General features: G+C 33.2%; 1 non-coding gene and 1 pseudogene across 1 annotated transcript; both read right to left on the bottom strand.

Annotated features, from left to right (window-relative positions):
• Nucleotides 1-26,104: 26,104 nt before the first annotated feature.
• Nucleotides 26,105-26,211, bottom strand: LOC131179566 (small nucleolar RNA R71). The gene has a single exon (XR_009148457.1). It is a non-coding gene; the product is annotated as a small nucleolar RNA R71 (small nucleolar RNA).
• An 18,471-nt stretch (nucleotides 26,212-44,682) lies between these two features.
• On the bottom strand, nucleotides 44,683-46,043 carry LOC131179424 (UPF0481 protein At3g47200-like; annotated as a pseudogene).
• Between the last annotated feature and the right edge of the window lie 26,046 nt (nucleotides 46,044-72,089).

Raw genomic sequence — 72,089 nt, 5'->3', positions numbered from 1 at the left:
AATTCTAAGGAAGCAGTTTGTGATTGGGCAAAAAGTTTTATTGTATAATTCCAGATTGAAGCTGATGCCTGGTAAGTTGCGTTCTCGTTGGATTGGCCCCTTTATTATTACTAATGTGTTTCCTTATGGTGCAGTTGAAATTCAAAGTTTAGGAACTAATAAGGTGTTCAAGTTCAATGGTCATAGACTCAAGCCATTTTATGAGGGGTTTCACGAGCATTCATAGGAGGAGCTCAAATTGAGTAACCCAATTTATTTGAATTAAGGAGCTTTGCCAAGTCGAGCTAACGACGTTAAACAAAGGCACTACTTGGGAGGCAACTCATGGGTGGCTTGTTAGCCACAATCAGATTTGTTTTCTTTCCCTTATTTTATTTTCTAGGATTTTTTTTCTTTTTCTTTTCTTTTGCATTTGGGCTTTACATTGGGAACAATGTAAGTTTTAAGTGTGAGGGAAAGGTTTTCATATTTTTAATGGTTTACAGAGTTCTTATGCTATGAAAAAAATTGATGAAGTTTGAGAGATGCATAACATGATTGAATCAATGAACTTGCATATTCAGGCTTGTAATTAACTTGAGTTTTAATTTTGATTAGTTGATAAGCTAAAATTGGTGGACGATGAAATATTTCTTGTGTGAGTTTTTTGAGCCTTGATTTAAATTGACTTTTTATATGTCAATCTTAATTTTTTTTGTGAGTGTTATTCATTTATGATTTGTTACTCTATAACTTGCTTTTAATCCAATTGAGGTCACATGATTATATGCACATGTAAAAATGATAAAGGCAAATTAGGATTTAACATTTTTACCTTAAAAAGCTAACCTTATGTATTAACTTTAGTGAGCTCCTTTGAGCTTAAATTATGCCTTTTCTTTGTTAAAACTTAGAATATGATCCTAAACCTTCTTATTTTTATCTTCTTTATTACCTGATAACGAATAGAGTATTTGAAATGCAATAAATTGGGTTTTGACAATATTGTATGGGGTGTAATATGTGAGTTGTTGTTGGCTTTTTGAAAGAAGAAGAAGAAGAAGATGATGAAGAAGAAGAAGAAGAAGTTGAAAAGAAATAATTGGCATGGGTGCTAATGCTACATGGTAAAAAAAAAAAATATTTTGGGATTTTTTAGACTTTATTGACATATATGTGAAGGAAAAGAATAGAAGAAATAAAGATTGTTTCAATGTTCTATTAGTTCTTTCTTTAGCTTCATTTATCCTTATTTCCATACCTTTGCCTTAGCCCCATTACAACCATATTTAATGACCTTTTGATTTATGCTATGCATATGAAATAAGTGATGAAGATTGGATGAATAAGCAAGCATATGGTAGTTTTATTTCATGAATTGAATTGTAGTGCATGTTTTAAACTCTCCTAAATACTTGAGTGATTTGAGTGCCATGTGAGTGTCCACCATTTTTAGTGAGCTACTTTTTGAAAGATAAATTTTTGTTAATTTCAGCTTGAGTTTGTTAAGATACTTTCAGTTCATGATATGTTATGCTTCTTGATTTCTTATCATTTGTTTTATAGTGTACAAATTCTGTGTTTCATTGGAATTTTTAGATTGGTTCGGCTTGGTGTTGCCCGAGGACGTGCAAAAATCTAAGTGTGGGGGAATTTTGATAAGTGTATAATTAATAGTTTTACTCCCATCACATTTAGTGTTTCTAGTGTATTTTTATGCCTAATTCAGTTGATTAAAGTATAATTATCAATTAGGCATATTTTTAGAGAGTTATTGGAATATTTGTGTTAAATTGAGAAATTTTCAGCATTTGCATTAATTTGACCTTTGTTGTATTTTTCAGGTGTTTATAAAGTTGTGGGTTTCTAAATCTAATGCTATTTAATTCATTGAAAAGCTAAGTCAGAGCACTACAAATGACAAAGAGGGACCAAAGCTCAAATCAGTCTCCAAGGTTTTCAAAATTAGCTATGAATTTATTATAAAAGTCCACACTTGACGTGTCATGACTAGTTTTGGGACTTATTTTATATCTAGAGCTCCAGATGTCCAAATGAAGCAAACCCAGGCCCAATTGAACCTTAAGAACCACCTCTACAGTTTCTATGAAGGGCTGAAGACAAGAGTACATCATTTTGGTGGTTAAAAAAGGCAGTGAAGTCAAATTCATGGGTTGGATCGTCTGTCAGAACCAGTTTCAGTTTTTAGCCCATAACTTGGGTTGTAGACCTCCGATTTGGGCAAATGAGGACTTGTTGGAAAGCTAAGAAGTAGGGCTACAACCTTTCTGAAGAAGTCAGAGACAGAATCAGAAGGGAAGTGGTTGAAAATTGGCCGTGATTACAGAGCAGAGAATCTGTCTTTTTAAATTTCAAAAAATATTCCAAGTTTGGTTCTAATCTTTGGATTAGATTTTTTAGTATAAAGATCATCTTTGGCAGCAGCGGAGGGACACACCTTCATTCTCCATTCACGTTCATAGTTTTAGATTTCTTCATTATTTTACTTTTTTTTACCATGAACATGAGCGGCTAAGTTTCTAAATTAAGTTCAAGGGATTCTAGTTCTTATGCATGATTTGTGAGACCATTTTATTGATATGCTAATTCAATTTCTAGGTTAATCGAGATTACTCTCACATTCTAGGTGAATTGAGGAAACTATATTATGGATTGAACCATTTAGAATGGTTCAACAAATAGTGAAGGATAGTGGGAAAACTGCTCTTTGCCCAAATTGTTGTTTCCATTATAAATTGATAAATGCACAAGGTTTTAGAGGTTTTAACCATTATAACCATGTTTTAGATGTTTCATCAAAGAGAATTTGTGTCAAAATGAAGTTCTAGTAAGTCTTTGCATTTATAGCATTATTAATCTAGTTATTAGCTGTCCTAATCAGTACCATTATCCATCTTATTAGGTTTAACATCTTTTGTTATACTAGTATATCACATTGTTGAATGAATAAAGATGATGCATTTTTTTTTTGAAAGTAGATGATGCATCTTCTTAGTTAATGTTCTCGAGGATTTTTGGATCTTTAGTTGATGTTCGATGTTTGGTATCCGTGTTGCCTGAAACCAAAAGAAAGGTGGGGTCTGGTAGCTATCTGGTAGCCACTCCAATGCTCAAGTTAGTAATAGAATCCTTTTTTCCAAAATAATAGAATATGATTAGCTTTTCAAGATATTTTAAGAACATACCTGGAATACCCTATTTTGAACCTATTTATGCAGAGATGAGGGGTAGTCATCCGAAATCTTAGCTGGATCTTTGCCTTTTTCTTATTTGCATATAATGGCATGCACATTGATTATTATGCTTGATCTAATCCGTGATCTTCGGTGTGATCTCCAGTTATTTCGATCTCAAAGGATGCCAGTCTCCTTATTGGTGTATTTCATTTCGAGCTTTGTAGAGATAGCCTTATTACCAAAGATCACTTTTTAGCCAACCTTGTCACTTAGTTCGGATCCAAGATGAGATTGGATCTAGGCTTAGTTGATATGATCATACTAAGCTCAGTTTTTGGGTCTAGATTATATCATTAGTACCCCCTAAGTCTGAATCTTTAGGTTTGGTAAAAGATGATTATGCTTCGAAATGTGATAATTTTGTTATGAATTTATGGTGACTTTATTGCATCTGCATGTGGGCCTCAGAAGTCTAAAAGGCCACTTTGAGTTTTTGGAGTTCGAGGAAGAGTTATGGTAGTGATTTGAATTTTGACATTAAATATCATCCCTATATATATAAGGATGTGGTAAAGAGAGTTATGTTCATTCTCTTGTTTTCTCTGGCTATTTCAATTGCATTTTTCCATCAGCCAGTATCTTCCTCCTGCTATAACTCTAACGAGATTCATTCGATAAAAACAAAGGAAAAAAACACCATAACCTTGTATTTCTTTCGTTTTTTCGCTTCCTTTTAATATTATCCTTCGAAATGAGTGACAGAGATAGTCAAAGGATGGTTAGTACTCCATCTACTCAATACTCATAGAGCTCTAACATGGATGATGGAGCGAGAAGCTCTAGGGCAAACTCTGATGTGAGGGAGGTTAGAATTAGTGGTGCTCTAGGACTGGTCAAGGTACTAGCAACATAGATCCTAGTTGAACCAGCTGGGCCAACCAAAACAAAAGGTAAAAAGCGCAGAAGAGAAGCTTTGCCAGTGGATGAAATGCCATCTATCTTGATTTGATCTGATCTGCGTCAAATAATCGAGGAGTTTCATCTGTCAGATGATTAGTTTAAGCTGATCAGATATCATAGAGATTTTTGAGTTGATCATAACTTTGAAGAGAGAGATCAGATCATTGTGTATAAGGAGCAATTGAAAGTAAGTCTCCAGTTTCTTTAGAATAATTTTATGTGGATGTACTGAATTATCATTGTATCTGTGTGGTGTAACCTCATCCGAACACATGGTGGATAGTAGTAGCCTTCTGTGGACTTTGCCAAGCTAAAAATTTGATACCCTTAGTTAAGGTTTTCACCACTCTTCATCATCTTGTTAGGAAAAAATGAAGAGTACTAGTTTTTCCAAGTGAAGCTGAACTGCAGGCTTTTCACCAAGCTTCCTCCTCACTGAAGAAATGGAAAGAAAAATTTTTTATCCTCTAGTGCAAATATCCTCATAGCTTTGAAAGAGTTCTTAGGAGTTGGAACTATTTCACATAGAGGTGGCATGGAGAGATTGCCTTGAATCAGTAAAAAGACATTATTGTATCCGAGCTAAAAAACCAAGCAAACACTCGACTTAATTGGAATGTCGATGTTGCTAATGCCAAGCTAAAATGGTGGCTCATTAATGTAGTTGTTGGGGGGAACTTCTCTTTTCAAATGGTCATTCTTAGGCCTAAAAATTGTAAAATCATTGCCTCTTCCTTCTGACCAATGTTTCTCACTAACTTCTTTTTTGTGTAGGGATGGCTAGAACTAATGCCGAAAGGGCAAAAAAGAAGAGGAAAAGAGAGCTTGCTAAGTGAGTTCTTCAAAGAAAAAAAGTAGCATCTCAAGCTACTGCTACTGCAAAGACTGAAGGGCAACCTCCCTTAAAAAGACCATGAGCTGAGGACCCAAACTCTCCTGCTCCAGTCCAAAACGAGCCTGTCGATTAGGGATCTCCTCCACTCCTGGTGTGATCACCTACTCAACTTTCACTTTCAACCATTTTTAGGGGTAGGTCCTTCAGCTAACTGATCTCAAAAAGAGCTCAAGTTATGACTCAATCTCTTAAGAGGAGCCAATCTGTAAAAGGAAACATAGACCTAGCTAAAGTCATAATGGCTTCTCTATGTCTTCTAGAAGATCATCTTCAGATGGGACTAAAGGGTATTGAAGATTGTTTGCACCATGCAATGAGTACAATTAGAATCAATTGCTATTCAACACGTGGTCAAAGAGAAGGTGAATTTCTTGAGGAAGGAGATGTCCAAGGTTGTCGGTGAAGTGGTGACCTTGAAGGGTCATTTGTCTAATGCCGATGCCAGGGTGTAAGAGCTAGAAGAGAAAATTAAGTCATCTGAGGAGCTTATAGCATAGCTACAAAAGGAGATTGAGGATGTGAAAATAAGCCAAGCCTCCGAACTTGCTAAACTCAAGGATGAGCTTAAGGCCTAGGATGGTGAAGTGATCGACAAAGAGGCGAATGCCTATGTCTAATCTCACAGTGATCTCCTTGCTGAGATGTCAAAGTGATATCCAAATGATGACTTTGCCTGGCTTGAAAACTAACTCCTAGTGCCGATGTTGAGAGTGATAGTGAGGGTGATGAAGCTAGGGGTCTTATAGTGTAAATGCAACAGATCGAATTGGCAGGGATCCTTCTGCCACATAAGATGTAATTTTATAAAAACTTTAATGAAATTTCTAATCGTGTTGTGATCTTTTTCTTATGCTTGCTGTGTTAGATTTACTTCCCAAACTAAATTATAAAATAATCAATCTCTAATCATAATCAAATGTTTGTAGATCCATTATTCAATCTTTGAAAATAATGAACCAGAGTTACTCACCCGATCTTAAGTACGAATAAAAAATGAATAATCTAATTTGGTCAAACACTAATGTGAATACTGAATTTGGACATGATTCCTTAAAACAAATTAGATAATCATTTGATCTTTAGCAGATTATGATATTTTCCGAATATAGTGATAAGATTCTAATTATGTTCATTATGCCTTGAATTAAACAAGGTCTTATTTTCTCTTATTAGGTTTTGTTCGGCTCTAGGAGCTCTTTGTTGCCTCAGAAAGGTCTTTATTGCCTCAAAGAGACCTTTGTTCCTTAGAAAGGTCTTTATTACCTCAAAGAGGTCTTTGTTGCCATAGAGAGGTCTTTTAGTTTTGATCAAATTGATGATACAAACTAATGCATCTTATTGACAGTTTTTCTTCAGATAACAAATGTTCCATACATGTGGAAGATCATTGCCATATGGATGGGCAATTTTGTATGATCCAGGGCGAATCACTTTAGAATGACATAAGGGCCTTCCCAATTACTACCGAGCTTGCTAGCTCTGGCTATGCCTCCTGACACATCATTTCTTTTCATTACCAAATCTGCTACCACAAAAGATTAGCGCTTAACATTCTAGTTATACATCCTTGCCATCCTTTGGTGATACTCGGCCATTCTGGTGATCCTCGTCACTCTTGGCTGCTTTTGGATTCTTAGTTCGGGAGCTTAGAACACTGATCTCGACAGGGATCATAGCCTTAGAACCATAGGTGAGTGAAAATGGGGTCTCGCTAGTTGTCTATCTTAATGTCGATCTTAGAGTAGTTCGAAAAGCCTAAAGGACATGCAAAAGCTCTTCTGGCCATCTGCCTTTAGCCTTATCCAACTATTTCTTTAACTCTCCAATTAGTTACCTCTATCATGTCATTGTTCTAAGGATGGTATGTTGACACAAATCTGAGATTGATGCCCTATTCCAAGCAAAAAGCCTCGAACTTGTGACCTTCAAACTAAGTGTCATTATCTATTATAATAACTTTAGGTATGCCACTTCGACAAGAGATGTTTTATTTTACGAATGAGATGGCCTTGTTAGCAGTGATGAGCTGTGTTGCTTCAGCTTTGAGCTACTTTGTGAAGTGATCAATGGCTACAATAACATACTACCTAGATCCTGAAGCCTTAGGGAACGGTCCAAGTATGTTGATTCCCCATTGATAAAGTGGCCATGGACTTCCAATTACTGAGAGTCTTTTTGCTACAGTTCGAGGAATGAAACTGTATTCCTGACACTTTCTGCATTTCTGTACCAAACTTTTAGCGTCATTTACCACCACAGGCCAAAAATAGCCTTGCCTAAAGGCATTTTTGGCAATGGTCTGAACTCCTTCATGGCTTCCACATATACCTTCATGAATGTCAATCAAGATAGTGGTGCCTTCATCAAGAGAAATATGTTTAAGCCATGGTCTCATGAAAGATTTTTTGTAGAGCCCACTATTTAGGACACTATATCTGAATGATTTCTGAATGATCTTTTTTTGCTTCAAGAGGGTTATCGGGAAGTGTTCCATATTCAAGGTAGTTGAAAATCGGAGATATCCAAGTAGAGCCGATGTTAATTGGTAAGACTTCTTTTTAATCAATTGATGGTTAGTCAATCTCTTCTGGATGGATAAGCTGAGAGAGGTGTTGTTCTCCTACTACTGCCATTTTTGCCAAGGCATCAGCATTGCTATTTTCCCCTTTTAGAACTTGGATGATTGTGACCTCCCCCAGATTAGATCCAATCTCTGCTAGTAACTTCTAAATTCTTGTGTCGTATTTACTAAAATTTAGATCCCGTACTTGGAAGTTACCCTGGCATTAGTTTACCACTAACTGTGAGTCAGAATATATTTGACATTTGGAGTTGTTACCTCTTTCATGATGCATAAAGCTACCAGCAAGGCTTTGTATTTATCAACATTATTTGTGGCTCAAGAATTCAGGTTGGCAGCATATTTGAGCTTTCTGTTGTGAGGCCCCTCCAAAATGATCCCAATCCCTGGTCCACTAGCCCTTTATACTCCTTCGACCCAAACATTCCATGTCATCTTTTACTCACCTTCCACCTCTGATATTGGTGTCAATTCTGTAACAAAATTAGCTAAGACTTGTGTTTTTAATGTCACTCTTAGAACATACCTGTATGTCATAGGCCCCTAGGATTACCGACCAAGTGGCAAGGCAACTTGATGTATCTTGTCTTTACAAGATCTTCCTCAAGGGACATTTAGGACTTGGTTTATGGGACTTAAAATATGGCTTGAGCTTGGTTACTACTAATAAAACTGCAAAAGCTAGCTTTTCTAAAACTAGATAATTGAGTTTGGCAACATTTAGGACTTGGTTTGTGTAGTAGATCGGCTTTTGATGCCCCTCCTCTTCTCGGACCAAGATCAAGCTCATTGTTTCGTTAATCACTATAAGATAAGATATAAGATCTTTCCTTGTCTAGGCGAGTCCAATAAAAGAGGGTTAGTTGAAAAATTTTTTAGCTCATCAAATGCTACATGACAATCTTCACCCCACTTGAAACTCCTTTGAGCTTTTACTTGGTAGAAAGGTAAACACTTCCTTACTGAACAAGACATAAATCGTTCGAGAGCAGTTATTCTCCCATTCAATCTTTGAACTTCCTTTATGTTATTTGGAAGTTACATCTCTATGATAGCTTGGATTTTTTCTAGATTAGATTATATTCCCTTTTCAGAGATTAAATGCCCTAAGACCTTGCAAGCCTTTACCCCAAAGGTGCACTTTTTCTGATTAAGCTTCATTCTGACTCTGTCCAAAATGTCATAAGCCTCTGAAATGTCCTTTGCATGATCCTTTAACTTCTTACTTTTTATGATCATGTCGTCAACGTACACCTCTACTTATTTACATATTAATGTTTCAAACATCTTGTTGACAAGTCATTGGTAGGTGGCACCTGTGTTCTTTAACTTGAATGGCATTACATTGTAACAGTAGACCCATGGGTTAGTGATAAATGTCGGTTTTTCATCTTCCAAGTCCATGTTTATTTAATGGTATCTAGAGATGGCATTAACCAGTGAACAAACTGAATGTCCTACTATCGAATCAACCAATTTTTCAATTATTGGCAATGGATAATGGTTTTTAGGACAAGCTCTATTGAGATTGGTGAAATCAATACACATCCTCCACTTGCCATTTGTGTAACACTCCTATATTAAGCAGTCTATGCATTCTACTATTCCGGTGATCGGTGTTTGTCCGGATAGTTAGGATGTCTAGACATATGCTTATATCACTTAGAAAAGTCTTGAACAAAAATTAATAGTAATCACCTGAAGTTAAAAAATAAATAAGAAAAACAGAGCATAAAAAGTTAAATGAGCCGAGGGTCACAGCGATGGGTGACCGCACCGGAAAGTGACTGCAAGGTCAGTCCTAACCCTAATTTTGAATGGAAAATTGTAACACTACAGTCCTAAGGACTATTGCGAAGCTAATGAAAAAGAGAAAATCACAGAAAAGAGTTGACAAGTAGGTAAAATAATTAGGTCAGGACTCCGGAAGAAATACCGGATTATTTGCAAACCAGATCAATCCGGCGAGGGGCAAATTGGTCAATTCACCCCTAGAGGTGACTCATGACCTAAATGTCCAATAAAATCAGAGAAATAAAAATTTCAAAATCAAGAATTAAATTAAAGAAACAAGGAAAAATAAAGAAAAAAGAAAAAGAATTACAAAGTTGATTTATTACATCATGTGATGACATCACATATGATGTCAAAATTTATTTTAATTTTCTCACATTTTTTACCAAGTCAACTCAAGTTAATTACACATAAAATAAAAAAAAGAAAAAGAAAAATCACTCATCTCTCTCCCTAACCCATTCAGCTGCCCCATGCTCTCCTCTCTCTCCTCCATGTTCATCCACCATGAAAGCTTGATTCAAGCTTTATTTTCCACCCAATTAACCCTAAAATTTGCCAAAATTTTCCATGAAACCTTGTTAACTTCACTTGAGAAGAAGAGTGAAGAAGAAAAAGGAAAGAAAAAAGTAAAGAATTGGAAGATTAGAAAACAAAGTTTGAGGTTAGTTATTTCAATTGAAATTTTAGTTTAATATTTATGTTTTAGCTCACTTAACATAGAAATTAACTTAAAATCAAAAGAAAACAATTATGGGGGACTAAATAGGATTTTCGGTCAGCATTAAGGGGGAAAGAAATTTCATGATGTTGATGGAATTAAAGTGTTAGTTAAGTTGAATTGGGTGTATAGAGGTTGATTATAAACTTTAATTGCATTAGTTAGATGAATTATGTAATTAGGGTTCTTAGGTATCTTGAAGAGTAGGGAAAAATTGGAGAAATGGTCAATTGGTACAAATGACCCTAATTGAAGTGAGAACAGGTGGTATGTTTGAATTGGTAGAAACCAAGTGCAATTCGGATCGGTTAGGGTCACTATTCTGGCAGCTTGACCTAGGTCTTTTTCAGGGACCAAAACTCTAAATTTACCAACCCAAATGGCATGAGACCAATTGAGAATGAAAATAGACACATAATGACACATTTTTCATTTAGAAACCATGCCCAGAAAATGACATTAACACAGTGAATAATTAGGTCAAATCCGGATATTGTGCATTGCCACTGTACCAAAATAACCAAATAAACAGTATTTATTCATTTGGCCATAACTTGGGCTAGACAGGTCCAAATGACCTGATTTTTGTGGCATTAGAAAGGTGTCATATAGCACTACAATTTTCATGAAGAACACCAATTCAAATTCTGTCCATAACTAAGTCATTTTGCCACCCAAAATTAATGGTCCAAAACTGCTAGAACCGCTTAGGTGCCCAGAAAATCTGGGTTAAACCAACTGGCCAGCCATGTTCAAATGGCCATATCTTGGGCTAAAAAACTCCAAATGGAGTGATTCAAAAAGAGAATTAAAGATAAGACAGTAAGGAACAACTTTGATGAAGGACATTTAGCCAAAGTCTCATTGTAGACAGACCAATGGGATAGTACAAATAAGTAACCCAAAACTGAAATTTTGAGATTTAACCCTAATAGTCTTTGAATTGAATTGGGCAATCAATGCCAACAAAAATATGACTTAAAATATGGTATGTGGGTATAATTAGAATTAGCATATCTAATTAGTATGAAAAAGTCAATATTTTGGCCAAATGGTCAAATGAATAGTAACCACAATTACACTAAGTACAAATGACTCAATTTTATGGGATAAATTAAGTGTATAAAATTTAACTATTAAATTTAATTATTAGAAATAAATTAAATAGATATTGAAATACTCTAGTTATGTGTTTTAGTGGGAAACGAGCCCTTCAAGGAAAGAGGAGAAATTGAACCAAGACAAGTCTAGATAAGAGGTTTGTGAATGAAATTGATTTGAACAAGTTTATTGTATGATTTATAATTTTTGCTGTGTTGAGAATTTTAATTTGTGAATGAAATTGTATAAATTAATTGTAAATTTTCTTATGCATTTAAGGATTTATTGCATGTTTTTGAGGATTGTAAATTTTAAGTTTGATGTATTGCCAACCTTGAGCATGAATTTATAATGATTAAATATGTTAATGTTTTGCAAACACTTTTGTAAATAGAAATTGTTTTGAATATGATTTGAAACCACAGTTGATATGGCAATATATTTTGAATTCTCATTAGCTTATCTAGTGAGATATCTCCTCCACTAGATGGGGTGAGTTCCTTCTTCTCTGGCTTGCCAGTTGGGGAAGAGTTTGGATGAGTACTCATATATACTAGCTAATCTTTGTTCCTCCCTTTTAGCCTCGGTTATTGGGAGAGTTTGAAATGTCGTGGTGTACAACACGACATATATTATGAATTTTGTATCATAGGTCCAACTGTGTGAATTGTTGGCAACGCCCTTTAAATTATGCATAGTTGATAAATCGTGGTTGAAATAAATAATTTGTCAATGATTCAAAATTTTTGTATTGTTTCATGATTTAAAAGAAATGTAGATAAATAGTTTATTTGATCAAAATGTTATTCAAATGAATAATTTGCATGAATTTTGAAGAATTTAGAAATTTTAAATTTTTATTTGTTATGAGTTGTCAAAGCATAAATTGTATTAAGTTTTAAATTATTAGTTTGTGTACCACTGAGTTCACCACTCAGTGATAGCTTTGTATGCTGTCACAGGTGAAAGAAAATATAAAGCAACTGAGTGAGATTACTGAAAGACACAGTGAGACTATCTTCGAGTATATCATAGGTATACCTTTGTATATTAGATTTTGATGTAATTCTGTAGTTATATGTATGTAATTTCATTTGAGCAGTTGTATCAATTCTTTTGTAATATATTTTTGGACAGTAATCAAATAAAAATTATTGCTATATTATCTTGAGATTTTATGTACTTATAAAGTTTTGTACTACTAAATTTTTAATACTCCCATGAATGTAAATATTAATTTTGTTACCTTAATGAGATGTTTCAATGTTTGATTTAATTTAAACTGTGTATTGAGTTGCTTGTGCTGATTTGTGAAATGAAATTGAATACTGGAGTTATGGTTGAGAAAAATATTGGGAGTGTCTTTCTTTTTAGATTTTGAAGAACTGTTTTCTAAAAATACAGATGGCACTCTACCGAAATTTTTGTAAAAATTGCGGAGATTTTAAATATCTAAAAATTTGATTTATGTTTGGACCTTAAATAAAGGTTTTTAATATCTGAAAAAAAAATTACCCACCAATTTAAAAATAACCGGAAATTATTTTAAAATCCCTTGTAGTATATTTAATGAGTTACCGGTAGACGAAGTTCGGTAGTTCATTAGGTGTACAAAGGGATCATGTTACATCTTGCGAGGAGTAGGGTGTGACATATTTTAGTGGTATCAGAGCTAGTTTTTAAAGTAAATTTTGAACTATGAATTTGAAATATTTTTTTTTTGATAAGTACAACTGCTCGAATGTTTGATATATATAGTACATTTACATCATAAATATGAAATAACGGGGAGAAATCTCCTTATGTTGGTTGTGTAAGAAATAAAAAAAAATCCTGTGAATAGATATAGACAAGGGGGATAAAACGGTAGAGCAGTTTGATACAGCTGATGTACAAGGAGAGGCCCCAGTTCCGCAGAGCGTTGAAGGTCCAGCTGCATCAGTCCCTCCTATACAAATTGCTACACAAATGGCCCAGCAGATGGCCATGTTCTTTCGGCAAATGGCTAATAATCTGTCAGCCCAGGCCCAAGTGCAAACCCAACCCCCTCAAGAACAACATGAAAAAGAGAAAAGTGGGAAACCTATTAGTCAAAGTTCAAGTAGTAATTTGGGAAAGAGAAAAGATTTTGAGGGACCCCGAGCTCCTAAGTATGACAGAGGCAGATCTTTAGGGCAGAAGCAATCAAGAACCATTCATTAAAGAACTAGAAGTTCCTACCCTATCCGTATCTATGACGTTTGTGAAAAATTACATGGGGGTATTTGCTATAAGGTTACTGGAGCCTGCTTCAATTGTGGTGGAATCAGGCATTACGCCCGAGATTGTACTAGCGCACTTCGATTTATGCCACATACTACACAAGAGGAATCAGTCCAAGGTTCTGATTTTAGAGGCTCATTAATAGTCAGTAGGGGCAGAGGCAGAAGTAGAGATAGCACTTTGGGTAATCCTAGCACAATCGACCAACCCGAGCAGAGGAATACACTAGATAGAGGGAACGCCATGCATCGAGGGGAAGAAGCACAGACTTCAGATGTAGTTGCTGGTATGTTTTTAACTTTTGAAAGAAATAATTATGTACTATTTGATTCTGACTCTACTTATTTATATTCTAATGCTAGAATTATATGTTCCACTGCTATTCCCTTGCATGGAAATAAATTTTGATGTGTTAGTGATTAGTCTTTTAGGATAAGAATTACGATAATAAGCATGATTGGAATTAATTTTGGAAAAGTTTCTAGTGAGAGACATCTCCTAGACTAAGATAAATTATAAAGTTAATTAGTAAGCCTAATTAGGTACGACAAAAAGGACCTAAAAGTAAGTTATAGTAATATAGCTGTCTTAGACACTGGTGAAGGTATTACTGCTGATAGATGTCAGTGGGTACCATAATTAAAATAAGTTTAAGATATTAGTGGATTTGAGAGAAATAAGATATAGGGAAGGTTGATCTATTGGGATGTATCGTAGTAACTATGCAATATCCTTGATGTTTGTGCTGTAAGCTGCAGATTACAGTACTGACTTGGAATTTATTGTGTTAAGCTACGTACTACCCAATAATACATAAGGATAAGAATAGTTACAAATGGCTTTCGCTCTGGTACAAATATACCAGAATAGAGTTTTATTACTAGAACTGAGTTTGAAAATCCTAATTCGGGATTTAAAACTCCATAATTAGAATATCAAAAGAGCATGGTTGCAAGGTAGTGAGAGTTAACGACTCCGTTACCCTAGCACGAATTATAGTATATCAGGAATTGTTATGGGACTAGAGATTTTAGTATGGTCAAAATTAAAAAATAACACCTCTAAGGATAAGTCATCCAGTCTCCGATATGGGGTTTATAGTTGTTTTGGTAATGCAATGGATATTTTGCTCAAAGTTTAGTAAGGAACAATATTCTATTTGTGTAGCAGAAAGACACAAAATATGATTTTATTCCCCTGGAAGAGACAGGATGCTATGGATGATAATTATAACTTATAAAACAGTTAAGAAATGATGTTCTACTAATAACAGTAATTCGATAGGAATTAGTTGATCATGTATTCTTTAGGAAGAGCACAATTTTATTGTGCGGATCATAAGGATTAGATTAGGATTAATGCGAAACTTTTGAATAGCATGGGAAAAAGGAGAGTCCAGTAGACTACCTTCTTAAGGTTAAAGAATTGTTTATGGTTCAATAAAGAAAAAAAGAAGGGTAATGATCATAAAACAGCAGAAAATAAGCTATAGGATATCAATAGATAAAAGAAAATATAAAAGTAAAAATTTGAGTAATTGGTTAAATGTCATAGAGAAATGTCACGAATATTGAAAGTATTAGCCAAAATGGTCAAAGGACCAATTCAGAGTAACATTGAAGTGTAGAGGATTTATTAGAAATAATAAGGAGTACTAGTTCTTGACCCGACAGTCGAGTCAAGAAAGAGCATAACATTGAATTATGAGAAGAGATAAGGGAATTAATTAAGGAACAAATTGAAAAGCCCATATCCATATAAGATTGGGAAGACAAAGTAAACAAAAATTTTAAGATGTGTAATGATATTTCGAATTGTCCTATCAAGCAAGGAAGTGAATTAGTAAATAGTAAGTTAAATTAAAGTGAACAAGATGGTACAAAATGACACATAAGCCTAGGTCATAAATAAAGATGAAAGATAATGGTTATAGACCTATGGCCAATTATGAGATAAGCATTTCTCATATGGTCGATGAAATTTCCTTATAATGAAACATGAATTGAAATATTAAATAGAACAACACTAAGAGAAGATTATAATTATATAAGCAAATTAAACATTGCATTCGATCGTTAGAAGTCTTACATGGACTAAAAGAAAATAAGATTATAAGATTATATAGGAAGGAGAAAGACTAAGTTCTCACTTCATAGGACCATACGGAGTCCTAGAAGGAGTGGAACAGTTAGCACACAGATTTGTTTACCTCTAGAATTGAAATAAATTCAAATTTAACTTATGATGAGAAGCTTAGAAGGAACTTGGCACACGAGGTGAAGCAGTCATAAAATAAATAAATATCATTGGTTAAAGTGATATGGACTATCATTCAGACTATGAAGTCACATAGAAATGTGAGGGAGACATGAGAAAACAAAATGTATGATTATTTAAGAACTAACAGTGAGTAAAATTTTGAGACGAAATTTCTTTTAAGGGGGAGAGAATTGTAATACCCCTATATTAAGTAATCTATGCATTCTACTGTTCCTGTGATTGGTGTCTGTCCGGACAGTCAGGATGTCTAAACATATGCTTATATCACTTAGAAAAGCCCTGAACAAAAATTAATAGTAAACACAAGAAGGTAAAAAATAAATAAGAAAAATAGAGCATAAAAAGTTAAATGAGCTGAGGGTCACAGCGATGGGTGACCGCACTGGGAAGTGACTGCAAGGTCAGTCCTAACCCTAATTTTGAATGGGAAATTGTAACACCACAGTCCTAAGGACTATTGCGAAGCTAATGGAAAAGAGGAAATCACAAAAAAGAGTTAATAAGTAGGTAAAATAATTAGGTCAGGACTGTGGAAGAAATACCAGATTATTTGCAAACCGGATCAATCCGGCGAGCGGCAAATTGGTCAATTCACCCCTAGAGATGACTCATGACCTAACTGTCTAATAAAATCGGAGAAATGAAAATTTCAGAATCGGGAATTAAATTAAAGAAGCAAGGAAAAATAAAGGAAAAAGAAAAAAAATTACAAAGTTGATTTATTACATCACGTGATGACATCACATATGATGTCAAAATTTATTTTAATTTTCCCACATTTTTTACCAAGTCAACTCAAGTTAATTACACATAAAATAACAAAAAAAAAAAAAGAAAAATCACTCATCTCTCTCCCTAACCCATTCAGCCGCCCCATGCTCTCCTCTCTCTCCTCCATGTTCATCCACCATGAAAGCTTGATTCAAGCTTGATTTTCCACCCAATTAACCCTAAAATTCCCCAAAATTTTCCATTAAACCTTGTTAACTTCACTTGAGAAGAAGAGTGAAGAAGAAAAAGGAAAGAAAAAAAGTGAAGAATTGGAAGATTAGAAAACAAAGTTTGAGGTTAGTTATTTGAATTGAAATTTTAGTTTAATATTTATGTTTTAGTTCACTTAATATAGAAATTAACTTAAAATCAAATGAAAACAATTATGGGGGACTAAATAGGATTTTCGATCAGCATTAAGGGGGAAAGAAATTTCATGATGTTGATGGAATTGAAGTGTTAGCTAAGTTGAATTGGGTGTATAGAGGTTGATTATAAACTTTAATTGCATTAGTTATATGAATTATATAATTAGGGTTCTTAAGCATCTTGAAGAGTAGGGAAAAATTGGAGAAATGGTCAATTGGTACAAATGACCCTAATTAAAGTGAGAAAAGGTCAATTGGGACCATTTGTGATATGTTTGAATTGGTAGAAACCAAGTGCAATTCGGATTGGTTAGGGTCACTATTCTGGTAGCTTGACCTAGGTCTCTTTCAGGGACCAAAACTCTAAATTTACCAACCCAAATGGTGTGAGACCAATTGGGAATGAAAATAGACACATAATGTGTAACACCCCTCACCCGACTATAGTTTAGCCGAGCAAGGCGTGCTACATTCGGTGCCGGAGCACCCTAACTTATCTTACTTTATTTTTTTTAATAATTTTAAATTCGTTTAATTTAATATCAATTATTTTTCAACGAAGAAACCAGTGGAGTTTCCCCTATTTTATTATCATTTGGCGTATTTCAATATTCACCTGTTTGAAATTCAACAATATTTTAAAATAAAAATCTCATCCATGCTAATTATAATTATCTCATCAATCATTCTCATAATTTTCTCATATTTTAAATCTCATCCATACATTTCAATTTCATAATCATTTCCATACATTTCCATTCATACTCAATTCATATGTAGACATTCTCAAATTACATAAGCAAAATTTTCAAATTTCCTTAATTTACAAAATTTATAAAATAATTACAAAATTTCATAATTTACATGATATATAAATTAATTACATATGAAAAAGCTAATTTATTAATTTACATCGCATTCTTATTAATTACCTGTTCATAATATACATTACAATACAATATCTAAGCAATTTATACAAAATATAAAATATGTTCTATATGGCCCCTATTTACATGCATTGCTGAGGAGGTGACAACCTTGAATACTTCAGGCACTTCTGCAGATCAGAACTCCAAAATCTCTGTTTAATATTTTTATCTGGGCTTTACCTTCATTACCTGCGCGAGGAAACAATTCCATTGCGCTAAGCATTGCTGCTTAGTGGTGCAATAATATAACAAGGAAATAATATACAAATAAAAATAGAAATAAAACATAATTCAAATAATTAAGATTTATTTATACTACACATGCGGTTTCTAAAATTTAATATGTTTTATCCTAATTTAGTCTTCTTTGGAAGTGTTTATTTCGCCAATATACAGTAATAATGTACATAGAAAAATGATCTAAAAATAATAAATTTATGCTTATATTTTTATGTAAGTCACATTTGCAATATTTATGTATGTTATAATTTTCTTTGCTAATCTTTTAGCATTTTCTCAATACTTTCTAGGTTATCTCAGATTATTTCATAATAAGTAAATTTTAATATTGGTCCAGTTCATTTCGATTCTTTCTAATAAATAACTATTCTAATTTATTTTAGGTCATCTTACTCATTTATTTAATTTCTAATATTTTTAATTACTAATATTCTTAACTTATTTCATTAAATTTCACTGCGCAAGTAACCTATGACAGGCTGACTAAACTGGATAACGGGTCGTTGGCACTGGACACCGCGGTGCCTCAGGCTGTCATACCATGGGACGCAGAACGTCAACCACGTATGCAGTCAGTATGGCTAAAAAGCCATGATAACACATAATCAGGCATAAAAGCCATGAATATTGGCATAAAGCCATGAATGCGGGCATAAAGCCATGAATACGGGCATAAAGCCATGAATACGGGCATAAAGCCTTTCGCAGTACTGCTAAAACATTACCCTATTGGCATGCCGAACTATCCAATCTGACACACATGTCTAGGCAATACAAGGGCACATAATATCATTAAATATTAATATATTGTGTTTTATGACTTCATTATTTCATGATAAATTTCATAATTTATACATTTATCATAATATTCATACATTCTTTACATCATTTATATTGATCACAATTCACAACAATGGTGTTCATATACCATTGTACTCAAAACATTCTTCCTTTCTCTTATAAAAAGAACTAATGTTTCATTCATATTTTCATGTGATTCATTTATTCATTATAATATTTATATGAATTCATAACTCATACAAGGTGTTATTATCTTATTTGTAATGGAAACATAAATCCTAATGTAAACCTCATCCCATTTATACTAAACAATCAATCTAGGTTAATTTCATTTCATATTCAAGTGGTATCACTCATGTTTTATTAGACCTACTAGTAATGGGAATACAAATCTTAACTATATACTCACATAACTTAAATATTCATTAAGTCATTTAGGTGAATTACTATTTCTATTCTAAGTAATCCATGAAGGTTTCATGGATTCCAAATTTCATACCTTAATTTCCTCTACCAATTTAGTTATTATACTTTGTGTCTTTGTATTACTATTCACATTACTATTCACTCAAATTGTTGACTTTTTAATACATAATAAATTTATTGAACCTAAGTTCTCCAAGATACCACATTTTGCATTTTATTTTTATTGGTATTGATTTCCAATACCATTTCAAAGCTTATCTTATGTTATTCAAAATTTTCAGATTTCATATCCTAGGTTTACTATTCCATTGGTCATTTGTAAAGTAGGAATTTGACAAAATTGTCTTCATGAAAGTTGTTCCTTATTGTATCTAGTTATATTTCTTTTTTTTTCAATCACTCCATTTAGAGTTTTGTAGCTCAAGTTATGGCCTAAACACCATAACTGGCCGGATTGGACAAAATCCAGAATTCTAGGCAAAACTGGTTTTGGCAGATTTGGTGACCTAAGTTTGGTTGGAAATTTGACTAGATTATGATCAGAATTTGGATTTGTGTTCCTCATGAAAGTTGTAGGGCTATGTCTCAGCTTTCTACTGGTAAAATTTCAAATCAATTGAACTTTTCTACACTGAGTTATGACCATTTGAACAAACACTGTTTATTTTATCATTTTCCAGGGATAGCATGTTGGTCACCCGGATTGGGGTAATTTTTACATCAACTTGATTTGGTTTTCTGGGCAGGGTTTTTTCACCAAAGTTGTGCCATTATGTGTCTAGTTTTATGTCCAATTGGCCTTGCACCAATTGAACCTATACAACTCCATTTATGGCTGCCCAAACCTGCTGGACTCACAACTAGTCCTGCAGTGCACACTGGATAGCATACATAACCTCAATTCTCTTGGCACCATTCACTCAATTTCCTACTCAAACATGACCAAATGGTCACTAATTGACCATTACAACCTCTTTTCACCAATACTTAAACAAAATCCAAATTTTGGTGCCCAAACCCTAACTCCAACAATTTCAATTCTCTATATACATATAATCCATGAATTAAAACACCAAAATCATGTTTAATGGCAGCCATACATAACTATTATGCAATCAAATTGTTAAAACCCTAGGTACCCTAAGGCTGCCAAAATTTCATGGGGCAAGTTCATGCATCTTTAATTCATTTTTTATCAAATTTTCAACTTAACTCAACTTAAATTCATGCTTAGAAAAGAATGGAAGCAAGAAAATTAGCACTAACCTCTTGGATGAATTTTTACCCTTCACTTTCCTTCACTTTCTCCTCTTCTAATGGCTTCCCAAGTCTAGCTCTAGTGGTAAGGGAAATTTTTTGTGAAGAGAGGGTGAGGTTTTATGGTGAAATCAAGTGGGAATTAAAGCTTTTGTTGAGCATCAATGGAGGTGGAAGAAGAAATGGGTTTCCGTTGGTTGGGAAAAGAAGAAAGAGCTGATTGTTTTCTTCAAAATTTCTGCCCATTTTATGCTTTTAATTAACTTTATAGATAGGTGTCACAATGTAATTGGGTGGGAGTGGTTTAATGACATCATGTGATGTCAAAATTCAAATTTTCATCAATTTTCTTTTCTTTTCTTTTCTACTCATTTTCAATTTAATTTTTAGCAATATTTACTTATATTTTAGATCATAATAATTATTTACTTAACTGGACAAGTCAGCCAAAAATCATCTCTGAAGACGAAATGATCAAAATGCCCTTCGTTTGGCTTAACAGACTAAAATTGTCTTTACCGATTGAAAAATTTTTCTAAACATTTTATTGGCATTCTAATGCCATATAAACCTCAATGACTCTTCTCTGGAGTCCCAAAAATTATTTTATAAATTTTCCTCTGGGTTTAGGGCTCTAGTTGTGAGAACCGCAACTTCCCATTGGGTTACCCATCGCTAGGGTCCCGGCTCATTTAACTTGGATGTATTTTATTTCTAAAATTTTTTCTTAATTTTTCTTATACTTATTTGAGTTATTTATGACTCCTCACTCTAGTCTAAATATTTTTCCAGACGTTCTAGCTGTCCAGACCGACACTGGTCACCGAAACAGTAGAATGTGTGGAATTGCTATAGTGAGGGTGTTACATAATGACACATTTTTCATTTAGACACCATGCCTAGAAAATGACATTAACATAGTGAATAATTAGGTTAAATCCAGATATTGTGCACTGCCACTGTACCAAAATGACCAAATGAATAATGTTTGTTCATTTGGCCATAACTTGGGTTAGACAAGTCCAAATGACCTGATTTTTGTGGCATTAGAAAGGTATGACATAGCACTACAATTTTCATGAGGAACACCAATCCAAATTCTGTCCATAACTAAGTCATTTTGCCACCCAAATTAATAGTCCAAAACTGCCAGAACCACTTAGGTGCCCAGAAAATCTGGGTTAAACCAATCCGGCTTGCTATATTCAAATGGCCATATTTTGGGCTAAAACACTCCAAATGGTGTGATTCAAAAAGAGAATTAAAGATAAGACAATAAATAACAACTTTGATGAAGGACATTTAGCTAAATTCCCACTGTAGACAGACCAATGGGACAGTATAAACAAGTAACCCAAAACTAAAATTTTGAGATTTAACCCTAATAGGCTTTGAATTGAATTGGGCAATCAATGCCAATAAAAATATGACTCAAAATGCGGTATGTGGGTGTAATTAGAATTAGCATATCTAATTAGTATGAAAAAGTCAATATTTTGACCAAATGGTTAAATGAATAGTAACCACAATTGTACTAAGTACAAATGACTCAATTTTATGGGATAAATTAAGTGTACAAAATTTAATTATTGAATTTATTTATTAGAAATAAATTGAATAGATATTGAAACACTCTAGTTATGTGTTTTAGTGGGAAAGGAGCCCTCCAAGGAAGGAGGAGGAATTGAACCAAGACAAGTTTAGATAAGAGGTTTGTGCACAACTAACTCTTTTGTTATTTTTCACTTTCAAATTGATTTGAACAAGTTTATTGTATTATTTATGATTTTTGTTGTGTTGAAAATTTTAATTTGTGAATGAAATTGTATAAATTAAATGTAAATTTTCTTATGCATTTAAGGATTTATTGCATGGTTTTGAGGATTGTAGATTTTAAGTTTGGTGTGTTGCCAACCTTGAGCATGAATTTATAATGATTAAATATGTTAATGGTTTGTAAACACTTTTGTAAATAGAAATTATTTTGAATATGATTTGAAACCACAATTGACATGGCAATATGTTTTGAATTCTCATTAGCTTGTCTATGAGATATCTCCTCCACTAGATGGGGTGAGTTCCTTCCTCTCTGGCTTGCCAGTTGGGGAAGAGTTTGGATGAGTACTCATATATACTAGTTAGTCTTTGTTCCTCCCTTTTAGCCTCGGTTATTGGAAGAGTTTGAAATTTCGTGATGTACAACACGACATCTATTATGAATTTTGTGTCATGGGTCCAACTGTGTGAATTATCGGCAATGCCCTTTAAATTATGCATAGTTGATAAATCGTGGTTGAAATAAATAATTTATCAATGGTTCAAAATTTTTGTATTGTTTCATGATTTAAAAGAAATGTAGATAAATAATTACTATTTGATCAAAATATTATTCAAATGAATAATTTGCATGAATTTTGAAGAATTTAGAAATTTTAAATTTTTATTTGTTATGAGTTATCAAAGCATAAATTGTATTAAGTTTTAAATTATTAGTTTGTGCACCACTGAGTTCACCACTCAGCGATAACTTTGTATGCTGTTGCAAGTGAAAGAAAATATAAAGCAGCTGAGCGAGATTACTGAAAGACACAGTGAGACTATCTTCGGGTATATCATAGGTATACCCTTGTACATTAGATTTTGATGTAATTCTGTAATTATATGTATGTAATTTCATTTGAACAGTTGTATCAACTCTTTTGTAATATATTTTTAGACTGTAATCAAATACAAATTATTGTAATATTATCTTGAGATTTTATGTACTTATAAAGTTTTATACTACTAAATTTTTAATGCTCCCATGAATGTAAATATTAATTTTGTTACATTAATGAGATGTTTCAATGTTTGATTTAATTTAAACTGTGTATTGAGTTGCTTGTGCTGATTTGTGAAATAAAATTGAATAATGGAGTTATGGTTGAGAAAAATATTGGGAGTGTCTTTCTTTTCAGGTTTTGAAGAACTGTTTTCTCAAAATACAGACAGCACTCTACCGAAATTTTTGTAAAAATTGCGGAGATTTTAAATATCTAAAAATTTGATTTATGCTTGGACCTTAAATAAAGGTTTTTAATATCTGAAAAAAAAAATTACCCACCAATTTAAAAATGAACGGAAATTATTTTAAAATCCCTTGTAGTATATTTAATGGGTTACCAGTAGGCGAAGTTCGGTAGTTCATTAGGTATACTACGGGAACATGTTACATCTTATGAGGAGTAGGTGGTACATGCTTTTTGCATAGTCATTTAGGTTTAATTTCATGGCCATTTTATTTAATTGTTAGTAACTTTTAGCTAATTTTATTAGTTATTTACTTAGTTTTTCATGATTGCAAAATTTTGGATTAATTTGTAATTTTACTTTATTTTGTAGGAAAAATTGTGTTTTTGAGGGACTAAAAAAGAAATTATGCCAGTGAGGAGTGATTTTTACAGCCAAAGATATCAAAAACAAGTTTGAAAGTTGAAGTATGCAGTGGCCAAATTGCGCATAACTTGTCGCATAAGTTGTGCAGTTCTGCACAGGGAGAAGAAGCAATTTTTCCATTCCTGCCGAAATCTGCATAAGTCACTGCATGAATTATGCAAACTTACTCCTTGCTTATGCAGCTTCACACAGAGGTCCCAGAAACCTGCCAAAAACTGCATAAGGGACTGCATAACTTATGCAGTCTACTTATGCAGTTTTATATAGTCTTCATAATGAGCTGGCAAAAGATTTCCTCATGAAAACTACACCTCAAACACACCATTTTAGGGCTACTTGTCAGAAAAAGATATAAATAGGCCCTTATCTCATTTTAGAAAGAGAGGAGACATAAAAGGGAGCAGCAGTAAGGTAAGAGTCAGAAAATAGAGAGCAAAACGTCACCTCTCCATTTCTAGACCAGATTTGGAGTTTTCTTCCTTTCTTGCATATTTTCTACCTTTCTTGTATTGGGTTTTTAATTCTTAGCTTAAATTTAAGATTTATTTCCATATTAACTCAGAATTTTCTTATAAATATTATGGATAGTGAGTAGTTTTTATTAGATTCTGGAGTTAGGATGTAATATTTGAGATATTTTGTGGATTTTGATTGGGTAATCCATATTTTGTGTTTTTAATGAGTTTTATTCATTTCTTATGTGCTCAATGACATGCTTAGTGTAGAATCCCATTAAGTGTTGTTCTTAATCCATGGTTGAAGCACCGAAAGGAGAAAACCTTGTGATAGATAATCAAGAAACTGAACTTAATTAACTTAGATCTAGAAATAGACTAAGGATTAAGAGGATTTATAGATTAATTAAGAAACTTAATGGGTCTTGATTAATTTTAACTCCACGAAAGTAGGATTAGATTAATTAAGGTACTCTTTATCCCACTCGAAAGAGTATTCAAAGGATTTAAGAATTAATCTCCTTAAAACCCGTAAATTCCATAAGATTAGGTAACCAATTTAAAAATCCTAAAATAGCTTGAATATAAACTCCCGAACTCCGGAATCGCCTCTTTTATCATTGTTAATTTCTAATCGAATTTAATTACTTGCCATTTTAAATCTTGCCATATTTCAATTTTCTTATTTTAATTTGATGCAAATTTAGTTAAATCATTACATTGTTGAATAGATTATTAATTTGCACATATAGATTTCACACTTTAATATCTATCAATTCATTGCTTTAATTTCAAAAATAGTTCAAATTAGTCAATTTTTATATCAAAAATTCGATCATAAACACAACTCCTCATGAGAACGATGTCTTTTCTATATTACTTGTACGACCCGTGCACTTGCGGTTGGGCCACATCAAGTTTTTGGCGCCGTTGCCGGGGAGTTGTTTGTTTAAGATTGAATTCTTGATTATTTTAGTTGTTTATAGTTTTATCTTTGTTATCTTTTCATTTTGTGTTTGTTTGTTCTTTTTTTTAGGTACTCTTAATCTTTTATGAGAAGAGCTAGAAGCACAAGTGACACATCCTTATTGTTTAATCTTGAAATTGAGAAATTTTGTAGAGCTAACAAGAAAGAAACCAGAAAAAGGAAAGAAGCCTTAAGAGAAACTGAAATTGAAGCAGACATGGCTGATGAAAGAATTAGAATTGGTGGTAGTAATGCTGGAAATGATCGAAACAATGAAAATACAGCCCAAGGTGAAGAGGTTGTAAATGCTAATGTGCCTAGGGGAAGTATGATGGATCATGCATTTCCTCGTTTTGATGACTTGAGAGAGAGCATAGTAAGACCAAGAATTGATGCAAATAGCTACAAGATAGATTTTGGAGTTCTTCAAATGATTCAAAATTCCCAATTTGGTGGACACCCTTCCGAAAATCCACACACACATCTAAAGAAGTTTGCTATGATTTGTGATATACAAAAACAACCTGGAGTATCTGATGATGCAGCAAGATTGAAGCTATTCCCATTCTCTTTGAAGGATAGAGCATTGGATTAGCTTGATTCTTTACCTCATAACTCCATTACAAATTGGGAGCAACTCACTGATGCATTTCTTGCACAATACTTTCCACCTGGAAAAACTCAAGAATTGAGGAATCAAATGACAGCTTTCAAACCAAGAGAAGATGAAACTCTCTATGAATCATGGATGAGATGGAAGGAATTAGAGAGACAATGCCCACATCATGCCATTCCAAAATGGATGATAAATCAGAATTTTTACACCAATGTTACTCCTGCAATTAGAGGGATTATTGATGCTCAAACAGGAGGAGAATTTATTATGAAGCATGAAGATGAAGCTTATGAGCTATTGGAGAAAATTGCAAAGAATACTCATCTTTGGAGTAGTCCAAGAGGACCAGCTCCAACTCAAAATAGGCAAGCTGCTGGAATGTATGACCTTGATCCATTCAACATGATTAATGCCAAGTTTGATGCACTTACAAATGTTTTGGCTAAGAAGATGGAAGATTTAAGTATGTTGGTTAGTTCATCATCATCATCTGGAAGTTCATAACAAGTTGCTTATGCAGAAGGAACTACCAGCTGTGGAGTAGACTATGGAGAGCAAGCTGCATATGTTGGTAATTATGGAAACAAACAAATGGGGAATCCTTACTCTCAAACTTATAATCCAACTTGGAGGAATCATCCCAACTTTTCATGGGGAAATCAGTAAAGTCAAGTCCCAAATCAGAATATTCAACCACAACAGCAACAAGGAATTCCATATCAGCCAAATAGGCAACCATTGCCTAATTTTCAGCAGAGAAACATGAATCTTGCACCTTCACCAAAACAACAAGAACAAGATTCCACCACAGAAGCTTTATTACAATAGATTCTTGCTAACCAAACTAAGCATGATGAAGAGATGAGAGAGATGAAAGCAAGGCTAAAACAGATGCAAACACATAACAGAATGTTGGAAAATCAGATTGCACAACAAGCATCTTTCTCAGGTACCAAGTCTTTTGGAAAACTTTCAAGTCAACTGGAAAACCCAATAGAGCAGTGTCAAGCTATTACTTTAAGAAGTGGGAAGGTTGTAAATAATGAGAAGAGTGAAAATAGTGAGAAGAGAGAAAATGAGAAAGAAATTGATGAGAGTGAAAAACAAGAAAGTGAGAAAGAAAGTGCAGAAAAAGGTAAAGAGAAAATTGAAGAGAAGGAAGAGAAGTATATACCTCCAGAGCCTTACAAACCACAACTTCCCTTTCCACAAAGATTTCAAAAAGCCAAGCTTGATACGCAATTTGGAAAGTTCTTAGAGGTTTTGAAGAAGCTATACATAAATGTGCCTTTTATTGATGCTCTTTCACAAATGCCCTCTTATGCAAAATTTTTAAAAGAAATTCTCTCAAACAAGAGGAAACTTGAAGACCATGAAACTATAGCTTTGACAGAAGAATGTAGTGCCATACTCCAGAAGAAACTTCCTCCCAAGCTTAAAGACCCTGAAAGTTTCTCAATTCCATGTCATATTGGAGAGTTGTGTTCCACAAAAGCTTTATGTGATTTAGGAGCTAGTGTTAGCCTTATGCCCCTCTCCATTTATGAGAAGCTCAATATGGGAGATCTTAAGCCAACCCACATTTCTCTTCAGTTAGCTGACAGATCAATTAAATATCCTGAAGGGATTTTGGAGAATGTGCCTCTAAAGGTTAGGAAGTTCTATATACCTGTTGATTTTGTCATCTTGGACATGGAAGAGGATTCTAATATCCCAATTATCTTGGGAAGGCCCTTTCTAGCTACAGCAGGAGCATTGATTGATGTTAAGGGAGAAAAATTGACTCTTAGAGTTGGTGAAGATCAATTGGTTTTCAATATCAATAACACCATGAAGAAGCTTCATTCTGAAGCTGATACTTGTTTGAGAATTGATATCATTGATGAGCTGGTTGAAGAACACTTCAGAAAGAGATATCCGGAAGATGCACTTGAAAATTGCTTGGTTCATGGAGGAAGCATAGACTATGACAACCCTCATGTGGCTGCATATGCTCAACATTTAGAGGGTAGTCCACTATTCATTTCTGCTCCAGTTTTTCAACTCACACAAAAAGAAAAAGTCAAATCTAAGCAACCATCATTCAAGGAAGAAGATGCACCTAAGGTAGAACTTAAACAACTTCCTTCTCAGCTCATGTATGAATTTCTTGGCGCTAATAACACTTATCCAGTAATTGTAAATGCAAACCTGAGCACTTTAAAGGTTGATAAGCTGTTAAGAGTGTTGAGGCAATTTAGGAAAGTTTTAGGATACACCATAGATGACATTAAGGGAATAAGTCCACACTTTTGCATGCACATAATTATTTTGGAAGAAAATTGTAAGCCATCTATTGAACATCAGAGGAGGTTGAACCAAATATGAAAGAAGTTGTTAAAAAAGAAATTTTGAAGTTGCTTGATGCAAGGATCATATATCCTATCTCAGACAGTACTTGGGTGAGTCCAGTACATGTTGTACATCAAAAAGGTGGAATGACAATGGTCAAAAATGAAAATAACGAATTAATTCCCACCAGAATTGTGACTAGTTGGTGAATTTCCATAGATTACAAAAAATTAAATATTGGCACTAGAAAAGATCATTTTCTACTTCCCTTCATTGATCAAATTTTAGAAAGACTGGCTAGGCATTCTTATTTTTGCTATTTAGATGGGTATTCAGGATTTTTCCAAATCCCTATCCATCTAAACGATCAAGAGAAAACCACTTTTACTTGTCCATATGGAACCTTTGCTTATAGGAGGATGCCATTTGGGTTGTGTAATGCACCAGCCACTTTTCAAAGGTGCAAGATGGCAATCTTCTCAGATTTCATTGAAGATATAATAGAGGTTTTTATGGATGACTTTTCTGTTTATGGATCTTCATTTGACATATGCTTGGCTAACCTTCTAAAGTTTTGCAGCGATGTGCAGATACTAATCTTGTGTTAAACTGGGAAAAGTGTCATTTCATGGTTCAAGAAGGGATAGTGCTTGGACATTTGGTGTCTAACAGAGGAATAGAGGTTAATAAAGCCAAGGTTGAAGTGATAGAGAAGATGGCTCTTCCTACCAATTTCAAAGGAATTCAAAGTTTTTTAGGACATGTCGGGTTCTACAGACGCTTTATCAAGGATTTTTCTAAAATAGCCAAACCTTTATCTAATTTGTTAAGTCATAACATACCATTTGTATTTGACCAAGAGTGTTTGGATGCCTTTTGTAGGTTGAAGCAAGCTCTTATCAATGCACTAATCATGCAACCGCCTGATTGGAGCCTACCTTTTAAAATTATGTGTGATGCTAGCAACTATGCAATTGGAGCTGTTCTTGGTCAAAGAAAGGACAAAAGGGCTTATGCTATTTATTATGCTAGTAGAACACTAGATGAGGCTCAAACAAATTATGCAACAACTGAAAAGGAATTCTTAGCGATTGTCTTTGCATTGAAAAAGTTCATACCTTACATTATTGACTCAAAGGTGGTTATATTTTCAGATCATGCTGCTATTAGGTATTTACTCCGTAAAAAGGAGGCTAAACCTAGGCTCATTAGGTGGATTCTAATGCTATAAGAGTTTGATTTGGAAATTAGAGATAAGAAGGGAGCTAAAAATGTAGTTGCGGATAATCTTAGTAGGTTGAAATTGGATGATGAAGAAATGGATGAAGTCCCTAGCAATGAGTTTTTCTTGGATGAACAATTTTTCTCTCTTGTTGCTAAACTACCTTGGTATGCAAACTTGGTGAATTATCTATCTTGTGGAGTTTTACCTCTAGGAATGACATGGCAACAAAGGAAAAAGTGTTTGCATGAGGCAAAATTTTATAGATGGGATGATCCTTTACTCTTTAGGAGATGTTGTGATGGTTTAATAAGAAGATGTATTCCTAATGAGGAGATAGAGAGTGTTATGCATCATTGCCATGCTTCTGATTATGGAAGACACTTTGGAATCTCTAAAACAGCTAGTAAAATTCTGCAGGTTGGTTTCTTTTGCCCAAACCTTTTCAAGGAGGTGAGGAAATTTGTGTGAGAATGTGATAAATGTCAAAGGAGTGGAAATCTGTCAAAAAGAGATGAAATGCCCCTAAATGATATTCTTGAGGTGGAATTATTCGATGTATGGGGAATAAATTTTATGGGCCCATTTCCTCCTTCATATGGTAATAAATACATTCTAGTTGGAGTCGACTATGTGTCAAAGCGGGTAGAAGCTATTGCAACTCCAACTAATAATGCTAAGGTGGTAGTGAAATTCTTGAAGAAATTTGTCTTGAGTAGATTTGGAGCTCCAAGGGCTGTGATTAGTGATGGGGCTTCACATTTTTGTAATAAGCAATTTGAGAGTTTAATGAGGAACTATGGTGTAGTGCACAAGATAGCTACCCCATACCATCCTCAAACTTCAGGACAAGTTGAAATTTTTAATAGGAAACTCAAACATAACTTGGAGAAAACAATGAGCAATTCTTGGAAAGATTGGTCTGTCAAATTAGATGATGCTTTATGGGCATATAGGACTGCTTACAAAACCCCTATAAGAACTACTCCCTTTAGGTTGGTGTATGGTAAGTCTTGTCATTTACCTGTGGAGCTAGAACATAGAGCATATTGGGCCATTCAGACCTTGAATTTTGATCTCAAGCAAGCTGGTGAGAAGAGGCTATTGCAACTTAATGAGCTTGAATAATTGAGGATGAATGCCTATGAAAGTGCCCGTATTTATAAAGAAAGAACTAAAGTTTGGCATGATAAGCATCTTAGGAAAAAGGAATTTAAAGAAGGTGATTCAGTTTTGTTGTTCAACTCAAGATTGAAATTGTTCCCAGGAAAACTTAAATCAAGGTGGACTGGTCCATATAGAGTTTCTAAAGTTTTCCCTTATGGAGCAATTGAAATTTGGAGTGAAAAATTTGGGAATTTTAAGGTCAATGGGCATAGATTGAAACATTACATAACTGGAGACCCAATAAAGGGAGCAAGCTGTTACAAGCTCTCTGATCCCACACCTCCTTTTTAGTGAAATCATGAAGAGTCCAGCTAAGGACTATAAATTAGCGCTCTTGGGAGGCACCCCAAGTTCTTTTATTTTGCTTTTATTGATTTACTTTTATTTGCATTACTTTTGTTTTTGTCTTAAATCTCTCCAAATTCAATTTTTGACATTGTTAAATTTTGTCTTTTGTAGATGTATTTCAATGGATGAAGGTTGTTGCACTGCTGGAGAGTTACTCTTAATCTGATATTTTATCCATTAACTCTCCCAAGATTGGTTTATTTTCATTGTTTTCTGTGCAGGACACTTTCTTGGCTTATGCAGAAAAATTTTTCAGCAAAAAGGGTCTGCAGCATATGGTATTTGCTTCTTTGTTGAGGTTGGGTGTGTATCTTTTATGTATTTGTGCTTATCATATTAATATGATGGTAAGTGGGTCATTTTAGTAGTTTTGAACTTATTTGGGTTGTGTGATTCAATGTGCACATGCTGCATTTTCTTAGCATAACTTGAAGAGTCTATTTTCTTTTATGGATAAGTGCAATTTTGTGCAGATTTTTTTTGAGCTTTAATGTGCTAGAATGCTAATTTGTAGGGTTTGAGTTGAAATGGCATAATTCACAAATGTCTTTTATGCAGAACTTACTTCTACAAGCTTGTATGGTGCAATTGTGATGGATTCTGCATATATTGATATGTTTTTTATGATAATTTCTCATGATTTATGCTTTACAGGGTTACATTTCTTCATTCTAGTGTATTTTTCAAACTTGCAAAATATTTTTTATTGTAATCTGAATCTTGTTGAAATGTGCATAAGTAGCTGCATAACTTATGCAGTTTTCAGGTCTCATTTTTTACCATTTTTCTTTTCTGTCGAAACCTTCATAAGCTCTTGCATAACTTATGCAATCCTGCATAATCAAATTTTTTTCATTTCATTTCTTGCCGAAAATTGCATAAGCGAGTGCATAGCTTATGCAATTCTGCACCGCCACAATTTTTGCCGTTTTTCATTTCTGCCGAAACTTGCATAAGTGTGTGCATAACTTATGCACTCTTGCATAACTTCAAATCCTGCATTTTCATTTCTGCCGAATTCCGCATAATCAAGTGCACAGCTTATGCATTATTGCATAACCAAATTTTCTGGGATTTCCATTTCTGCCGAAACTTGCATAAAAGAATGCATAAGTTATGCACTTTTGCACAACCAACTTTTCATACTTTCCATTTCTGCCGAAACTTGCATAAGAACCTGCACAACTTATGCATAAAATTTTTCCCTCATGCAGAAATCCGCACGACCTGTGCAAATCAAAATTTTTGGCACACCCTTTTTCCCACTTCTCGTCATTACTGTTCACCTCCTGCCCATTTTTCTCGGCATCAATCCCTCTCCCCACACCCCTTTTTCGTCGATCGAAACCCTAACTTCCCCTTTATCTCTTTTACCTTCTTCTTCTCTCCTCCATTCCTACCATCGATGACCACCACCATGGAAATCCCTTCCCCTCAAGGCTCTCCTCTCCAAGTCACGCCCCTAGTAATGCAAGCCAGTAATCCCGATTCTCCTCCATAACAAACCCCTCCACCTCCTCCTACATCCACCTATAAAAGGAGAATCCGGTCTAAATCAACCCGACCCATGGCCTCTGCACCACCTCCCACAAAACGAAAAGACCCACCTGCTACTCCACTTTCGGAACCTACACCCAAAACTCCCAGAACTTCGGCTTCCACATGACAAGGGGTTGGTGTTTCTACCTCTACCCCACAAGCCAAATCTCCCTCCTCTAGCAAGAAGCAACCTTCAGCAATGACAACACAGGTATCCAAACTACCTTGGCCTCTTCCTGATGCAACCCATAAGGCAACTTTTAAGAGGCTAAAGGACAGAAAAGTGCAACCCACTAGGTATATTTCTGCAGATGCTCTCCAATTGTTGCTTTGTTTGATAATGTTGTTGCCTACCTTAATGGACTAGGTTGGATGGAATTTGTGCATAAACAAGAATTAGTTTATCCAGCCCTAGTTTTGGAATTTATTTCCTCATTTTCTGCAACTCTGAAATTGCATGAGATAGATTACAAGCCAACTATGAAATTTAGGTGCTTGGGGCAAAATAGAGAGCTATCATTAGACCAATTTCACAGCATCTTTGGGTTTGCTATTGATGGATTGTTTAGGGTCCCATATACAGGCATAGAGGTAGCAAATAAAGGTGTTTGGAATGCTGTTCAATTTTGGAGAAATATTACAAACCATTCTCAGAGTTTTTATGTTGGTAGATCCAAGACCTCCCAAATAATAGACCCAACACTTAGATTTATCCATATGCTTATTACTAGCACTATCTTGGGCTGAGGGACTAGTTCTGGTGCTATTGGAAAATCTGACTTATTCATGCTATGGTGTGCTTTTCACAAAGTCAAATTATCTCCTGGTTACTTCTTCTGTGAGCATGTGTTACATATTGCTACCAAATCTGTAGGTGATATAGTCATGGGTGGGCTCATAACTGTCATAGCTAAACATTTTGGTTTTGATCCGGAAGAGCATCCTCTACCAACACTTTCAGACACTCTATATTTTGATGCTACTCACTTATCCAAGACTGGATTCAGTTTGCCACCATCTGACACTGCACAACCAGAGGCACAACCTGCACCAGCAGTCCAAAAGCATTCTGCTGAACCTGTACCACCTACTCAATCTGCACAGGATACCCCAGCAGAATCTACACAGCCAACACCATCTGTAGCTGGACCCTCTTCATCCACAGCACCTCCTCCCTTCAACACTAAAGCCTTATTCACTTATCTTGAGAGGCTTAGTGATGATGTATATTTGGATAGGAAGCTTGAATATGGTCTAGATACCCTTAAGGATCATCATGATCAACTCTTTGATCTTGTTATGGAAACCAGAGACAAGCAGAAAGAGTTAAAAGAGATGATGAAGCAGCTCATGGCTTTTCTAGGTATGCCACCTCCACCTCCATCACCTCCTCTAGAACCACCCCTTCAGCAGCAGCTAGCTCCATCCAGTCCTCTAGCAGCACCTTTGGACAAGAATTAGATTAATTTTAGATTAATTTTTATCTTGCTCTTGTTCAACTTCTAGTAGCTTTTCTTTTTAGATGTGCTGGAACAATTTTAGTCTGTCTTGAATTTTGTTTTCTTGAAGTACAATTGGATGGCTATTCCATTGGTTTTTCATTGCTTCTCATTGCCTTTGCTGCCCTTTGTGCATACTTATCAATACACTTTATATATTTACATACCTCTGCTGATGTTTGCAAGTTTTTCCTTGATATATCATTATGCTATAGCTTTTCAATACACTGCACAGGCTGTGAAACTCCTTATGCAAATGTTCTGCATAGCCTATGCAGTCCCTTATGCAACTCATGCCATACTGCACAGCTTATGCACTCTCCTTATGCACCTATTCTGCAAAGCATTTATTCTGCATAACCTGTGCAGCTTTCTTATGCATCACCATCATCTTTTGAATTCACATTTTAGATGTTAAAACACTGCTTTATACCAGGTAACTCTTTCTTTTGCTTTTAAATTTAACTATTCCTGGTTATTCCTCTTTGTTTTGAGTTTTCATGCTGCACTGCCTTAGACATTGAGGACAATGTCCAATTTTGAGTTTGGGGGTGTGTGCATTTTGATTTTTGCTACATTTTTCACATTTTGAGTATAGGAACATCTCATCCCATTCCATTTACATATATATTGTAAATATTTTACATACACATCCATACATACATATACATAACACATTCACATACACATTATACACCACTTAGAAATTATACACATTGCACACAAATAGATTTTCTCCATTTAGTTAATGCATTGCTCATTTTTAGGAATCATGCATCATGAAATAAAATCTTTTGCCAAATCCCTTGAGTAATGAAAAGTTGCCTATCAGAGTGATTTGACTTACCTTAAGTTGGGTTTGTGGATTGAAAGTTTCCTAAGAGGTGCAAAGTTTTGAAGAATTTATCCTTTGCCTATATCTTCTTAGCCAAAAAGCCACCCAACTAATCCTTTAGAGATTAGAGTGTTTAGAGGGAGTTATTGGATATAAGGTAGTCAAGTGATCTCACTAATCCTAAAACAAATTTTCTAAACCTTTCAAGGCGAAATACCAGCTTGTACTTGAAAAGAGAGATGATTAGGCATTCTTTGATTTAAACTTTTTCATTTTAAACCTTTGGCCTTTTTCCTACTTAAAATTAACCCTTGCAAACCTCTTTGAGCTTTTATATTCCTAATTTTTCTTGAAACCCTTATTACTGCCTAGCCAATGAACCAAACACTCCAACCCTTTTCATGAGAATAATTATTTATAATATTAGGTACATTTTATACTCATATTAAAAATAATAATAATAATATATTAAAAAAATAAATAAAAAAAGAGAGAAAAATATATAATAATGAAAGGGAGAAGAAATGCTTGGCATCTTGTAAAAGTGCTAGTATACGAGCTTTTCACTATTGTCATTCAAATTGAAAGAAATCCACCCAAAGTAATTAAAGGAAATGAGTTTGGGGGTGGCATTTTTATGGACAACCATCAAGAGAAAATACAAGATACAAGTTTAAAGTATCAAAGTGTCCCTCCATTTTATGTATTTTGTAAAATATGCTGGCACTTGAAAATTCGCATTGTGTATTTCTCTCCTCCTTATATTAAAAAAAAAAAAGTGTACCTTATGCTTTCAAGATTGAAAATATTCTCATGCTTTGAATCCTTTTTACCCTTTTTCTTCTTAACCTCATTTTGAACCCCATGGCCCCATTACATCCCTAAAAAGACCTTTGATCTCTTGATAGTACTTGCTACATTAGTGGAGATAGGAGTAGGAAATTTGCCTATGGGATTGGAAAATTATCCATTAACTCATTAAATTCCATCATTCTATATAGAGACACTTTGGCTATTGATTATTCTAGAATTCTTTTTCAGCATGACTCTCTCTTTTGATTGGTTGGTTTGGGAATTTTGGATGATAATTGACTTGATGACTAAGCGATGAAAGCTTGAATAAGCATTAAATTCTTTGCATCTTGAAGGATGGGTATATGGATTATTGGTATGGCTAAAGGTATGTTAAGTTACTTTAATAAGTGATTTTCGTAGCTCTTTGGACAAGGCACCCCTAAAAATTGCATTATATTTTAAAGTTTGCTTGAGAACAAGCAAAGATTTGAGTTTGGGGGTATTTGATACATGCATTTTGTATAATCATTTAGGTTTAATTTCATGGCCATTTTATTTAATTGTTAGTCACTTTTAGCTAATTTTATTAGTTATTTAGATAGTTTTTCATGATTGCAAATTTTTGGATTAATTTATAATTTTACTTTGTTTTGTAGAAAAAATGGTATTTTTGAGGGACTAAAAAAGAAATTATGCCAGTGAGGAGTGATTTCTACAGCCAAATATATCAAAAACAAGTTTGAAAGCTGAAGTATGTAGTGGCCAAATTGCGCATAACTTGCCACATAAGTTGTGCAGTTCTGCACAGAGAGAAGAAGCAATTTTTCCATTCCTACCGAAATCTGCATAAGTCATTGCATGACTTATGCAGACTTATTCCTTGCTTATGCTGCTTCACACAGAGGGCCCAGAAACCTGTCGAAAACTGCATAAGGGACTGCAAAACTTATGCAATCCACTTATGCAGTTTCATAGAGTCTTCATAATGAGCTGGCAGAAGATTCCCTCATGAAAACTACACCTCAAACATACCATTTTAGGGCTACTTGTCAGAAAAAGATATAAATAGGCCCTTATCTCATTTTAGAAAGAGAGGAGACATAAAAGGGAGCAGCAGCAGGGGAAGAGTCAGAAAATAGAGAGCAAAACGTCACCTCTCCATTTCTAGACTAGATTTGGAGTTTTCTTCCTTTCTTGCATATTTTCTACCTTTCTTGTATTGGGTTTCTTAATTCTTAGCTTAGATTTAAGATTTATTTCCATATTAACTCAGAATTTTCTTGTAAATATTATGGATAGTGAGTAGTTTTCATTAGATTTTGGAGTTGGGATGTAATATTTGAGATATTTTGTGGATTTTGATTGGATAATCCATATTTTGTGTTTTTAATGAGTTTTATTCATTTCTTGTGTGCTCAATGACATGCTTAGTGTAGGATCCCATTAAGTATTATTCTTAATCCATGGTTGAAGCACCGAAAGGAGAAAACCTTGTGATAGATAATCAAGAAACTGAACTTAATTAATTTAGATCTAGAAATAGACTAAGGATTAAGAGGATTTACAGATTAATTAAGGAACTTAATAGGTCTTGATTAATTTTAACTCTACAAAAGTAGGATTAGATTGATTAAGACACTCTTTGTCCCACTCGAAAGAGTATTCAAAGGATTTAAGAATTAATCTCCTTAAAACCCGTAAATTCCATAAGATTGAGTAACCAATTTAAAAATTCCAAAATAGCTTGAATATGAACTCCCGAACTCCGGAATCGCCTCTTTTATCATTGTTAATTTCTAATCGAATTTAATTACTTGCCATTTTAAATCTTGCCATATTTCAATTTGCTTATTTTAATTTGATGCAAATTTAGTTAAATCATTACATTATTGAATAGATTATTAATTTGCACATATAGATTTCACACTTTAATATCTATCAATTCATTGCTTTAATTTCAAAAATAGTTCAAATTAGTCAATTTTTTTTATCAAAAATTCGATCATAAACACAACTCCTCATGGGAACGATATCTTTTCTATATTACTTGTATGACCTGTGGACTTGTGGTTGGGCCACATCAGTAGGGTGTGACAATTTGACTTTTTAACTAGCACCACATTTGCCAACCATGTTGGATACTTCACTTCTCTAATGAGTCTTGCGCTTAATAACTTTTGGATTTTGTCTGCAATGATCTGCTACCTGTCTGTAGCAATCTTTCTCTTTTTTTGTTGTACTAGTTTAATGTTCGTATTAATATTAAGGCTATGAACCATGAATGCTGGGTCCACACCTATAACCATAAATGTTCATATCAAGCAAATGTGGATGACCTCTTAGGCAAGACTTTGATCAACTACTTTTTATTGGATCCTTGAAGTGCTGTACCAACCCTTACTCTCTTTCCCTCACAAAGCTCGATTTCTTCTAATGGATCTACTGGATCTGGAGAAATATTGCTTTCTAGTTTTTCTAGGAGGTTGATCGGTAGAGTTACCTTGGTTACTGCTTTTGTTTATAACACTCCTAAGCTGATTTCTGACTTCCTCTCACCACAGCTATTCCACCTGGAGCTAGAAGTTTCACACACAATTAATCCATGTTAATTAAAATGTTATTGCCATTTAAGATAAGTCTTCCCAGAATTACATTGTACAATAGTGGAATATCCACTATGACAAATTCAACATAAATGGATCATTTTAACTTTTTATCGCCAAGTGCCATCGTTAAGTTGGTACTTCTAGCCACTGGTACAGTTTTATCTCTAACCCAACTAATGGGAATGTCACCTTAGTTAGGTCATTTCTTTTTAGTCCAAGCTTTTCTCAGACTTCCAAAGTAACCAGATTAACTGAGCTCGCGATGTCAACGAGAACTCTATGAACCATGTACCTGTTTAACAAAACATTAATTACTAAAGGGTTAGAATGTTGTTTTTTTTTTTTCAATATTTTCATAATCCTTGGGTCCAAAGGAGATTGTATCTTTGCATAAGTTTTCCCTTTCAACTGAGAGCACATTTTGTAAACTAATTGGTTCTACTACTCTTTTGCCTTTAGTTTTGTGGCCATCAGAACCTCCTACAATGACATTAATGATTCTAACTGGCCCCTCTAGATCTATCTTTCCTTGATCTATACTTTTCGAACTTTCCTCCTTTCTTGTGTTGCCAGATCGATTATCCTTAGCAAACCTTCTCAAACCTCCTTTTCTAGTAAGCCTTTCAATTTCATCTTTAAGTGTCTGCATTTTTTTGTTGTGTGACCATGATCATAACAAAAATGGCAATACTTTTTCCTATCTCTTTGACTAGTGGTCTCTGACTTCATTTTCTTGGCACCTAATTTCCTGACCATTCTTTTGTATCCACATCAGTACTCGAGCTTTGGACTTTTTTAAAGGTGTGTAACTACTGCACCGATCTCTCATTGGTGCTTCTCTATCCTGACCATATGGTCTCTAATCATTATTTCTTTTTTTAGATCTCTTGTTCGAACTTTGGCGTATCCGTCTTTCTTCCTTCAATGTTGTTCTCTTGTCATCCAACCTAATGTACTTTTAGGCTCTCTCTATCAATTGTTTATAATCTCCTGCAAGGTTAATGAAAAAATCTATGAATTATATATTTCTATATCCCTTTTTCATTACCCCGCAAATGGTCTCATGATTAAGGTTCTCAATCTATATTGACTCTGTATTGAATCTAGCCACATAATCCTTGAGAGATTTTTCCTCCATTTATCGAAGTTTCCCAAGATCGGATGACAACTTCTTTGGCAGAATGCAACTAAAAAACTTCTGCTTAAACGAGCTCGCCAACTGCTCAAAATTTTCTATTGATCCAACTAACAGCCTCTGGTACCACTTTTGTGCAAGTTCTATAAGCGTCATTAAGAAAACCCTGCATAAAATAAAATTATTAACATTTTGTAAAAGTATAGTAGTTTAAAAGTTTGCTAGTGGCTCAAGAGATCAGAAGTTCCGTCGTATTTATCCAAGGCTGGGAGTTTAAATTTTGGAGAAAAAATTTCAGACAAAATATCATCACTCAATAGTGATCCATCACCCATCATATAATCATCCTCTAGATAGTATTGTAACCACTGGAAGTGAAGGTAGGGGAGGCACCATTGCCAAAGTGGCTAGCATACTACTTTTAGTGCTTTGTTCATATTCTTTTTTCAATGATTCCAACATGGCTTCGTTCTCTTTTATCTTTAAAAACATTAGGTTATGCAAGGGGTTAGATGCTCCTATCGGTTGGGCTCCCTAAGTCAGAGCAATCATATGCAAGTCCCCTATACCTATTAGAGTGCCTGTGTTTTCGCCCGAGATGTCTGAAGGGACTTTCTCAAGATTCAAACTTGTGTTAGCCATTGAAAGTAATGTGAAACAAGAAATAAAGATATAGAAAAAACATGAAAATGAAGAAAAAGTTTTTTAAAAAAAAATATCAAAAAAAAAAACAGCCGATGGCATTTCCCATAGATGACGCCAACTAATGTGGTTGAGGATTTTTGGATCCTTAGTTGATGTTCGATGTCTAACTGATGTTTTCAAGGATTTCTAGATCCTTAGTTCATGTTTTATGTTTGGTATTTGGGTTGCTTGAAACCAAAAGAAAGGTGAGGTAGTTGCTATCCGATAGCCACTTTGATGCTCAAGTCAGTAATATAATCCTTTTTTTTTTCCAAAATAATACAACATGATTAGTTTTTCAAGATATTTTGAGAATGTACTTAGAATGCCTTGTTTTGAACCTATTTATATAGTTATGAGGGGTAGTCATTAGAAATTCCGACTGGATCTTTACCTTTTTCTTATTTGCATATAATGGCATGTATATTGATTATTGTGCTTAATCTCAGCCGTGATATTTGGCATGATCTCTGGTTATTCTGATCTTAAAGGATGTTGATCTCCTTATTGGTGTATTTCATTTTAGCTTTGTAGAGATAGCCTTCTTAGCCAACCCTATCACTTAGTTCGAATCCAAGATGAGATCGGAATGGGCTTGGTTGATCCAACTTACCAAGCTCGATTTTTGGGTCTAGATTATATTATTGATGACTTATAGAAAGCATAAACTTCTATTATGTTTCATTGGATGATATATTTTTATTATAAATGCTGTAAACACAATTTGAAAGGTTGCAGAATTGAAATTATAAAATGCTATAATTAGCAAATTCAGAAGCTAACCTCATTTCTATTTTGTATAAGAGAAGTGGCACTGGTTAATAATACAAAGGCAAAACTAAATTTGATGAAAATAGTTAGCAAATTAGCATTGGCATAAGCCGAAGAGGCTAAAATTTTGGCAAAACTATCTACTTCTCTAATTTTTTTTTATTTACTTGCACAAATTTATACGCATGTCTGCAAACATACGAGAACATGAAAACCTTAAGCCTAGAGGTAGCTAAATGTTCACTATGTGGTTGTCAATTATATGCTGGTAGAATAATCTGTGTAATTTGACATTTACAATTTTTTGGTGAGACTTGAGTATCCCTTGATTAGTAGGGGTGAAATTACATTTATGTCCCCTAAATTTTTTGAAATTAAAATTTCCTGCTTCCTTGATTGCTCTAAAGTAGCATCAACTTAATTATACGTAGACCTTGCAAAAAAAAAAAAAGAAAAGAAAAGAAAAGTCAATTGTGTAAAAAAAAAAAAAAAAAAAAAAAACCTTCACGGAGAAACATTTTGTTAATTGCCAATTATTATGATTTGTAAATATATTTGATTATTGTTATAGATGTTTATTAATTTTCCGTCAATTAAAAAATATTCAATTTAATGTTATGTAGAAATTAATTGTAATAGATATTTATACTTTTAATCAAGTAAATGAAGCATTAGATTGATATCATTTTTTAAATATTTATGGATAATTTTATTGATGCTTATTAATATTTCACCAATATAAAAAATTTTTAAATTAAATATGTTCTATTATATAGTTTAGTTTTTTCTGCAATGTATATCACGTTATTGTTTTCATTATATATACTCGTGATTTACTTTTTTTATTTATAATTTTCTGTTAACTTTTTATATATGATATCATATTATCATAATATTATAAAAATTATATTTAATTATTTCAATTAAAATATTAATTTTAATATTATTTGAATTAATTATATAGGTAAAAATATTTATTAATTTAAAATTATTTTTTTATTGGATCATATTTTTATGAAAGTTATGTGCTATATATAATAATAACATAAGTATAAACTTAAATGCAATATAAAAAAAATAATATGTTTTAAATTTATGAATGGGTAAAAATGTTTCAAAATTAAAATAAATTAATAAAAAATACAAGTTAGCTTTTCAATTAAATTTATTCAAAGTTTGTTATTTTATTTTTTTTAAAATAAGTTTGAGCTGCCTATATTATTTTTTTTATAATTTAAAACAATATTAACTTGTACAATGAGGTTGTATACGTAGATTAATGAAAGAAATTTATTTGTAAAATTAGAAAATATGATCATTTTTAAAAAGTATTTTGTAGTTTAGTGCATTGTCATTATAAAATTTTCACTTTCATTATTTTGATATCTTGAAATTTAATATTGTAATATTGTTTAATACAAATAATTTTAAAACTTATTTAATATATTTAATAAGTATTTTTATTTTTTGAAATTATAGATTATATTATATATATTATAAATACATAATAGATTAAAATATAAATATAAATTTAATAATGCATTTTTAATTATTCATATTAATTATATAACTAATGCTCTCAAGTAGTCAATTTTTTCTTTTTTTTTTGTATTTTTCTCTTGTTTTTATTATTTTAAAAATCTAAAGCATGATAACTTAAAATTAATATTGAGATGAGCATATCTTTTTATATAAATATATGTAAAAATATAATTAGACTTTTTGTTAACTTTATGATAAAAAACAACTGAATTAAGATTAATTAATAAATTAAAAATAAAAAAGTTTGTGAACATGAGGATATTAACAAATTAAAATTAATCTACAATCACATGTAAAATGTACTTTTTTTATATAAAATTAATATTAATCATTCTAAACATTATAGGATGTTTCAATATTAAAAATAAAAAAATAAGAAAATTAATCTATTTTAACATATATAAATACCAATGAATTTATAAAGATATTGGTTTCATTTAATATTGGTAATAATAAGAAAATTATAGTGATCACATTTACTTACAACTACCTTTATAAGAATAATAAACATACAAAAACTCAAAAAAAAATTAAAGACTTATAAATAGATTTTATCCATTGGAAAAAAAAAGTGCACACACAAAAAATTATAATAAAAAAAATACATTATAAGTCAAAGTTAATTAAGCATGAGTCTTATTATATGGAATTAGAGTGTGTAAATGTAAAAGTTATCTGTTACTAATATTTTTCAAAAAAATAGCTAAAATTTATAACAAATAAAATATGATTATGTTAATTAAATAGTTATTTTTAATAGCAATGTTATAATTTAAAATAATGAGTTTGTGAATATTTATAATAATTAAAAAAATAAATTAGTATAAGTGAGATTGTATTTAATATTGTTGATTGATTTTATTGTAATAAACTAAATAATTTTTAATGAGTTAATAATATTTATAAGATTAAGAATATAGAATTATAATAGGATTTTTAGTATAATTATAATTACTATTAAAATAATATTAAAATTTTAATTTATATTAATTATAGTAATATTAACAATTGAAATTATTTATAAATTTAGCGATAAATAAGTCGTGGCTAAAAATTATTAGAGATGAATTTGTATTGAATAGTTTAAAATATTAGCGATGAATATTTTATTGCTAAATATCATTAGCAGTGATTTTTTATAAAATAGCTCCTCACTATTGAAATCATTTGCGACAGATAAGTCATTGTTAAAACTTATTGGGGATGACTCTCGTTACTTAAAATATTAAAGTATTTGCAATTAATAGCTATCGTAAAAGATAATTAGCAATGAATTTTTGTTACTAAATCTATAAAAATAAATTTTATTTATTCAAAAAAATTATTCCTATATAATAAATTAGAAAATACCAATTATATGTAATTCTTCTTGCACAAAACTATTATTATCACTATTTCTTTTTTCTTTTAATTCTATAATATTTTTATTTTATTATATGTATATATATAAATTTTTTTTTTCTTTCAAAATATATTATACATACTTATAAACATAAAATAGAATTTTAATAGAAAAAGAATTTATTCTCTTTTCATTAATTTTATAATTTAATTAAGTTTTTTTTTAATTTTCTAATATGATAAATAATATAAAGAGAATCTTATCCATTTTAAGATTAATTTTAGTTTTTAGTAGATAATTAAATTTAATTTTTCTTTTTTATAACAATAAATTACTATAGGTATTTTTGAAAATTCCAATGTTTCCTCCCATATATATATATATATATATATATATATATATATATATATATATATAATGGATTGAATATAATTATAAAAAATCAATAGGAATAAAATAAATGGTAAATTATTAATAAAATCAAAATAATATATGTATAGTTATTGCCTTTTTAAGTCATTTTGCCTCTAACAATAACAATTTTAATTAAACAAATAACAAAGAGTTTTTTTTTATTAATAATAATTTTCTATTTTATTATCAAACAGCTAAGTGACTTTTTTAAATAGCAATTTTATGATAACCTGTTTTAAAAAAACAACGGCGTAATACATTAGCAATGCACCTGCAAGGGTCTTCTTCACACAGGCATCATGAATAGTGGATAGCTATAATTGACCTTTTTATTTAGAGTAACAAAAAGTAGCTCCAAGATCTAAGACTGCACAAACTTGGAGTAATTCAATCTCTCTCTCTCTCTCTCTCTCTCTCTCTCTTGACAACGCTGTCCAATATGCCCCAGACATGTAGTCAAGTAGGAGAAGGAAAGACGTCTACACATACCTATTTTTTGATTATGGCATACACCGTCTGTAGCAGGGTAAAAATGAAGAGAAAGCCTGCAACAACCTGTGAGATGATCGCCCATGGAGTGGTGAATTCATTGCGATAAATTGCCCGCAACCTAGGCCACTTGCGGTGGCAATACTTATTCACTTCCTCACTAAGCTCAAGATAGTAGTAATCCTTGACATAAGCGCCAGGGTTGATTGGCTTATTGAGGAAATTGGAGACATCCTCAGGATTCATCCAGTTATCAAAAATTCCAGCCTCACAGAGTAAATCGAAGTCCGCAGTACTGTTTATCAGACATCCCATAAGTGTCACATGAGAAGTAATTCCATGGGGGCAGTTGCTCAAACACTGCTCCAAGCAGATTAAGTTCTGCAAGATAGCTTCTGTCCCTTGTCGAAATTCAAGAGGGGGGATTTCCAGATAGCCATTTGGAAATGTTACCTGCAAAATGCTGTCCGCCTTTGATTTTCTTTTGATTTTGACTCCGGCCCTCCGAAGAAATGTTGCAGGAGGAATTGGTTTCCATCCCCCATATGTTAATATGTCATCTATTTGGACAACTGTATTTTGCCTTCTTTCTTCAATTGGGGAAACTAGCCATATCCTCAAGAGGTCAAGAATATGCTTGGGTTGTTGGCCGGGTAGAATTGGCTCTGTTGGCACAAATGCAATTGGGAAAATTCGTTTAAGAAGTGCACTAACATGCCAAATAAGCGGCTCTTTATTGATCCAACGAATCCTATCAAAAATAAATTCAAGCACAGACCAGGGTATTTGGTTTTCTAGCAATATCAAGTCATGATATAGAAACTGGAGCATGTGAGAGAAAACCGGGTCATCAGGATATCTACGGCTCCAATTCTGGAACTTATGGAGCACTTCGATGATAAAGCAACCATCGAAAATTAGATGATAACCATCATGATATTTATCAAGTTCTTCCCCATGTAAAGGGCTGGAATATCAGTCCTGAACGTCGGAGCTGAGATTCCGATTTAAGTTGCGCAATCCATCGTCTGACAACTGCGTCAGTGCATCCATTGGGTTCTTGTCTTTGGAAATAAGATCTAGCACATACCGTATTTTCAATTTATATTGGCACGTAGGTTTGGATTGCGGCAATGCAATTGCCCAATTGAGAATGCAATGGGAACATAGGCTTTTTCGTTTTGGCTACGAGCAGTGTCAGGGTTCATAATTTCCTTGGAATTCACACATTCTTTTGACAATGCATGATATGCATCGATGACATATCGAAACTCATGTTGAATTTCCATGTAAACTCAACTGTTTAAAAAAAAAAAAAAAAAAAAAGCTAATAACATAAAAAGTTTGAAATAAACCACAATCAATTTCCCAATTCCTATCCCTAATCCCAAATACTCTTTAATTTTTCTTTAAGTTGGTCCTTTTTTCTTAAACTAATCAGTAATGACTATCAAGATCTATATTTTGTAAGAAACAAATCAAGTGGAAAAATATTTGGGTACAAAATTGTGATGGTACCAGATCGAAAGGCAATTACAACAATCCACTAATAACGAGGTCAGAGGAGGTGGAAGAAACCTCCCTAAAACCAGATGGGCAAGACCAGTATCCAAATTCTAGCACAAAATGTAAACTCGAATACTTCATTGTATGTATAATTAAAGGTGAATAATTAAATTTTTTGGTTTTGAAAATATAGAGATTAAATTATAGGTTTCACTAAACTATCAAGATTATATTGTAATTTATCCTAAATTAAATACTTAAATCATAAATACTAAGTATTCAGGCCCTAGGAGAGAAAGAGAGAGAGAGTGATCCCTAGGAGACCCATTAAGGGTAGACAAAAATTGAACAAAAACTGAGAAGAAAAAAGAAAATATAAACGTTAGGCGGTAAAGAAGAGAAAAAGACCATATAAAGAAAATATCCTATGCCATGATAATACCTTGTTCTTCTGTTTAATCTTCTTTGCTTTTGTCTTTAGATCAATTTTACAGGCACAGTTCTATTCATAAAAGGGTTGGGGGGGGGGGGGGGGGGAGGCCGCCGGGGGGGGGGATGTTGTTTGTGGGGGTGGTGGGTGGAGGGTGTTGTTGTGAATAAAAGATAACTACTGCAAAAGAAATGCAAGGAAATAACTTGCTTTAATGCTGTTTGTGTGATAATGAAGATCCGAACATCAAATATTCCATTTCCAAGCAAATTGAAAAACCAAATATGATATTGTTGAATGGTGCAGAGCATGATCATTTAATACAACTGATATTGTAAATCCAACGTAATTTCAAAAACAATGAAATTGAGCCTATATCAGATGGAACAAATGTGACCGAGCAAGATATGCCACGCAGTGTATCGGAACACCCTATTTTAATTCAATCATTTTTTTTCATAATTTATTATTAATTTTTTTTTCATAGTTATGAAGTAAAATTTATGAGATATAATTCATTTAAGTCATTTATTGAAATTATAATTTATTTGAGGTTCCGAAAATTTTAAAGAAAATCCGGCAGAGTACCGGCTAAAAATGGAGAAAACAGTTCTTCGGAACCTGTGAAAAACACTTTCAAAATTTTCAACCAATCTCAAACTCCATTTCATCATCAAAATCTCAATATTTTTCAACAACATTTCCATTTCTCAATCATTCATTTCTCATGGTATTCATATACAAGCAATAAATAAATACTCAATTTTCCATTCATAAACACAATTTTCACTATTTACATTAACATTAAAATACATTACATAAGTCTCAATTACACATGAGAAAATAAAAGTTAGTTACAAAATACCAAAATGAAACCTAGTGTCCTACCAATGCACTGAAGATGGTGAGGTGACACGGACACTATGCAGAGCTGCAGGAGGTTTCACCCAGTCTATGGTCTACTGGGCTCTCGGTCAGTATATCCAGAACCTACGGTGGTAAAAGCAACGCGCTAAGCAATAATGCTTAGTGGTGCCAATAATAAAATAAAAAGAAATAACAGGAAGTAAATATGCAGTGCATGTTTTGATGTCTTATGCAAACAATTTTTTTTTTCGATCATTATTGGTAATCTTATTTATTATGTACCTGTTCTATTCATTATTTCATTAAATTTGTTCACTTTCATTTTTGGGTGCCCAAGTAACCTAATGCTGGATGACTGGACTGGATAAACGGGTAAACTGGCACTGGGTATCAAGTATCTCGGGTCGTCACACCATCGGTCACATATGTATCTCTCGGTGTGCAACAGAATAACTAATAAGCTGCAATAACATTAGGCACAAGGCTAAGTATCAACATAATGTTAGAATGGCTAAAAGCCATGAAATCACAGAATGACATAATGCCATGTGCAGTACTACTAACTGAACCCTATTGACATGCCAACCTATCTAAACCAATCTTGCTAGGTGTACTAGAGCATGTTACACTTTTAAATTTTATAATTCTTGAAATTTAAGTTTAGGTGTTACTATTCATTTCATTAGTCAACTAAAATGTTGACTTTTGCATTGACAATAGTTATATTGGTTTAAATATCATCAACATACCACATTTTGCATTTTAAATTTGTTGGTATTGGTTGCCAATACCAATTCTAAGCTTAAAGTTAATTGGACAGAATTTTCAGTTTTCAAGCTTTGGGTTTACTGTTTCATTAGTCATTTTTGCAGTGGGAATTTGGTAAAATGATCAACATGAAAGTTATTTCTTATTTTGTCTAGTTGAATTTCTTTTTTTGAATCACTCCATTTGGAGTTTTGTAGCTCAAGTTATGGCCCAAAGACCACAACTGGCCGGATTGAAAGTTTGTCCAGAATTTCTGGACTGACCAAATCTACAGTGTTATGAACAGTGACTGCAACTCACTTTTTGATTATGTTTTGGTCATAATTTGGGTTAGGTTTCTTCATGAAAGTTGTTGATCTATATCTCAGCTTGTTTCTGGTAAAATTTCAGGTCAATTGGACCTTTCTACACTGAGTTATGGCTAAATGACCAAATACTGTTTATTTGGTCATTTTGCCCAGGCAGACTGCAGGTCACTCGGATTAGGGCAAGCTTTTGGTCCACTTGGTTTGGTTTTATGGGCATGGTTTCTTCACCAAAGTTGTGCCATTATGTGTCTAGTTTCATGTCCAATTGGCCTTGCACAAATTGAACCTCTACAATTCAAGTTATTGCTGCCCAAACTTGCTGGACTCATGCCTAGCCCTGCAGGTCACCAAGGGCAGCCTAGCCAAACTCAAATCCCAAGCTACAACTCACTTCAATTCTTCATCATGCACAGCCAAATGGTCACTAATTGACCATTTAAACTTTCATTCACCAACACATGAACAAGATCCAAGTTTTTGTATCCAAACCCTAGCTCAAATTCAAGGTTTACACAACACATGTCAATTAGGCATACTAATCCATTTCAAATTTATGTCTACACATCAACACCATTTCTAAGCCATTTTAAATCCATCAAAACCATCAACATTATCCCTTCCTTAAGGCTGTCAAATTCCATGGTGTACATACACATAAGTTTTATTTCATTTGACTTACAATTTCATACTCATTTTAAGTCCCTAACATGGAATAAAGAGAGAAATATGCATAAATAAGCACTAACCTCTTGTAGCTCAAATCCAAGCCAACCAAGACTTTAATTTTTCTTTACTTTCTTACTCTTTCTTGGCTACCAAACACTTCTCCTTGGTGTGGGTATAATTGTTAGTGAAGGGATGATAAGGTTTTGAGGTGAATTGAAGTGGGAAATGAAGCTTAAGGGAGTTTTAATAGTGGAAAGGGTTTGGGAATGAGAAGGCTGCCGAAATTTTGAGGAAGAAGAGCAAAAAATTTTTTCAATTTTTAACTCTTTTTTGTCCTTTTTAATTGATTTAAAAGTGCTTGTTAAAAGATGATTGATGGAGCTCTTTTTAAAGACATCATATGATGTCATAATTAAGTATTTTCTTTCATTTTCTTTTCTTCTTTTCTCTACTCATTTTCAATTCAATTTTTAGCAATATTTATTCACATTTTATGTTATAATAATTATTTACTTAACTGGACAAGCCGGCCAAAAATCATCTCTGAAGACGAAATGACCAAAATGCCCTCCGTTTGGCTTAACGGGCCAAAATTGTCTATACCGATTGAAAAATTTTTCTAAGTATTTTCTTGGCATTCTAATGCTATAAGAGCCTCAATGACCCTTCTTTGGAGTCCCAAAAATTATTTTATAATTTTTTCCCCAGGTCTAGGGCTCCTAGTTGTGAGAACCGCAACTTCTCACTAGGTTACCCATCGCTAGGGCACCGGCTCATTTAACTTGGTTGTATTTTATTTCTAAAATTTTTCCTAAATTTTTCTTATTAATATTTGAGTTAATTATGGTTCCTCACTTTAGTTTAAATATTTTTTCCAGACGTTCTAGCTATCCGGACCGACACCGCTCACCGGAATAGTAGAATGTGCGGAATTGCTACAGGGAGGGTATTACAACTCTTCCCCTCTAATTTAAATTTCGTCCTCGAAATTTACTTGATGCAAACAGTTGAGGGAACTGTTGCCTCATCGTCTCTTCACTTTCCCAAGTTGCCTCCTCGGTGTTGTGGTGCCTCCAAAGCACTTTCACCAGTGGAATCTGCTTATTCCTCAACTCTTTCACTTCTCGAGCCAGGATCCGTATGGGTTCTTCTTCATATGTCAAATCCGGTTGTACTTCAATTTCTTCCATGGAGATGACATGTGAAGGATCTGAGCGGTATCTTCTTAGCATAGATACGTGGAACACATTGTAGATCTTGTCCAGCTCTAGTGGTAAAGCTAGCCTGTAGGCCACTGGACCCACACGTTCAATGACTTCATATGGACTAATGAACCTAGGGCTTAACTTACCTTTTCTTCCAAACCTCAGTACCTTCTTCCACGGTGACACCTTGAGGAACACTTTGTCGCTAACCGCATATTCTATTTCTTTTCTCTTCAAGTCGGCATAGGATTTCTGTCTGTCTGAGGTAACCTTCAGATTGGCTTTGATTAGTTTTACCTTCTCCTCAGTCTGTTTCACCAGGTCTGACCCTACTAGTTTATCTTCACCCAATTCAGTCTAGCACACTAGAGTTCTACATGTCCTCCCATACAGTGTTTCATACGGGGCCATTTGGATACTAGCTTGGTAGCTATTGTTGTATGCAAATTCTGCCAGTGGAAGGTATCTATCCCAACTTCCCTCAAACTCAATGACACAACTCCTCAGCATATCCTCAAGGACCTGACATATATTTCACATTATTATTACCATTTCAGTTCAATATGTGTATTAGTTTAATTGGTTTCAATTGTTTACCTGGATTACTCTTTCTGATTGCCCATCCGTCTGAGGATGGAAAGCTGTGTTGAAGTGGAGTTGTATACCCAAGGATTCATGCAATTTCTTCCAAAATCTCGATGTAAACCTTGGGTCACAATCAAATATGATGGAAAGTGGAATTCCATGCAGTCTAATTATCTCATTGATATACAATTCTGCTAACTTCTCTAGTGAGTAGTCAGTCCTAACTGACAGAAAGTGTGCTGACTTCGTCAATCTATCTACTATCACCCATACTACATCATGTTTCTTCTGGGTGAGAGGTAGACCACTTACAAAATCCATAGTGACCCGATCCCATTTCCATTCAGGTATGCGTATAGGCTGTAGCAAACCTGATGGAACTTGATGTTCTGCCTTGACTTGCTGACATGTCAAGCTTTTAGTCACATAGTCAGCTATGTCCTTCTTCATACCAGGCCACCAATAATGAAGCTTCAGATCATGATACATTTTTGTACTTTCTAGGTGCAAAGCATAAACACTGGTGTGTGCCTCTTTCAGGATAATGGCTTTTAATTCCCCATCATCTGGTACACATACTCTTCCTTTGTAGTACAAACACCCATCTACTTTCACCTCATAATCAGTTGCTTTCCCCTCTGAGATTTTACTCACAGTAGTCATTAATTTCTCATCTACCTTCTGCCCATCTAAAATCTGCCGTAGCAGGTTTGGCCTCACTTGTAACTCAGCCAAAATAACTCCATCTCGAGCCAAGGATAGACGGGCATTCAATGATCTCAAAGCTATGATGGATTTTCTGCTCAAAGCATCTGCAACTACATTTGCCTTCCCAGGATGGTAGTCAATCACACAATCACAGTCCTTCAGAAACTCAATCCATCGCCTCTGTCTAAGGTTGAGCTCCTTTTGGGTTGGCAAGTATTTCAGGCTTTTGTGGTCTGTGTAAATGTAACACTTTTCACCATACAAGTAGTGCCTCCATATCTTCAGTGTGAAGATAATTGCTGCAAGTTCTAGATCATGGGTAGGGTAATTCTGTTCATGTGGCCTTAGCTGCCCGGATGCATAAGTGACCACCTTCCTCTCTTGCATCAATACACACCCTAATCCATTATGAAAGGCATCACTGTAGATCACAAAGTCCTTTCCTGACACTGGCTGTGTTAACACTGGTGCCTCTGTTAACAAAGCCTTCAACTTCTCAAAACTGGTCTGACACTTGTCATTCCAGTCAAATATGACATTCTTGTGTAACAACTTGGTTATTGGAGCAGCTATTAAGGAAAATCCCTTCACAAATCTTCTGTAATACCCAGCTAGCCCCAAGAAACTTCTGACCTCAGTTGTATTCTTGGGAGGCTTCCATTCCATCACTGCTTCTATCTTCTTGGGATCCATTCTAATCCCATCAGCTGACACTATGTGTCCAAGGAATGCAATCTCATTCAACCAAAAGTCACACTTGGACAACTTAGCATACAGCTTCTTTTCTCTCAGGGTTTGCAGAACAATCCTCAAATGCTCATCATGTTCTTCCCTGGTCTTGGAATACACCAAAATATCATCAATAAAGACCACTACAAACCGATCTAGGTATGGATGGAAGATACGGTTCATAAGGTCCATGAATGCCGCTGGTGCATTTGTTAGGCCAAAGGGCATCACTAGGAACTCATAATGCCCATATCGGGTCCTGAATGCAGTCTTTGGCACATCTGCATCCTTCACCCTCAACTGATGATACCCTGATCTGAGATCAATTTTAGAAAATACTCCTGCTCCCTTCAATTGATCAAACAGATCATCAATTCTAGGCAACAAATACTTATTCTTCACTGTCACTTTATTCAACTGCCGGTAATCAATGCATAACCTCAAAGTCCCATCTTTCTTCTTTACAAACAGCACTGGAGCTCCCCATGGTGACACACTGGGGCGTATGAACCCCTTATCCAGTAACTGAATTTTCAATTCTTTTAATTCTTTGGGTGCCATCCTATAAGGAGCAATAAAGATTGGTGCTGTACCCGGCAGTATCTCAATAACAAATTCAACTTCCCTTTCTGGTGGCAAACCAGGCAATTCTTCAGGGAACACATCTGGGAAGTCTTTTACTATGGGTATGTCACACAGATCTGGCTTAGCTTGCCTAGTATCTACCACATGTGCTAGGTAGGATTCACAGCCTTTTCTCATCAATTTTCTTGCAACTGTCGCTGAGATGACATTGGACAAAAAATCTGTCCTTTTCCCCACAACTGTGATCTCATTACCCCCAGGAGTTTTCAAAGAAATTCTCTTCAATTTACAATCAACCATTGCCTGATGATGTGACAACCAGTCCATTCCCAAAATCACGTCAAACTCATGGAAAGGCAACTCAATCAAGTCTGCCAAGAATTCATACCCCTAAATCCTTAACGGGCAACCTTTGTACACTTTGTTCACCACTACACTATGGCCCAATAGATTAGTGACCAGAATGTCTTGGTCACTCTCCCCTATTAGTATCCCCCTTTTTACGGGTAAGTTGATGCAGATGTATGAATGAGTGGATCCTGGATCCACCAATGCATGCACAGATGTATTGTAGAGGGAGAACGTACCCCTGATGACGTCCGGGGCATCTTGCTCCTCCTGAGCTCTCATGGCATAGGCTTTGGCAGGTGGTCTGCCCTCAGGCCTCTCTGCTGGCTCAGATGCAGGCCTCTGTAATGGTCCCACTGCCTCAGATTTGCCAGATTTCCTACCCCTTTGTGGTGCAAGAGCAGGTTTGTCTGCTTGTGTTGGAGCAGATATAGTAGTTCTGCGTGGACAGTTCCTCAGCTGATGCTCTGTCGACCCACACCTTAAGCAGGCACCAGTCACTCTCCAACACTCCCCCTTATGCCACTTCAGGCAATGTGGACATGCAGAAGATGCTGGGGCTGGTCCCCTAAACCCCATCCCTGGAGAGCTACCCACTGATGGTGTGGACTGACCTCTCCTAGGGGTGAACTATGGCCTGGGCCCCTGAGACTGACCCTAACCTTATGGTTGACCTGAACTCTGTACAGGTCAACCTTTGAACTTCTTCCCAGATGCAGGAGATGAACTAGATTGACCCGGGCCCCTCTTCTGCTGTCTCTCTGTTCTGGTCTGCTCACTTATTCTAACATTTTCAACTTTTATTGCAGCTTCCACTAACTTGGTGAAGTCTGTGATTCCCAAGGCAGTAATCATGATCTTTATGTTGTCATTTAATCCCTCTTCAAATCTCTCACACCTTTCGGCCTCATTAGGGACTATCTCCCTTCCGTAGCGGCTCAATCTGACAAATTCCTTTTCATACTCGGCCACTGTTAGCTGTCTCTGCCTCAGGTTAATGAACTTTCTTCTTCTCTCTTCCAGGTATACACTACCCACATATTTCTTCTTGAATTCTGAGAGGAAGAAGTCCCAAGTTATTACTTCTGGTTGCACTTCACTAGACACCGTATCCCACCATTCATATGCATCATCTTGCAATAGAGATATGGCAGCTTCTAGGTTTTGCTCTGGAGTGCAGTGGAGTTGTTTTAAAACCCTTCCTGCTCTGTTCAACCAATTTTCAGCTGCAATAGAATCATCTTCTCTCTTGCCAAAGAAATCCACTGCTCCAAATTTTCTTAGTCTTTCCAGGTGTGATTTCTGCTATGGAGGTGGTGGTGGTGGTGGCATTACCCCAGCCATTTGTCTAAAGAATTCGGCCATTTGCTGAAACATGGCCTGTGAAGGCTGAGTAGGCTCTGCTGGAGCTGGTGGAGCAGGTTCTCCCCTACCCCCAGTCTCAGCTACTGCAGGTGGAGTATGACTCTCCACTTTCTCCTCAACTGCCCTCTGAGATGTGGGGTCCATATCCTAATCAAAATAATAAAGACAAACAGATTTGCATTAGTGTCACCTCGACTCTTACAAATGCAATGCTTGGTATGGACTCGATCTAGGCTCAGAAACGCCTAAACCATGCTCTGATACCACTAAATGTGACACTCCTTACCCGTCTACAGTATAGCCGAGCAAGATATGCCACGCAGTGTATCGGAATGGCCTATTTTAATTCAATCATTTTTTTTCATAATTTATTTATTTTTTGTTTTTTCATAGTTATGAAGTAAAATTTATGAAATATAATTCATTTAAGTCATTTATTGAAATTATAATTTATTTGAGGTTCCGAAAATTTAATAGAAAATCCGACAGAGTACCAGCTAAAAATGGAGAAAACAATTCTTCGGAACCTGTGAAAAACACTTCTAAAATTTTCAACCAATCTCAAACTCCATTTCATCATCAAAATCTCAATATTTTTCAACAACATTTCCATTTCTCAATCATTCATTTCTCATGGTATTCATCTACAAGCAATAAATAAATACTCAATTTTCCATTCATAAACACAATTATCACTATTTACATTAACATCAAAATACATTACATAAGTCTCAATTACACATGAGAAAATAAAAGTTAGTTACAAAATACCAAAATGAAACCTAGTGTCCTACCAATGCACTGAAGATGGTGAGGTGACACGGACACTATGCAGAGCTGTAGGAGGTTTCACCCAGTCTGTGGTCTACTGGGCTCTCGGTCAGTATCACCAGAACCTACGCGTGGCAAAAGCAACGCGCTAAGCAATAATGCTTAGTGGTGCCAATAATAAAATAAAAAGAAATAACAGGAAGTAAATATGCAGTGCATGTTTTGATGTCTTATGCAGATAATTTTTTTTTTCGATCATTATTGGTAATCTTATTTATTATGTACCTGTTCTATTCATTATTTCATTAAATTTGTTCACTTTCATTTTTGGGTGCCCAAGTAACCTATACTGGATGACTGGATCAGTATAAGCAGTAAACCGCACTGGTATCAAGTACCTCGGTCGTCACACCATCGTCACATATGTATCTCCCAGTGCAAATGTAAGCCTAATAAGCTGTAATAACATTAGGCACAAGGCTAAGTATCAACATAATGTTAGAATGGCTAAAAGCCATGAAATCACAGAATGACATAATGCCATGTGCAGTACTACTAACTGAACCCTATTGGCATGCCAACCTATCCAAACCAATCTTGCTAGGTGTACTAGAGCATGTTACACTTTTAAATTTTACAATTCTTGAAATTTAAGTTTAGGTGTTACTATTCATTTCATTAGTCAACTAAAATGTTGACTTTTGCATTGACAATAGGTATATTGGTTTAAATATCATCAACATACCATATTTTGCATTTTAAATTTGTTGGTATTGGTTGCCAATACCAATTATAAGCTTAAAGTTAATTGGACAGAATTTTCAGTTTTCAAGCTTTGGGTTTACTGTTCCATTGGTCATTTTTACAGTGGGAATTTGGCAAAATGATCAACATGAAAGTTGTTCCTTATTTTGTCTAGTTGAATTTACTTTTTTGAATCACTCCATTTGGAGTTTTGTAGCTCAAGTTATGGCCCAAAGACCACAACTGGCCGGATTGAAAGTTTGTCTAGAATTTCTGGACTGACCAAATCTACAGTGTTATGAACAGTGACTGCAGCTCACTTTTTGATTATGTTCTGGTCATAATTTGGGTTAGGTTTCTTCATGAAAGTTGGTGGTCTATATCTCAGCTTGTTGCTGGTAAAATTTCAAGTCAATTGGACCTTTCTACACTGAGTTATGGCTAAATGACCAAATACTGTTCATTTGGTCATTTTGCCCAGGCAGACTGCAGGTCACCCAGATTAGGGCAAGCTTGTGGTCCACTTGGTTTGGTTTTATGGGCATGGTTTCTTCACTCAAGTTGTGTCATTATATGTCTAGTTTCATGTCCAATTGTCCTTGCACAAATTGAACCTCTACAATTCAAGTTATTACTGCCCAAACTTGCTGGACTCATGCCCAGCCCTGTAGGTCACCAAGGGCAGCCTAGCCAAACTCAAATCCCAAGCTACAACTCACTTCAATTCTTCATCATACATAGCCAAATGGTCACTAATTGACCATTTAAACTTTCATTCACCAACACATGAACAAGATCCATGTTTTTATGTCCAAACCCTAGCTCAAATTCAAGGTTCACACAACACATGTCAATTAGGCATACTAATCCATTTCAAATTTATGTCTACACATCAACACCATTTCTAAGCCATTTTAAATCCATCAAAACCATCAACATTATCCCTTCCTTAAGGCTGTCAAATTCCATGGTGTACATACACATAAGTTTTATTTCATTTGACTTACAATTTCATACTCATTTTAAGTCCCTAACATGGAATAAAGAGAGAAATATGCATAAATAAGCACTAACCTCTTGTAGCTCAAATCCAAGCCAACCAAGACTTTAATTTTTCTTTACTTTCTGACTCTTTCTTGGCTTCCAAACACTTCTCCTTGGTGTGGGTATAATTTTTAGTGAAGAGAGGATAAGGTTTTGAGGTGAATTGAAGTGGGAAATGAAGCTTAAGGGAGCTTTAATGGTGGAAAGGGTTTGGGAATGAGAAGGCTGCCGAAATTTTGAGGAAGAAGAGCGGAAAATTTTTTCAATTTTTAACTCTTTTTTGTCCTTTTTAATTGATTTAAAAGTGCTTGTTAAAAGATCATTGGTGGAGCTCTTTTTAAAGGCATCATATGATGTCATAATTAAGTATTTTCTTTCATTTTCTTTTCTTCTTTTCTCTACTCATTTTTAATTTAATTTTTAGCAATATTTATTCACATTTTATGTTATAATAATTATTTACTTAACTGGACAAGTCGGCCAAAAATCATCTCTGAAGACGAAATGACCAAAATGCCCTCTGTTTGGCTTAACGAGCCAAAATTGTCTGTACCGATTGAAAAATTTTTCTAAGTATTTTCTTGGCATTCTAATGCCATAAGAACCTTAATGACCCTTCTCTGGAGTCCCAAAAATTATTTTATGATTTTTCCCCCGGGTCTAGGGCTCCTAGTTGCGAGAACCGCAACTTCTCACTAGGTTACCCATATCTAGGGCACCGGCTCATTTAACTTGGTTGTATTTTATTTCTAAAATTTTTCCTAAATTTTTCTTATTAATATTTGAGTTAATTATGGTTTCTCACTTTAGTTTAAATATTTTTTCCAGACGTTCTAGCTGTCCAGACCGACACCGATCACCAAAACAGTAGAATGTGCGGAATTGCTACATGGAGGTTGTTACAACAAATTTCACTTACCGGACAGATCTGTTGCAGTAGAGGACAAAGGGGATGATGTTTCTAAGCTGAAGGTAGCTGGAAAGAGTGGTCATTGTAATTCTTTTGGACTGATTTATAGGCAAAGCAACCGTATATCAACAAAAGCTAATCTTGTCAACAAATTTATCAGAATGTGAATCCTAGAAACCAAAGGTTGCTTGAATTTTGAGGTTTACTTTAGTTGGCCTTCCACCGCAGCATAGGATTCTTTCATTGAACTTGGGTAAACGGGGATATGTTCACCTTTCTTTTGAAACAGAACAAGAGATAGATTAATGAAAAATTTTTGCTTAGACTCAGTCAACTATAGATCTAACATACAAACATATGAGACTCATTTATTTTGCAAAGCTAGTCTTATCAACAAATTCAACAAGGTGAGGATAAAAAAAACTAAAGGTTGCTTGAATTTTAAGGTTTACTTTATTCTGCCTTGTGTAGAATTCTTTCGTTGGACTTGGGTAAATAAGGATATGTTCGTCTTCCTTTTGGAATAGAACAAGAGATAGACTAACAGAAAATTCTTGCTTAGATTCGATCTACCATGAACCCAACACACAAACATGTAAGACCCATTTATTTAACAGAGCTAATCTTATCAACAAATTCAATAGGTTGTGGATAAAAAAATTGAAGGTTGCTTGAATTTTGAGGTTACTTTGTCCTACCTTCAGATGTGGTTTAGGATTCTTTACTGGACTTGGATAAATAGGGATATGTTCACCTTCCTTTTGAAACAAAACAAGAGATAAACTGATGGAAAATTTGTATTTAAACTCGATCTAGCATGGATCTAATGCACAAATATGTGAGATCCATTTATTTGAACTAGTCTTATCAACAAATTCAATACAGTGTGGATCCAAAAAACTGAAGGTTGCTTGAATTTTGAGGTTTACTTTATTCTGCCTTCCGCCTTGGTGTAGGATTCTTTTGTTAGACTTGGGTAAGCAAGGATATGTTTGCCTTCCTTTTGGAACAGAACAAGAGATAGGTTAACGAAAAATTCTTACTTGTATCAGGACCAAACACACAAACATGTGAGATCCATTCATTTAACGGGTAAATTCAACAATATGTGGATCCAAAAAACCAAAGGTTGCTTGAATTTTGAAGTTTACTTTAAACCAAACATATGTCTACTATGCTTAAGATGAATCTCACCCAATTACTTTCAAGAAATCCAACTCAGTAAATCTATGATTTCTTGTATATGTGTGTAGACTATATGTAACCTAAAACTATTATTCTTAATCAATGAATAAATAATTATTAAAATTCTAAAGTTATAATGTTTTACGTGCATATTTAATTTAACTGTTGGATGCAGTTAATAGTCGTTAACTGATAACTATTACTGTTAGCTGATAGCTAGTAACTAATGATAAATGATTTTTTGTTAAGAATTTGGTAAAAGTATATTTAGCGATTGCTGTTAATATGTAAAATAGCTAATAAGGGCATATATCAAATAATTTATTTTATTATTGAAATAAATGTAAAATTATAAATTTATTATATTATATTATTTATTTTTTTATTAAAATAAATATATAACTATTAATTTAATATATTATATCATTTATTATATTATTAAAATAAAAAATAATTATTAATTTATTATATCATATTATTTATTTTATTATTGAAATAAGAAAATAATTAAATTTCTTAAAAAAGAAAATAACTACATAATTTTAAAAATGTTGTTATAAAAAAATAAAGTAATTTTATTGTTGATGAAGAAAGAAAATCTTATAATTTTAAGTTTTTAGAAAAAAAAATGCATTTTTTCATAATAAATAAATATTTTATATTTTATATTATTAACATAAAATATTTTAACAAAATTGTAATGCACTAATTAAGTGTTAAAATTATAAATGAAAAAAATAAAAACAAACAACATTAATATTACTAATTTTCGAGTTATATGAAAAAGAATAATATGGTCTAAATTAAAAATAAAAATTAAATCAGCTATTAGCTTATGGAAAATAACTTTAAAAATAGAGTTGATACAAACTACAGTTAATGGGTATCATATCAATTATTTATCAACTATCAGCTCTATTTTTTTAATGCTACCAAACATTTCAATTTACCTATTTGAGTGCCTATATCAGCTGCACTCAAAAGGTGAATCAAACACCCCTTACATATATAACAACAAAATGTTAAACTTTTAAGAATATTTTTAAATATTAATTAAAATAATCAATATATTTATAAATTTTAAACTAAATACTTTTTTTAAAAAATAGAAAATAGACTTTCGAATAAATTAAACGATTTATAGAGAAACTAAGAGAAAATATAAAAAGTTAAAAAATAAAAAAATAATAATAAAAAACAAAAAGGAAAAGAATGTTAAATTCGGAGAGAGTGCTAGTCAAATTATATTTTAATTCATTTTAATCTTGACTTATATAAGTAATTAGGTTACTTTACACATCAAAATGACTAATCAAGTCAATGTTACAACCCAATTACTTATATTCACCATTTAATTTTTTGTCATGTTTGATATGACGTAATCAAATTTATAATGTAATTGTGATTACATTGCAACTTTGATTATGTTGTTTGGTAACATTAAAAAATTTAATGTAATGCAATAAAAATTATATAATATAATCAATTATGCTTAAAGTAACATAATAATTATTACATATAACAATGGATGTAATTATGATTGCTCGTTTTGATTTTTGCATTTATTGTCAATGCTATCATCACCACCATTACTTAGCCACCATTGTTATTACCACCACTACCCCACTTTGTCACCAACGCCATCAACACCATTACTAATACCAGCACAACCACCCCCCTCCCCCCCCCCCCCTCCCTCCCCCCCTCCTCTTTATTATCACCATCACCATCACCATCACCACCCTATTACTACCATCGCCACCACCACCACCCTATTACCACCACCGCCATCACTACCCCATTGCTACCATCGCTGCACCATCACCACCACTTAGCCACTGTCACTTCTACCACCACCTAGCCACTACCACCACCACTATCTTACCTTGCCTCCACCACCACCACCACTTAACCACCATTGTCAACACCGCCACTATCACTTAGCCACTATTAGCACTTGATTACCAATCACTGCAACTACTACCACTTATTATTAACTCTATAAATAAATTAAATATTAAAATCAAAATCATCATTACATTATAGTACTTGTATTTTTATTTTACAATCAAACATTGGAATGCAATAACATTTATATTACATTACAATTTTGATTGCATTATATAATTGATTATATTGCATTACATTGCGCTCTACCAAATATAATCTTTGTTCATTCCCAATGTGGAACTTAGAATTTCAACACTCCCCTTCAAGTACAACCACAAGGTTGTCACTTTACAATTAGTCTGTATTAACCCAATATGGGCCTAATTACACAGCCTTATGAGTGGTTGAAACTCATAACTCAATCCAGTCTCAAATACCATGTCAAATTCAGAGAGATTTGACATATAATAATTTTATATAGTTAATTATATTAATTTTTGTAAATATTTAGTCTTTTAAATAATTTTAATTACATTTTTTGTATTTATTTAGCTAAAAGTTAATTTCTCTCTTTTTAATTAATATTTATTCTTTTTAGGAAAAATTATAAAAATTAGTGAAAGTTGGAGAGAAGTTGAAAATTGGGCAGAAAATCTTACCCCCAACCATGAGATTCACATGGCCAGTTGTTAGATTGAAGAAACAAGCATAGCTTCTTGTGGGATGAGTGTAGGGCACATGGCTAGCCATGAGAATGCATCCTACACACATGCCTAGCCATGAAATGGTCTTTGAGGGCATTTTCTCACCTAATGGTCTTGTGACAGCTTGCCAAGTGAAGGGAAAAAGTCAAATTAGAGTTAGTTAGAGATTTTCTATAGGAGAAGAGGCGAAGACCTTTTTTTTTTTAAAGAGCCCTCTTGGCATCCAAACACTCTAAAAAATTTCATTGTTGAGAAGAGCAAGAAATTAAAGAGGCTTTTCTTGGAGCATTTGGAGACTAGAGCAAGAGTTCTTCATCAAGCACACTTAAAGTGTATTTTTTTATTCTTTTCCTTTCTTTTATTTTATTTAAACTGATTTGTTAATTTGATATTTAGATTTACTTTTATTGATTTTGAGTTGATCCTTGAGAAAATGAGTGGCTAAATTCTTAAGCTAGGGATTTGATGTAGTTTGAATTAATTTAATCTCTAGATTTTGATCTAATTCTCTCTACTTTGCTAATAGTTGTTACTTTTGAGTTTAATGCTTTTGAGTATCTTGATCAAATACTTGAATGATGTTAGATTTATAATTTATGATTGGAAAATATGATTATGAGTTTGATTTGATAACAACTATCATAGATTTTAATTAAGAGTAGAAACTAAGATTGGGTCTGTGGGGTTTTGTTGAAATAGTCTTTTTCTTAATACTCTAATTAATTGAGTAATTCTTTATTTAGAAATAAGAATTAAATCTTTAATTAGAAGATTTGATGATGCCCGAAAGGGATTATTAAATGTTTTTTTATTATTAACCCTTACAAGAGTAGTTAAAATTGTTATTAAACAAAATTAATTGAGGTTAATTATTGGGTCAAGTGAAATTAATGTCCCTAACCACTTTTATTTGATTTTAAAACCAAAGTGTTTGTTGCTTTTTTTTAGTTAATTTCATTTTTAGCTCAATTTTAATTTCTTGAATTTAATCCAATTTGATAGTCTAAATATTAGTAAAATTAACATAGATTTTGGTAACTGAAGACAATCCTCGTGAGAACAATACTATTCTTACTTTTTATTACTTATATGAATCCGTGCACTTGCGGACACATATCAAATTTTTAGCGCCATTACCAAGGATTGGTGCTTTAATATCAAAATAGTTAATTTTATTATTAATCTGGACTTTTTTTTATTTTATTATTCTATATTGTTATCTTATTTTTCTTGTGAGTTATTTCATGATGTTTTATCAATAAGTACTCAAAAGTTTTGTTCAACAACACTCAGAACCATTCTATGCTGCTTGGGGAAAATTCAAGGAGATGGTAGAGAAATTCACAAATCATAATCTTCCTGATCATATTTTCATTCTCAGTTTCAATAATAGTTTGGATGATACTACAAGAAATTGGGTGGATAATGGAGCATGGCCAATTGGTGGTCACCTTCTACATAAAAGCCTTGAGGAAGCAATTCACTTACTAAATGATATGGCAGATTTTGACTACTATTGGCATTGGGATCCTTCACTACAGAGTTGGAGTCACCAATACCCTCCATATATCTCTCAACCTATTGCAACAGACCATTCAGTTGAGTGTCAGGAAGAAAAGAGTTCGACACTTGAAAAGATGGTTGCTTGAATGGAAAAAAAGAGTTAAACAAAAATTGGTGTTAGATTTTGATGAAAATAAATTGGTGAAACAAGATTTGGAGAATGGGGAAACTTTTTGGGAATATCAACTTTGATTTGAAAAGTCGAATTCAAAATTTGAAGAGTTAATAGCTCAGTTGCAAGAAACAATGAGAAATCTATCGGTGAAATAAAGTTTGGATAATGAGGGCACTTTATGGGAAAATGAGCATCAATTGGAAGAGAAAAATTCAAGATTTAAAGAGGTGTGTGCGCAATTGGAAAATCTTGATAGTCAATCTAGAGTAAAGAATGAGACTTTTGATAGTCCAATGGTACATAATGAGGTTTCACTCTATGATGATGAATCAAACACTAAAGGTGGGGAGAGTAAGTTAACATATGAAGAATCTTCATGGGAATTTGAGCCTCCAAAGGAAATAAAGCCTATAGTGGAATAACACAATTCTTATGAAGTTGAGGGTTCATTAGAAGAATTCCCACATGAAGAAGAGCCTCAAACAGAGCTGGTGGATGAAGAAGAATGTGAAACCATTGATGTGAACTCATTGATGGTACTACCACATACACCAACCGAAGATCCCTGCCTCCCAATGAGACCACCTTTTACAATGCTATGTCCTCACTGAGCTCAAGGAAAAATTGGAGTACTCTTCCCAAGCATATTAGTTAAAGCCGAGTGTTGTTCATGCTAAGCACATAATTTTTCCAAATATGATCAATCTTGAGGGTGTCTTAAACCAAGACTCAAAGGTAGTGTTACATGACAGCTACTATGGGCGGAGGCCTCTCTTTGATGAGCAATTATCCAAGTGGTTAAACTAAAGACCTAAAACAAGCACTTTTGGGAGGCAACCCACGCAAAAGATTTTGATATCCTTTCTTTTTGTCATTTCTTTTAAGTTTTGCTCATATTTAGTTGCATTTAATTTTAGTTAAAGTATTTCCCCAAATTTTAATTGGCATTGTCTTCTTTTGGTTATAGGTATAGAAGAAGAAAAAGAAAAAGAAAAAAATGATGCATGAGGTTCACAAGAAGGAGTAAAAGGTTAAGTTTGGTGAAGTAAAGGGAAAGGCACGCATCAAAGGGGAGTGATTCTACTCTTTTGTTGCCTTAATAAAATTCATTGTGTGCTTGATTTCATTGAAAATTAAATTATTGCTTTTGATGTGATATACTTAATTTTAATGTTGTTGCAACCTTATGCATATATTGTGCTTGATGGATATTTGTGAAGTTGAATGGTGCTATTTTATTAGGCAAATGTGAGGAAAATACAAATTTTGGTGTGTGGTTTTGTTTTAGTGTCATATTGGATTAGATCCCAATTTTGCATTGAATTGAAATGAAATAATTTTTTATAAGAAATAAACTTCATGGCTAGGTGTGAGTTAGTCATGTTAGGGCATGACTAGGTGTGAGTTAGTCATGTTAGGGCATGAAATTCATTGTTTAAAAGAAGTTGAATTTAAATTGCAAAAAAAAAAAAAAAATTCAAGAGAAACAGTAAAGGTCATGGCTTAATGGGAGTTTGTAAGAAATCACATGGTTACACATGAGCATTTCTATTCAATTGGAGTTGAAATTTTCCATTTTGTTTTCATTGGGCAATAAACTTCACGGTTTAGCATGGGATTGAGCCTTACTAGCATGCCTAGCCATGCATCATTTCATTTCATGCCATGAGATTTGGATTTCCTTTTTTTTTTTTTTTTCATTTCATGCACATTTGTGCATCTTTGGGTAGCAATGCTCATGGCTAGCCATGAGAAAGTCATTTCATGAAAAGATAGGCGCATGGCCAGTTGTGTAAGTGTCCATGGTCTCCCATGCGTATACCCTCATGCAAGCTAGGCACATGGCTAGTTTTGTGTTGCACCATGGCTACCCATGCGGTTCCTTTGATGCATAGTTGAATATTCTTGGGCAGCAAAAGCCATGGTTGGCCATGAGAAAGGTGCATTTCAAGCATGGTTAGCTGTGCACCACTTTTAGCACTTCATTCCTAGCCATGCGGTTCCAAAATTGTTATCTTTTGCATTATTTTTTTTTTATTTTCTCATGTGTTTTCATTGGTCAACTTCTTTTCACCTCAAACCATGTGATCCTATTTTGTCTTCTTATATATTTTCTCTTGCACACTATTGGTTCATAACACTTTTTTTTCTCCTCAAGACCAACACACACTTTTCTTTCCTCCTTCATACACATTTTCACTTTGCTCTATTTTAGTTTATATGTTGCACTTCTATATCCATGGCACATGTTTCTTTGTTTAGCTGTTGACGACAATGTCTTTGATAAGTTTGGGGGTACATATTTAATTTTATTTTTATTATTTTTGTTTTCTTTTTGTACATAATTTTTTTTTGTGAAATATGGTTGCAATTTTGATTAAGAAATTCAAAAGAAAATAATTTTGGCCATTGTTGTTTTTAATTATTTTAATTTGAGTTTGAGAGTTAAATCTGTAATTTAGTTATTTTATATTTGTGATGTGCTTAAATGAGATTCTATGCAATTGATGATTAATTTTGTTTCGTCAACCTTGCATATTTATTTTATTTTGTCTATGAAAATGAAATGTGGATAGTGTTTCTAGGAGATGAATTTGAAAAAAAAAAATAATGTGAGAATTAATTAATTACTGTGAGTGGAGCATACTTTGATTTTAATTGATATTCCTTCTTTTAATATATATAGTTGTACACAAAAAAAAGAGCAACAAAATAAAATTACTTAGTCTACTCTGCTGGTTCGAGTTGCAAGTAACCAAGAATATTTATGAGCCCCATGTTTATTTTTTAGTCAAACAACAGCTTGGATTATGAGTATGCAAAGCACCTTGAATTTGTGATTGCTGAGTAACCAGGTGCCTTCATGACCAATATCAGTATTCGCGTAAAAAGGCAAATGACGATTTAATGAAGAGTGCCAAAAGCTATTCTTAAAAAAAAATGTGTAAATAATTTGTAAATAAATAAAGAAATAAGGAGGGAATTGAAAATTAAGGTTTTTGCATGTTTTGATTCATGATGATTGGTTGATTTTTATTTCTATTTTGTTTTGTTTGTGCTTTTTGAATATCCTAGGAATACTATCTTATTAGTGGAAATAGACTGATGAAATTATATGTCTAGTTGGAGTGCAGAGTTTAATTGCTTTATTAAAAATTCAAAAGAAGTAAAATGATTATTAATTATATAGAGTTTCATTTGAGTATAAATAGATTGAAATGATTAAACTATGAAATTTAATTTTTGAATTTTTGATTGAGGTGATTAAATTATAGCATTTGGGTAAAATTGTTCTTTTCCGAGTCGATTTATAAAATTTGCAACCATGTTTGAAAATTTTTTTGTGTTATCAAATCTCTCATTTGTGCTTCATATGTTATTTTGCTTGAGGACAAGCAAAAACTCAAGTTTAGGGGTGTTTGACATATAGTAATTTTATAGAGTTAATTATATTAATTTTTGTAAATATTTAGTCTTTTAATTAATTTTAATTACATTTTTATAGTTTATTTAGCTAAAATTTAATTTCTCTCTTTTTAATTGATATTTGTTCTTTTTAGAAAAAAATTATAAAGATTGGTGAAAGTTGGAGAGAAGTTGAAAATATGGCAGAAAATCTCACCCCCAGCTATAAGATTCACATGGTCAGCTGTGAAATTGAAGAAACAAGCATGGCCTCTTGTGGGATGAGTGTAGGGCTCATGGCTAGCCATGAGAATGCATCCTACATGCATGGCTGGCCATGAGATAGTCTTTGAGGGCATTTTCTCACCCAATCGTCTTCTGACACCTCACCAAGTGAAATGGAAGAATCAAAATTAGAGTTACTTAGAGATTTTCTGAAGGAGAAGAGGAGAAGACATTTTTTTTTTTTTTTTTTTGTTAAGAGCTCTCTTAGCACCCAAACACTCTAGAAAATTTCATTGTTGAGAAGAGCAAGAAATTGGAGAGAGTTTTCTTGGAACATTTGGAGGTTAGAGTCACTTAGAGTTTATTCTTTTTATTCTTTTCTTTTCTTTTATTTAAACTCATTTATTAATTTGATGTTTGGATTTAATTTTATTGATTTTGAGTTGATACTTGAGAAAATGAATGGCTAAATTCTTAAGCTAGGGATTTGATATAGTTTGACTTTATTTAATCTCTAGATTTTGATCTAATTTTCTCTACTTTGCTAATAGTTATCACTTTTGAGTTTAATACTTTTGAGTATCTTGATCAAATAATTGAATGATGTTAGATTTATAATCTATGGTTCAAAAACATGGTCATGAGTTTGATTTGATAACAACTATCATAGACTTCAATTAAGAGTGAAAACTAAGATTGGGTTTATGGAGTTTTGTTGAAATAGTCTTTTTCTTATTATTCCAATTAATTAAGTAATTCTCTATTGGGAAATAGGAATTAATTCTTTAATTGGAAGATTTGATGATGCCTAGAAGGGATTATTAAATGTTTTTTATTATTAACCTTGCAAGAGTAGTTAAAATTGATTATTAGATAAAATTAATTGAGATTAATTTTTGAGTCAAGTGAAATCAATAAACCTAGCTACTTTTATTTGATTTTAAACCCAAAGTGTTCATTGCTTTTTTTAGTTAATTTTCAATATTAGTTAATTCCATTTGTAGCTCAATTTTTTTTAATTCAATTTAATTTGATAGTCTAAATATTAGTAAAATTAACATAAATTTTGGTAATTAAAGACAATCATCGTGGGAATGATGCTCTACTCACACTTTATTACTTATATAAATCCGTGCACTTGTGGATATGTATTAAGAGTGCTGGTCAAATTACATTTTAATTTATTTTAATATTGACTTATTTAAGTAATTAGATTATTTTACACATCAAAATGACTAATCAAGTAAATGTTGTAACTCAACCACTTACATTCACCCTTTAATTTTTATTCATTTCTAATGGGAGACTTAGATTCTCAAAAAAAAAAAAAAAAACATATTATACTCCATTTAGATTCGATCCCAAGCAAGGTAAAGGCAAGCGAACCATTCTTTCAATAAACAACTGAAGCTTTTGTATTAATCATGTTGTATGATGAATATTATCTTACCATGCTGAGATGCTTTCTCCCACATGAAGTTTGTGTGAAAGGTTTCCACTCTTATTGCATAGTATAGAATTAATAAATGAATGTTAATGGGATTCTGATTAAATTAAAATTATATTAAATTCTCATGGACTATGTTTTTTTTTTTTTTTTTTAAACTTCAAATTTTTTTTCTAGTATATTACTAGCTCAAATTTAACTCATTTGTGTAATACATTAATAAATCAAATTTAAATCTGATTCATTTATATATTAAAGGACTCAAGTTTAATAAAATAAGTTGGAGCTATTTTGGAGAAAAATTATCAAGCTCTCCTTTATTTACTTCATTTATATTCTTAAATTTAATCACTCGTAATACCCTGGCCGTTACACCTGCAATGGAGCCTATTGAGAATCAAGCATTATCATTATTTTAATATTAAAAATAATATTTTTAATTAATGTGAATTAATCACTGCATTTTTTTTTCAAAATTACTATTAAATTAATGGGATTTTTTTATTATTATTTTTTTAAAATTCAAATATACCTTACATTTTCAATAATCACTTCTAAATGATCTCACCTTCTGATAATAACCATACAATGTACTTTTATATTGAATTAGATCACACTTTTAATTTTTAAAATTTTGATATTTAAATACAATTTAATTCTTAAATTGATATTTTAATGGCCCAAAATTAATTAGAGTTAAGGAACGGATAAACTTAAGGTCCAAAATTCGAAACAAGCATAAAATGTATACCTTATGACTTATCCATATGCATATATCATTTGGCATTATGATTCATGTAACATAAAATATTTCCATTTGACCTAAAAATTTAGCAAATGCATTTCACATCTTTCACATAAACATGAACATAAATATATTGGCCATAGTAGGCCTGACATCATTCATTATCATACATCATTTATGTTATGTGGAAACAAAGTAAAACGTGGGCCTTACATTTCAAGTTCATAGTACCAACAGAATAGGCTCAGCCCACAAAATATGCATTAATACAAAATTCTTACTGGTAATGCATGGTACATAAAGATCGTCAAAATAATACGTATCAGAAAGGAGCTTCAACAAAAAGAGTGCATGCTTCATCATGCCCAAAATGTCACACATCAATCCTTTGAACTTAATGATCAAAATTTGCTGACTGCTCTCCTACTTCTTTCTAAAATCCACGTGATAGGGAACTGCCATCTTACTTCACGTCAGTATTAAGGTCCTAAAACCACTACTTGAATGTCTTAGGTGGCTCACCTGCCTTGGGTCCAGTAGCAAGGGCACAATGAACTAGGGGCAAGTCCCTGATTCGATCCTCCCTCCCTCATGTGCCTATCGACAACTGCCTCATTTATCACTAATTAATTTATTATATTTTTTACTATAATTTATCATATCAACTTAAAAAATTTTATACCAACACGATTGTATTTTAATTTTCATATTCAGAGGTCACAAGGACATTTTAATTTCAATTTTATTAAATTAAAGTGTATAATGAAATATTTTAAAAATTTAAGATGTAATGAGATTTTTTTAAAAAATTCAAGAATAAAATTATATATTTGATTTTAGAAATAATTAAAAAAATTTAAGATATTTTGATAATAACTTTTATTAAATAATAAAATTTAATTTGTAAAATTAAATATTCATATTTTTATACTATATTTATAGTATTTTATTTATAATATTTTTATTGACTAAAGTAATATATCTTAATAATTATTCTGTTATAATATTTTAATTGAAAAGTCCTATATTTTACTAATTTTATTTTCGTAAAATTTGTTCAAACTAACATTAATCAGAGTAAATACAGTAAAGGTAATTTGATATTCTCTTTCTTGCCTCTCTCATACCCCCACTTTCTTCCCTCTCAGATGAACTTTCTTTCTTGTCGTATACTAGAAAATTGAAACCATTTTCAGTTTAGATATTTTTATATTTACTTATATTTGGGCCTTGACGCTTATATTTTCTTAAAATATTCATCAGAACTCTACTGCACTTAAAGTGCCATAGTTAGCATATTCAGAAGCTAACTTCATCTCTATTTTGGATAGGAGAAGTGGTATTCGTTAATAATACAGAAGGCAGAACTAAATTTGATGAACTTAGATAGCAAATTAGCATTGGCATAAGCCGAAGGGGCTGGCAAAACCCATCTACTTGTTCTAGTTTCTTTTTATTCACTTGCTCAATTTTATACACATATCTGCAAACATACGAGCATATGAAAACCTCAAGCCTAGAGGTAGAGGTTCAGTTCACCAAATGTTCACTCTGCGTTTGTCAATTATATGCTAGTAGAATAACCTATATAATTTAGCATTTACAATTTTCTGGCGAGAGTTGAGAATCCCTTGATAGAAGGGGTGGAGCTACATGCATGTTTAAGAGTATCACACCTCTCCGCTGAAAAATTATATAATAAAATCGATATATGTATAATAGTTTTATTATAACTGTTAATTGTAGTGGGTCTCACCATAATTAATAATTATAATTAAATCGTTGTATGTATAATAATTATACAAAATAAAAATTTTCTCCCACCCCTTAAGTCTTTGAAATTAAAATTTTCTACTGCCCTAATTGCTCAAAAGTAGCATCAACTTAATTATATGTAGATCTTGTAAAAAAGAAAAGCTAATTGTAAAAAGAAAAAATCCCTTCGTGGAGAAACATTTTGTTAATCACCAAATATTATAATTTATAAATATAGTTGATTATTGTTATAGATGTTTATTAATATTTTTTCAATTTAATATTATGTAGAAATTAGTTGTAATAAATATACAATCAAGTGAAAGAAGTATTAGATTGATATTATTTTATAAATATCGATGAATGATATTGATGCTTATTGATATTTCACCAATAAAAAAATTTTTAAATTAAATACTTTTCATTATATAGATTGAATATAATTATAAAAAAAAATCAATAGAAATAAAATAAATGGTAAATCGTTAATAAAATTAAAATAATATATTTATAATTATTGTCTTTTTTAATCATTTTGCCTCTAACAATAACAATTTTAACTAAACACAAAATAAATAGTTTTTTTATTAACTATAATTTTTCATTTTATTATCAAACAGATAAGCACTTTTTCAAATAGTAATTTTATGATAAATAATTTTAAAACAGCAACAACATAATACATTAGCAATGCACTCTTAGAGGTCTCTTCACATAGACATCATGGATAGTGGATAACTATCCTTTGCTTTTGTATTTCTA

This window comes from Hevea brasiliensis, chromosome 4 (genome assembly GCF_030052815.1).
Source record: "Hevea brasiliensis isolate MT/VB/25A 57/8 chromosome 4, ASM3005281v1, whole genome shotgun sequence".
NCBI lineage: Eukaryota > Viridiplantae > Streptophyta > Magnoliopsida > Malpighiales > Euphorbiaceae > Hevea > Hevea brasiliensis.
The sequence above is the reverse complement of the archived record's forward strand: the minus strand, read 5'-3'. Positions and strand labels throughout refer to the sequence as shown.